A 72,089-nucleotide genomic window follows, 5' to 3' on the forward strand; every position below is an offset into this window, starting at 1 on the left:
TGCCTTATAGCACATGCCCTCTAATCAAGGTAGCATCCTGGTAAACCTATTCTGCACCCTCTCCAAAGCCTCCACATCCTTCCTAAAATGGGGCAACCAGAATTGAATGCAATACTCCAGATGCAGCATAACCAGAGTTTTATACAGCTGCAACATAACTTCCTGACTCTTAAACTCAGTGGCTCGACTAATAAAGCCAAGCATGCCATGTGCCTTCTTTACTACCCTATCAACTTGTGCGGCCACTTTCAGGGAGACATGGACTTGGACCCCAAGATCTCTAAGTGTCCCCAAGCTCCACTGCCTGCAGGTTTCCCTCAAAGTCACACACCACCCCAACTTGGAAACATGGTGCTGTTCCTTCCTCGTTGTTGGGTCAAAACCCTGGAATTACTGACCCAATGACATTCTGAGAGCTCTTTCATGGGCTTCAGAGATTCAAAGCACAGCTCACCATCATTCCTCTGGAGAAATTATAGTGGGCAGTAAGAGCTGGTCTACATGAGGTCTTCAGATTATAGAAAGGATATAGAGCTAACCGCTTGGTTCTCTGGGCAGCGAAAGATTGGCAGATGATCTGCTGGTGGTGTTCAAACTTGTGCAAGGGTTTGATCGGGTTTGTACCTATGTTTACTGTCAGGCAGGATCAGAACTGAACATCATAAATGTAGAATCACTAATCAACCCACAAGGTGCTGGAGGTACTCAGTGGGTCAGGCAGCATCTGTGGAGGCAAATGAACAGTCAACATTTCAGGTCGAGACTCTTCATCTGGACCCAGTCTTGAACCCCGTCCAGACGAAGGGTCTCGACCCAAAACGTTGACTGTCCATTTCCCTCCATAGATGCTGCCTGACCTGCTGAGTTCCTCCAGCGCCTTATAGGTTGCTCCAGATTCCAGCATTTGCAGTCCCTTGTGTCTCTACAATTGGTTGTACAAGCGGAACTTGCTCAGCAGCGAAGTGGTGGGAATGTGGAACTCATTTTGAGCAGAGAGATTAGTAAAAGGAAACTAAATACTCACCCAGGGAGAAAAGACAGAAAGCATTGGATTACTGTGGGTGGGGACTCAGGTATGAACCTATTGCCATGCAGTAAATACTTTGCAATCTTTTGCAATCCGTACATCAATAACCTAACTGATGCAGACACGGTAGTGTAGCAGTTAGCGTAATGCTTACAGCGCCAGCGACCCAGGTTCAATTCCGGCTGCTGTCTGTAAGGAGTTTGTACGTTCTCCCCGTGTCTGCGTGGGTTTCCTCTGGGTGCTCCGGTTTCCTCCCTCCTTCCAAAGACGTACAGTTTAGGAAGTTGTGGGCATGCTATGTTGGCGCCGGAAGTGTGGCGACACCTGCGGGCTGTCCCCAGAACACTCTACGCAAAAGATGCATTTCTGGTGCAGTAACAATGCAAATATACTCCAAGGACCCAGATGATACCTCAACTTTTCAAAAGGTTTTTGGGAAAACATTCCGTAATGAAGGCCACCAGTTGAACTCAAAAGCTGTGGGAATTCCAGCAAGAGATCCCGGCAGTCGATAAGAAACTGTCTGGGGGTTGGGCGGGTGGCAGGAAGCAACAGGATGTGGGTTAAGAGATATTGTATCAAAGTGGGGGTGGGGGAGTGAAATATTAAACTGCAGAACAACCAAATAAGATATCTTTATTAGTCACATGTACATCGAAACACACAGTGAAATGCATCTTTTGCGTAGAGTGTTCTGGGGGCAGCCCACAAGTGTTGCTACGCTTCTGGCGCCAACATGGCATGTCCACAACTTCCTAACCCATATGTCTTTGGAATGTGGGAGGAAACCGGAGCACCCGGAGGAAACCCACGCAGACATGGGGAGAACGTACAAACTCCTTACAGACAGCAACCGGAATAGAACCCGGGCCGCTGGCACTGTAATAGCGTTAGGTTAACTGCTACACTACCATGCCTGCCGACACTGGACAGACAGATTCTAAAGACCAAACCAGCATACAGAATGGGTGCAGGCTCCAGACATTTACTTAATATGGGCATTCTGCAGGTAGGAGGTGTCAGCGATGTCGGGACAACATTGTGGGCCGAAGGGCCTGTGCTGTACCGTAGTGTCCTATGTGAGGTTGTTTCATTCTGAATCATGCACTAATGGATGTAATGAATGATCCAACTGAATCTGTGCTGGAATACAAGACCTGGAACTAATACAAACAATCATTCAATTTCTCCCTTGTGCCCTTACCCAGCACGATGTCTGAATGATTCATGACACACCCTTCCACCCAACCAACCAAAAAACATCTTCCATTCGCAATATAGATTAAGGCTATTGGATGAATAATTGATTAGGTCTTCCCCCCTGAGGGTTACTTATAGTCAAGGAGCATTTAACAAATTCCAGAGTAAATAAAAAAAGTCAGGAATGGGAAGTAAAAGTTGAGTGTCTCTTCTGAAAAACAGAATGCGATCTTTTAATGGAATCAACCGCCTAAGGCTATCTCAACTCTGGATACAATCAGAAATGTCCAACATGTGTTTGTTATTTTTAATGAGATATTTGGTGGAAAAGAACCTAAGTTGTTTATCTCGATGTTAAGGACATGAAGACGTTGCCCATTTTCTTTGATTTCACATGCCTTGGAGTCACGAACTTTGAAATCTTGCTTTGAGATTCCTCCAGAGCCTTCTTTCTTGCCACATCCAGCCCTGTGACTCTGTGAGGTCCTTTACTCCAATTCTGCCTTGATTTTAATCACTACGTCATTGACACTTACTTCAGACTGGAATTCACTCCTTACATCTCCCTGTGGTTACTGAGTCCAAACGCTGGAACACTGCACCCTGCATCATAGCAGGAAACCTTTTATCTGAAGGACTGCAGTGATCCAGGAAGGTGGCTCATCGCCATCTTTTTGAGGGAACATCCCATACATTAATAAAGGCACTTCATTAACATGGGAACACAGAAAGTAGGAGCTGGAGCAGGAAACAATCTGCGAGAGGAATTCTGCGGGTCGAGCAGCATCTGTGTTGGGGGGGGGGGTGGGGGAGGAATTGTTGATGTTTTGGGTCGAAATCCTGCATCGGGACTGAGAGCCAAGAGGGGAGATGGCCGGTGTAGAGGGGAGAGGGGCAGTGACGAGACAGGGGCCAGAGGTGATTGGTGGACCAAAAGGGGGTGGGGTGAAGGATGACGGGCAGATGGAGCCAGGTAGGGGAGGGGAAGGGGTGGAGTTAAGGAGGCAGAGGCAGGTGGGTGGTAGATGGAAGCAGACAAAAAAAAAAGAGGCAGATGGAGTGGGAGGGGAGGAGGGGGCAGGGGATGGAAGGGACAGGATGAAGGTGGAGACAGCTGCGGGAGGGAGATAAGCCAGAACACAAAAGGGCTCCCAGTGCTGGAATGTACTGTAAAGGAGATGATATTGGGAACCATTAGGGGAGAGGGGAATGGCAATAGGAACAGGAGGAGGCCACTTGGCCCCTCAAGATGGCCCTGCCATTCCATACATAATGGCTGATCTACCCCAGGCCTCAGCTCCTCCTCTGTGCAAGTTCCCTTTCACCCTCAATCCTCAATACAACAGTACAGCACAGAAACATACCCTTCAGCACAGCACCTATCATTAACCACCCAGTTACACTAATCCCACATTAATTATTCTCCCCACATTCCCAGGGCAGGCACGGTGGTGTAGCAGTTGGCTTAAAGCTTTACAGCGCCAGCGACCTGGGTTCAATTCCAGCCACTGTCCGTTAGGAGTTTGTATGCTCTCCCCGTGCGTCTGCGTGGGCTTCCTCCGGGTGCTCCGGTTTCCTCCCACATTCCAAAGACGTACGGGTTAGGAAGTTGTGGGCATGCTATGTTGTCGCCGGAAGTGTGGCGACACTTGCGGGCTGCCCCCAGAACACTCTACGCAAAAAGGTGTATTTCACTGTGTGTTTCGATGTACATGTGACTAATAAAGAAATCTGATCTTATCAACTACCTCAGCCTCTCCACACTAGGGGCAATTTACAGTGGCCAATTAACCTGCCAAGCCACATGTCCTTGGGGATGTGGGAGGAAACCCATCAGGTTGCTGGGGAAACGCGCAAACTCTGCACAGACAGCACCAGCGGAAGCCCACTTTGTTTCCCCAGCACCGGAGGTCAGGATCGAACCCAGAGATCCCTGGAACTCTGAGGCAGCGGCTCTACCAGCTGCGCCACTGTTGCACTTGAGGCAGGAGAGGTTAACGTGTAAGGATGAAACAGAGACAAATACAATGAAGGAGAGGGACGGGCAGTGGGCATTAGACAAACCTTGCAGCAGTAACAGTGAGATGGTCACCGTGGGTCTAATAGGATGTCATGGGCCGGGTTTCTGGAGCTGCTTTGAGAGCGCCCTCTCCCGTTTCACTCTCTCCGATCGCTCCAGACAAGTTTGCAACCCACTTACCAAGTTTATAACCCACTTAAATTGTTGGACTGTTCTTGGAGTTCCCGAATGCAAAAAAAGCACAGAGCCAATGGAAAAATAATTTCATAGACAAGCGCACGCAGACAACCAGTGTGACAAGAAGTTTGGATTGGTAGAAAAGTTCTGAAACGGGAGAACCCTGCACACTACAACGCTGGGAGGTCTCCCATTTCCAGATTGTCTGGGACACCCTCGGTCGCAGTCTCCAGGGAGCGGGCTGGGAACGTTCTGAGGCGTTTAGACGTGGCGTCCGTGCTGGCGCTAAACGCCGCGTGTTGGAAGGATTCGCCACCGAGGTGGGAATCAAACCTCGCACGCACATCACACCCCACGGATCCCGCCCCCAGCACACAGACCATATATCCAGCCTACATTTCAACACTCGCACAACACAGACCCTGTGACCAGCACACAGACCACATGTCCAGCCTGCATTTAAACACTCCCAGAACACAGTCCCTGTGACCAGCACACAGACCACATATCCAGCCTGCATTTAAACACTCCCAGAACACAGTCCCTGTGACCAGCACACAGACCACATATCCAGCCTGCATTTAAACACTCCCAGAAAACAGTCCCTGTGACCAGCACACAGACCACATGTCCAGCCTGCATTTAAACACTCCCAGAACACAGTCCCTGTGACCAGCACACAGACCACATGTCCAGCCTACATTTCAACACTCGCACAACACAGACCCTGTGACCAGCACACAGACCACATGTCCAGCCTGCATTTAAACACTCCCAGAACACAGTCCCTGTGACCAGCACACAGACCACATATCCAGCCTGCATTTAAACACTCCCAGAACACAGTCCCTGTGACCAGCACACAGACCACATATCCAGCCTGCATTTAAACACTCCCAGAACACAGTCCCTGTGACCAGCACACAGACCACATAGCCAGCCTGCATTTAAACACTCCCAGAACACAGTCCCTGTGACCAGCACACAGACCACATGTCCAGCCTGCATTTAAACACTCCCAGAACACAGTCCCTGTGACCAGCACACAGACCACATATCCAGCCTGCATTTAAACACTCCCAGAACACAGTCCCTGTGACCAGCACACAGACCACATATCCAGCCTGCATTTCAACACTCGCACAACACAGACCCTGTGACCAGCACACAGACCACATGTCCAGCCTGCATTTAAACACTCCCAGAACACAGTCCCTGTGACCAGCACACAGACCACATATCCAGCCTGCATTTAAACACTCCCAGAAAACAGTCCCTGTGACCAGCACACAGACCACATATCCAGCCTGCATTTAAACACTCCCAGAACACAGTCCCTGTGACCAGCACACAGACCACATATCCAGCCTGCATTTAAACACTCCCAGAACACAGTCCCTGTGACCAGCACACAGACCACATATCCAGCCTGCATTTAAACACTCCCAGAACACAGTCCCTGTGACCAGCACACAGACCACATAGCCAGCCTGCATTTAAACACTCCCAGAACACAGTCCCTGTGACCAGCACACAGACCACATATCCAGCCTGCATTTAAACACTCCCAGAACACAGAACCTGTTACCCGTACCCTGCATGCCCAAGCCCACCACAGACCCCCTAACAGAACAGGTACACCTTACAACACATCCCCGACCTCTCTCAGCCGCAGACCGTTTCCAGTCGCGGCAGTGACACTAATCTCAGCACAAGACGCTGTTCCCAGCACAGAGACACCTTTCTCAGTATAAAGGCAGACCCATCCCTCGCTCTCCACTCCCGGTACACACTGAGCATTCTCAGCACAGGGACGCGAGACCCGGGCTCACAGACAACACGGGCGCTCCGCTCACTTGAGAGCGTGAAGTAACCTGACTGAACCAACGGTGGCCGTGGCTGGTCTTGGAGAGGGAGAGGGGGCAGGGGGTGGACATTGAGAGGCACAGAGACAGGTGACAGGCAGAGGGGTGGGGGGGGGGGGTCGGTCGAGTGAGGGAAGGGTCAGAACGAGGGGTAATGAAGGGGAGGGGGAGAGGGGAGAAAGGGGACAGAGGGATGGGGGATGAGGGAAACGGATAGAGAGAAAGAGAGGACAGAAGAGAGGACAGAAGAGAGGACAGAAGAGAGGACAGAAGGAGACAAACAGGCAGAAAGAGAGAAGAAACAGATGGAGTAGCGAGGACGAAGGGGGTCAGAACGAGAGAGAGAGAGAGCGCAGCGATAGACGGAAGTGGGGGAAGGAGAGAGAGAACGGAGAGGGGAGAGAGGGTGGGGTTTGGGTGCAGAAAAGAGGCTGGGAGGAGAGATTGTGGGCGGGGGTACAGCCGGTGAGGGTGAGGGTGGGGGGGGGGGGGGGTGAGAGGAGGGGGGGGGGGGTGGGCGGAGACAGAGAGAAGGGAGGAGAGAGAGAGTGAGAGGCGCACAGCTGCAGGAAGGAGGAGAAACAGACGAGAAAGAGAGAGGGGGGAGGAAGTGGAGAGGAGAGAGAAGGGGAGGGAGAGATTAAGGGAGAGGGGGAGAGGATACAGAAGGGGGGAGTGGAGAGAGAGGAGGAGAGGGAGAGAAGGGGAGGGAGGGGAGGAGGAGAGGGAGAGAAGGGGAGGGAGGGGAGGAGGGAGGGAGAGAAGGGAGGGAGGGAGAGAAGGGAGGGAGGGAGAGAAGGGAGGGAGGGAGAGAAGGGAGGTTGGGAGAGGAGGGGAGGGAGGGAGAGGAGGGGAGGGAGGGAGAGAAGGGAGGTTGGGAGAGAAGGGAGGTTGGGAGAGGAGGGGAGGGAGGGAGAGAAGGGAGGTTGGGAGGGGAGGGAGAGAAGGGAGGTTGGAAGGGAGGGAGGGAGAGAAGGGGAGGGAGGGAGAGAGAGAAAGGGAGGGAGAGCGGGAGAAAGAGGAGGGGAGGGGGCGAGGAGCCGGTGCTCCTGGTGATCAGGACAGGGTCCCAACATCTCCCGCCCAAGTTTGCGAGTGCCGGTGCCCCGGCCGGGAGTTCCTCCCTCCGGGACATGGCCCGGGCCATCGCTCTCCTGCTGCTGGTCGCGCTGAGCCTGGCCGGGGCGGCGGCCGGACAGCGGAGCGGAGACGGCCAGCCGTCCGCCCACCCTCTGCTGTACTTCGAGCCGCGGGAGGTGCGGAGCCTGCGGCAGAAAGCGCGGGGCAGCCACTCCTCCATCAGCCGGGCTGTCCGGGCAGCCGTGAAGACCATGTTGGCCAAGCCCAGCCTCTACCTACCCCCGCCCGACCACCTGAGCTTCTCGGCCAAGTGGAACGAAGTCTACGGCAACAACTTGGGCGTCCTCTCCCTCCACTGCCTGCTCTTCCCCGAAGACGCCGCCGCGCTAGAATTTGCCCTGACCTACCTGGACCGAATGGCCTCTTACCCCCGCTGGCAGGTGCGGACAGCCCCCAACGACGAGGTGCCCGTGGCTCACTCCCTGAGCGGGTTTGCAACTGCCTTGGACTTCCTCTACCCCGTCCTGGATGAAGGCAGGAGGGAGAAGTACCTGCAGAAGGTGGGCTCTTCTTCTCTGGAGGGTCGGGAGCTGAGGTTGGGAGGGGAGGGAGAGAGGGAAGGGGAGGGAGAGAAGGAAAAGAGAAGGGGGGAGAGGGAAAGAGAGAGAAGGGGAGAGAGAGAAGGGGAGGGAGAGAAGGGGAGGGAGAGGGAGGGAGAGAGAGAAGGGGAGGGAGAGGGAGGGAGAGAGAGAAGGGGAGGGAGAGAAGGGGAGGGAGAGGGAGGGAGAGAGAGAAGGGGAGGGAGAGGGAGGGAGAGAGAGAAGGGGAGGGGGAGAGAAAGGGAGGGAGAGAGAAGGGGAGGGGGAGAGAAGGGGAGGGAGAGAGAAGGGGAGGGAGAAGGAGGGAGAGAGAAGAGGAGGGTGAGGGAGGGAGAGAGAGAAGGGGAGGGGGAGGGAGGGAGAGAGAAGGGGAGGGGGAGGGAGGGAGAGAGAGAAGGGGAGGGGGAGGGAGGGAGAGAGAGAAGGGGAGGGAGAGGGAGGGAGAGAGAAGGGGAGGGAGAGGGAGGGAGAGAGAGAAGGGGAGGGGGAGGGAGGGAGAGAGAGAAGGGGAGGGAGAGGGAGGGAGAGAGAAGGGGAGGGGGAGGGAGGGAGAGAGAGAAGGGGAGGGGGAGGGAGGGAGAGAGAGAAGGGGAGGGAGAGGGAGGGAGAAAGAGAAGGGGAGGGGGAGGGAGGGAGAGAGAGAAGGGGAGGGAGGGGGGAGGGAGGGAGAGAGAGAAGGGGAGGGAGAGAAGATCTGTCTAACCTGACAGAAGTTTATAGGGCATAGATGGGGTAGACAGAATCTTTTTCCCCCAGAGTGAAAATGTCAAATACTAGAGGGCATGCATTTAGGGTGAGGGGGTGGGGGAAGGAGATAGAATCAGAAACAGATTTATTTTCAATGACTTACATGACTTGAAGTGTGTTGCTTTGCGGCAGCAGTACAGTGCAAAGCATGAAAATTACTAGAAATTGCAAAAATAAATAAATCATGCAAAAAAAAGGAATAACGAGGTAGTGTTCATGGGTTCATGGACTGTTCAGGAATCTGATGGCAGAGGGAAAGAAGCTATTCCTGAATCGTTGAGTGTGGGTCTTCAGGCTCCTGCACCTCCTCCCTGATGGTAGTAACGAGAAGAGGGCGTGTCCCGGATAGAGAGTCATACAGCACGGAAACAGGCCCTTCGGCCCAGCTGGTCCATGTTGACCTAGATGCCCATCTAAGCTAGTTCCATTTGCCTGTGTTTGGCCCATAGTCTTCTAAAACTTTCCTATCCATGTACCTGTTTTTTAAATGTTGTCAAAGTACCTGCCTCAACCACTTCCTCTGGCAGCTCGTTCCATATACGGACCACCCTCTGGTTGAAAAAGTTGACCCTCAGAAGTCTCTCCCCTCTCTCCTTACACCTATGCCCTCTGATATGCAGGGCAAGTTGGTAATTGGTTTATTATTGTCACTTGTACTGAGAGATACAGTGAAAAGTTTTTGATTGCGTGCCATCCAGACAGGTCATTCCAGACATAAGTACATCAAGGTCATAAAAAGAAAACAGAATGCAGAATATTAGTGTTACACTTACAGAGAAAGTGCACTGCAGGTAAACCAAGTGCAAGGGCCACAACGAGGTACATTGGGAGATCAAGAGTTTATCTTTTGGCATATGAGAGGTCCATTCAAGAGTCTGATAACAGAAGCTGTCCATGATAAGATATCTTTATTATTCGCATGTACATTGAAACACACAGTGAAATCTTTTGCGTAGAGTGTTCTGGGGGCAGCCCGCAAGTGTCGCCATGCTTCTGGCGCCAACATAGCACGCCCGCAACTTCCTAACCTGTACGTGTTTGGAATGTGGGAGGAAACCAGAGCACCCAGAGGAAACCCATGCAGACACAGGGAGAACGTACAAACTCCTTACAGACAGCAGCCAGAATTGAACCCGGATCGCTGGCGCTGTAATAGCGTTATGCTAACCACTACACCACCGTGCCTGGTGGTACGTGTTTTCAAGCTTTTGTATCTTCTGCCTGATGGGACAGAAGAGAAGAGAGAATGACCGGGGTGGGGGGGGGTCCTTGATTATGTTGGCTGCTTTCCCGAGGCAGCGGGAAGTGTAGACAGAGGCAGTGGAGGGGAGACTGATTTGCGTGATGGACTGGGCTGAGACCTGAAAGAGTAGACCGTTAGAATCTTTCTCCCAGGGTAGAAATGTTGAGAGGGCATGCATTTAAGGTGAGGGGAGGGGGGGGTTAAAGTGGCGTCACAGGTAGACAGGGTGTGACAAAGGCTTTTGGAAAACTGGCCTTCAACAGTCAGGACATTGAGTATAGGAGTTGGGACGTTATGTTGCAGTTGTACAAGATGTTGGTGAGGCCGCATTTCCCTGCTATAGGAAAGATGCCATTAAATTGGAAAGAGTGCAGAAAAGATGTTGCCAGGATTGGGTTATAGGGAGAGGTTGGGCAGGCTAGGACTTTATACCTTGGAGCATAGGAGAATGAGGGGTGATCTTACAGAGGTGTTTTAAATTATGAGGGGCATAGATAGGGTGAATGTGCGCAGTCTTTTTCCCAGGGTTGGGGAATCAAGAACTAGAGGGAGACACAAGAAATTCTGCGGATGCTGGAATCTGGAGCAACACACACAAAATGCCGGAGGAACTCAGAAGGTCAGGTAGCATCTATGGAGGGAAATAAACAGTCGACGTTTTGGGCCGAGACCCTTCATCAGGACTGGAAAGGAAGAGGGCAGAAGCCAGAATAAGAAGGTGGGGGGAGGGGGAGGAGCACACGCAGGCAGGGACATGCATTTAAGCTGAGAGGGGAGAGATTTAACGGGAACCTGAGGGGCAACTTTTTCACCCAGAGGGTGGTCTGTATATGGAATGAGCTGCCAGAGGAGATGTTTGAGGCAGGTACATTAACAGCATTTAAAAGGTACTTTGACAGGTACATGGATGGGAAAGGTTTCCTATCCTGATGGATATGGGCCAAACTTGGGCAAATGGGACTGGCTTAGATGGGCGTCTTGGTTGACATAGACCAGTTGGGCCGAATAGCCTGTTTCCATGCTGTGTGACTCTAAGAGATGTGTGGGGCAAGTTTCTCACACGGAGAGCGGTGGGTGCCTAGAACGTGCTGCCAGGGGTGGTGGTGGAGGCAGATACAATAGTGATGTTCAAGAGGCTTTTAGATAGGCACATGGATATGCAGGGAATGGAGGGATATGGATCACGTGCAGGCAGATGGGATTATTTTAATTCGGCGCAGACATTGTGGGCCGAAGGGCCTGTTCCTGTGCGGTACTGTTCTATCTTTGTTTCTCCTAAGGTGCATGACGTCACCATGGAGCTGTACGAGTTCTCCAAGTACCGGGCGTGGGGCAAACACTTCCTTCACAACCATCAGGCCACCAACGTCCTGGCCCTGTTGACCGGAGCCTTGGTGCTCACCCCCCACCAGCCCCAGACTGCCTTGCTCTGCAAGCAGTTCGCCATCGACATCATGGAGAAGACCCTCTTCCTTCTGGACCATGTCGTGGACGGATCTCTGGATGAAGGGGTGGCTTACGGCAGCTACACCTCCAAGTCCATCACCCAGTACGTCTTCTTGGCCCTGCGGCACTTCAACCTGAACCACACCGGCAGTCCCTGGCTGAAGCAACACTTCTGGTTTTACTATGCCACCTTGCTGCCCGGCTTCCAGCGGAGCGTGGGCATCGCCGACTCCAACTACAACTGGTTCTACGGGCCGGAGAGCCAGCTCGTTTTCCTGGACAGGTTTGTGACCTTTGCGATCGTTTCTCAAGTCAAGTCTGTTGTCATGTGCACAAGTATGGTGAGGTACAGGTACAACGGGATAACCTCGCTTGCAGCAGCATCCACAAGCATGTAGATTCAGACGGCAACTTTTGTGACTGCACACCACTCCAGGGGCTGGGAAGGGGAGGATGAGATTGGTAAGTAATTGAGTTATCACGTTCAACTGCACGGATACACAGGATACTGCAAATGTGGGATCAGGAGCAACACACAAAGCACTGAAGGAACTCAGCGGGTCAGGCAGCATCTGTGGAAGGAAATGGACAGTCAACGTTTTGGGTCAAGACCCTTCATCCAGATAATCTGGTCACTATCACATAAATGCAGATGAAGGTTCTCAACCCGAAACATCAGCTGTCCAAATCCCCGCAGAGATGCTGCCTGATCTGCTGAGTTCCTCCAGCATTTTGTGTGGTGCTCAACGAGATGTTTGGCGACCATTGAGTGCTGGGACTGGGATGTTATCGACGTCCAAGTCTGCTGTAGGTGAGTGAGGGAATAACGTTGGGGATACAAGAGAGTAAAGTTGGGAACTTATTGAGCTACTTTCCTTCTACATTACCCTTCATCTCCCACTCATTTGTGAGACAAACCCTCTGTTCAGGCTGAATCAAACTGAGTTGCAGAAACCCTCTAAAAATCAATGGTTTTCTCAACTAAAATTGAGCTGGTTGAAACTTAAGATTCATTGGCACCTTTTTTATGCTTTTTGTTGAGGACACCTCATTGTAACCCCACAATGTGAATGGAGATGTTAAGGGCCACAAGTTTAGCTGTAGAACATAGAACAGTACTGCACAGAACATGCCCTTCAGCCCACAATGTTGTGCCGACATAGCTAATCCCTCCTACCTACAGAATACCCATATCTCTCCATTTTCCTCTCATTCATGTGCCCATCCAAGCTCCTCTTAAAAGCCCCCACTGAATTTGCCTCCACTACCCTATCAGGCAGTGCATTCCAGGCATCCACCACTCTCTCAGTAAAAAATGTATCCCTCATATCTGTTCTGAACCTACCCCCTCTCACCTTAAATGCATGTCCTCTGGTATTGGATTGCTCAATAATGGGAAAAACATGTTGCTTGTCCACCCTATCTATGCTCCTCATAATTTTATACAGTTCCAACAGATCACCCCTCAGCCTCCGCTGCTCCAGAGAAAAGAGCCCAAGTTTGTCCAGCCTCTCCTGATAGCACATGCCCTCTAATCCAGGCAGCATCCTGATGGGAGAGAAGAGAGAACGTCCGGGGTGGCACACCCTCTCGACCTCAGCACCATTGATGTAGTTACAAACACAAGAAAGTGCAAATGCTGGAATCTGGAGCAAAAAACAAACTCAGTGGTCAGGCAGCATCTGTGGAGGGAAATGGACAGTTGATGCTGCTTTTCGAGACCCTTCATCCAGAAACAAAACATCGACTGCCCATTACCGTCTGCAGATGCTGTCTGACCTGCTGAGTTCCTCCAGCAGTTTGTTTCCAGGGAGGTTTTAGACTGGCTGCTGGAATGGGCAGCTAGGGGGCAGATGAAATTTAATGCTGAGAAATGCCAGCGTTATATTTTGATAGGAACAATGAGAAGGGACAATATAAAACTGCAGCTCTAATAGGAGTCATGGGCATTTAGGTAGGCATGGACCAATTGGGCCGAAGGGCCTGTTTCCGTGCTCTGTGACTCTATGAGTATCTTTCACCCTCATTAGTTCTCTTAAAGTGCCTCACCCTGCACTTATCAATCCTTGGAACATAGGAGGTTGAGGGGTGACCTTATAGAGGTGTAGAAAATCATGGGTATCGATAAGATGAATGCACATCGTCTTTTTGCCCGGAAAGGGGAACGAAAAGAGGGCACAGGTTTAACGTGAGAGGGGAAAGATTTAAAAGGGACCTGAGGGGCATCTTCTTCACGCAGAGGGTGGTGCGTATATGGAACGAGCTGCCAGAGGAAGTGGTTGAGGCAGGTACAATAACAACATTTAAAAGGCATTTGGATAAGTACATGGATAGGAAAGGTTTAGAGGGCTATGGGCCAAACGCAGGCAAATGGGACTAGCTTGGTGGGCACTGTTGTCGGCATAGATGAGTTGGGCCGAAGGGCCTGTTTCCATGCTGTATTATTACTAATTCCATCTGCCATTACTCCACACATCTTAATAAATGGCTCTGCTCTTCTGGCAATTAGAATATAGTATTATCAGTGAATTGCATAAACACTGGAATAAAATATTTCAGGAGATGTATTGTGTAATGCAAGGTGTGGGATGAGAGGAGGGTCTGGTGAGAAGATTTGCAGTGACCTTTTTCTGACCCTGTTTATCCCTGTATCTCTCTGGTTCTGTCTGTCACACTCCCGGTGATTTCCAGCTCCCATTTGTGCCTCACAGTTAACCCAGTGTTCCCGGTTTAAAGAGGCTGTATTCAGGTTAGATACCCAATGTAACACCTCACACTAATTAGACCCAAATTTGGGTGAGGTTTGAAATGGGAAAGAAGCTTCATTAATACTGGAGATATTGCAGCATCACAGCAGGGTTCTAGCAAGGAAGGAGGCCATTTGGTCCATCGAGTCCATACTGGTTCTACACTACAGCAATCCAGCCAGTCCCACTCCCCCTCCTTTCCTCATTGCTTCGCAAATTCCTTAATTTAAGAATATAGTAAGAACATAGAACACTACAGCACAGTACAGGCCCTTCGGCTCACATTATTGTGCCGACATTTTATAGGAGTGAAGGAATTATGAAGAGGATTTGGCCACTTGGCCCTTCGAGCCTGCTCCAACATTATCAAAATCATGGCTGATGTCCTACCTCAGCAGGCTTTCTGTATTATCTCCCTATGCCTTGATTTCCATAAGACCATAATGATAGAGAAATGAATGATAGAGAAATGGGGGGCTATGTGGGAGGGAAGGGTTAGATAGATCTTAGAGCAGTATAAAATGTCGGCACAACATTGTGGGCCGAAGGGCCTGTACTGTACTGTAGTGTTCTATGTTCTATAAGCTATAGGAGCAGAATTAGGCCATTCAGCCCCAAGTCTGCTCTGCCATTCGATCATGGCTGATTTATTTTTCCCTCTCAACCCCATCCTCCTGCCTTCTCCCTGTAACCTTTGATGCCCTTACTAATCAAGAACCTGTCAACCTCCGCTTTAAATATACCCAATGACTTGGCCTCCACAGCCGTCTGTGGCAATGAATTCCACAGATTCACCACTCTCTGGTGAAAGAAGTTCCTCCTCCTTAATATCTAGAAATTCATTGATCTCTGTTCTGAATTGAACTCAATGACTGAGCTTCTGGGAAGAGAATTCCATGGATTCACAACCTCCTGAGTGCAGAAATTCCTGCTCAGCTCAGCCCTACCCCTTGTTCTGTGGGGATTCTGTGTCCCCAGGGCTGTGAGGAGGGTGCAAAGAGATTTCGGGGAAATAAGCGGGTCAGGTGAATGGGCAAGGACACCGCAGATGGAGTGTAATGTGGAAAACACTGAGTTCATCCAATTTGGTTGAAACAGTAGAAACTACAGTGCCAGCAAGCTGGGTTCGATTCTGGCCACTGTCTGTAAGGAGTTTGTACGTTCCCCCTGTGTCTGCGTGGGTTTCCTCCGGGTGCTCCGGTTTCCTCCCACATTCCAAAGACGTACAGGCTAGGAGCTGTGGGCGTGCTATGTTGGCACCGAAAGAGTGGCGACACTTGCGGGCTGCCCCCAGCACATTCTCAGTAACACAAAAAGATGCATTTCACTGTGTGTTTCGATGTACATGTGACAAATAAATATCTTATAAGATTGAAACGTGTTGGTGTTCAGAGGGATCTGAGTATCCTTGTACACAAGTTATTAAAAATTAACATGCAGGTACAGACGCAGTAAAGAAAGGTAAACAATATCTTGTCTTTCATTGCAAGAAGATTTAAGTGCAAGAGTGAAGATGTCTTCCTCCAATAGTATAGAGACCTGGTGAAACTGCATCTGTGATAATGTGTACAGGTCTGATCCAGATGAAGGGTCTCAACTCAAAATGTCCACTGTCCAATCCCCCCACTCCCCCCCCCACCCCACAGATGCTGGCTGACCCACTGAGTTTGTTTAATTTTCTCCAGATTCAAGCATCTGCAGTCTCTTGTGTCTCTAAGGAAGGATATCTTTGTGATAAAGGAGTTGCAGGGAAGGTTTACCAGACTGGTTCTAGGAATGGTGGATTTGTCGTTTGTGGGGGGGGATTAGGTACACTCAGCCTGGACTATCTTGAGTTTGGAAGAACGTGAGGTGATTTCAATGAAACATACTGCATTCTTTGAGGCTTGGCAGGGAAGATGTTGTCACTGGCTAGGGTGTCTAGAAATAAAGGTCATAGTTGCAAAATTTGGGGATGCTGTTCAGGGCAGAGGTGAAAAGAAATTTCTTTACTCAGGGAGTAATCTTTGGAATTTTCTTCCCAAGATGATTTTCGAGGACTGGTCACTGAGTATGTATTCAAGACAGAGATTTTTAGATCCAGAGTGCTAATGCAGGAAGGTGGTGCTGAAGTCCACCATTATCTTATCGAAGGCTGGACTGGTTGAATGGCCTACTCCTGCTCTTGTTTCTTTTGTTCTTTTGTTCTTTTGTTCCTCACCACCCGTTGATTAAAACAAAAATAAAATTTCCTGTCACTTTTGGTTCTTTTACTGATGGCCCTTCCACCAACAGGGGAAGTTTTTCTTTCTTGCTTGAGTTATAAGGAGAGGCTGGGACTTTTTCCCTGGATCGTAGGAGGTTGGGGTGACCTTCTAGAGGTATATAACACCACGAGGGATGTAGATAGGGTAGATAGTCTCCCCAGAGTAGGGGAGTCTAAAGCTAGAGGGCTAAAGGTGAGATGGGGGAAAAGTTTAAAAGTGGATCTGAGGGGCAACTTTTTCACTCAGTAGATGGTGATATGTGGAATGAGCTGCCAGAGGATGTGGTAGAGGCGAATACAATGTTAAAAAGACATTAGGATGGGTACAGGGAGAGGAAAGGTTTAGAGGGATATAGGCCAAATATGGCCAGATGGGACTAGATCAGGTAGGCATCTTGGTCAGCATGGACGAGTTGGGCCAAAGGGCTTGTTTCCGTGCTGTGTAACTCCATAACTTTATTAATACTCTTCCTGATGTTATCGCCTGCATCAGATCCTCTCACAGCCTGCTCAGTTCCAAGACCCAGGGTAGCATGGTGGTACAACAGTTACCACCGCTGCCTCTCAACTCCAGACTCCCAGGCTCAACCCTTGGGTGGTATTTCAGTGGAATTCTGCACATTCTCCCAGTGAGTGTGTGGGTTTGCTCTGGTTGGTCTGGTTTCCCCTCCCTCCCCACTGGTGTGCTGGTAGGTTAATTGGCCGCTGTAACTGCTCATCAGTGCAGGACAGATGATGAAGGAATCAAAAAGAGGAAGTTAGTGGGCATGTGAAAGAGATTAATTTATAAAGCTACAGCCCATAAGATGGTGGGCAATGGGACTGATGGTTTTATCCTGCTAGGAGACAGCATGGACTGAATGGTCTGACTTGCCTGTGTTGTAATAGATATTAAGATATATATTTATTAGTCGCATGTACATCAAAGCACACAGTGAAATGCGCCTTTTTGTGTTACTGAGAATGTGCTGGGGGCAGCCCGCAAGTGTCGCCACGCTTCCGGCGCCAACATAGCATGCCCACAGCTTCCTAACCCATACGTCTTTGGAATGTGGGAGGAAACCAGAGCACTCGGAGGAAACCCACGCAGACACGGGGAGAACGTACAAACTCCTTATAGACAGCGGCTGGAATTGAACCCGGGTTGCTGGCGCTGTAATAGCGTTACGCTAACCGCTACACTACCGTGTCACCACGCCAGCTTCTCCAGTCCATATGACTGAAGTCCCTCATCCCTTGAAGTGTTTTGGTCAATTTCTTCTGCATCCTCTCCAGAGCCTTCACGTCTTTGCTAGAACTGCACACAATGCTCCAGTTGTGGCCAAACCAGTGACTGATAAAGATTCATCATGACTTCCTTGCTCCTGTACTCTGTGTCTATTTATAAAACCCAGGATCCCGTCGCTTTCTTAACAACTGACTCTTCCTGTTTTCCCCTTGGCTGGAATCAAGGGTCACAGTCCCAGAATAAGGAGCAGGCCACTTGTGATGGAGAGAGGAGGAATTTCTTCACCTTAAATGAACCATGCATACATCAGCTCAGATCTCTCTGTTCTTGTAGAGTCACAGAGCACGGAAACAGGCCCTTCGGCCCAATTGGTCCATGCCTACCTAAATGCCCATGACTCCTATTAGAGCTGCAGTTTTATATTGTCCCTTCTCATTGTTCCTATCAAAATATAACGCTGGCATTTCTCAGCATTAAATTTCATCTGCCCCCTAGCTGCCCATTCCAGCAGCCAGTCTAAAACCTCCCTGGAAACAAACTGCTGGAGGAACTCAGCAGGTCAGACAGCATCTGCAGACGGTAATGGGCAGTCGATGTTTTGTTTCTGGATGAAGGGTCTCGAAAAGCAGCATCGACTGTCCATTTTCCTCCACAGATGCTGCCTGACCACTGAGTTTGTTTTTTGCTCCAGATTCCAGTATTTGCATTTTCTTGTGTCTCTAACTACATCAATGGTGCTGAGGTCGAGAGGGTGTGCCACCCTGGACGTTCTCTCTTCTCTCCCATCAGGCAGAAGATACAGGAGCCTGAGGGCATGCACCACCAGGCTCAAGGACAGCTTCTATCCCACGGTGATAAGACTATTGAATAGTCCCCTTATATGATGAGATGGACTCTTGACCTCACAATCTACCCTGTTGTGACATTGTGCCTTATTGCACTGCACTTCCTCTGCAGCTGTGATACTTTACTCTGTACTGTTATTGTTTTTACCCTGTACTACCTCAATGCACTCTGTACTACCTCAATGCACTGTGTAATGAATTGATCTGTACGAACAGTATGCAAGACAAGTTCTTCACTGTACCTTGGTACAAGTGACAATAATAAATCAATACCAATACCAATACCAGTACCTCTCCTTTTGAAGACTATTGGTAACCTCTTCACAGTTCAGTACAGCACCAAGTTTTGTATTGTTAAAATTAACATCAAGACATTCTCCAATCAAATCAAAGCAATAGCTTAAACTCAAGACTTCCGGTAGGGTCCCTCACTATCTGTGCTGTGTGCACTAAATGCTGGCATAAACAGCAAGTTTATGCTGCAGTTTTAGTAGGGCTGTGAACTGGTTTCAAAGTTTACTGTCAGGAAGGCTCGACAAGGAAAGCACTTCTACTGCAGGGTCAAAATGGACTTACAAAACATTGAAGTACATGAGAGCACTTGGACACTTTCCAGAGATGAAAATTATATTCAGCAAAGATCCCTTCCTTCACAAAACTCTGAAAATGTAACAGCCTCAAGAAGTACAGTATTAGTTTAGCACCATTTTGGGTCTGACTGTAGTGAAAAAAGACTTATATTGATATAGCACCTTTCAGACTTTTATGTTGCTTCAATGGTGGCAATATTTGGAGTATTGTGAGCAGTTTTAGCCCAATATCTAAGGAAGGATGTGCTGGCATTGGAGAGGGTCCAGAGGAGGTTTATAAGAATGATCCCAAGGATGAAAGGGTTAACATGATAAGCGTTTGATGGCTCTGGGTCTGTACTCGCTGGAGTTTAGAAGGATGAGGGAGGATCTCATTGAAATCTACTGAATATTGAAAAGCCTGGATAGAGTGGACGTGGAGAGGACATTTCCAGCAGTGGGAGAGTGTAGGACCAGAGGGCACAGCCTCAGAATAGAAGGACGTCCCTTTAGAACAGAGATGAGGAGGAATTTCTTTAGCCAGAGGGTGATGAACCTGTGGAATTCATTGCCACAGATGGCTGTCATTGTGTGTATTTAAAGTGGAGGTTGATTTGTTCTTGATTAGTAGGGGCGTCAGAGGTTACAGGGAGAAGGCAGGAGAACAGGGTTCAGAGGGAAAATTAAATCAGCCAGGATCAAATGGCAGATCAACCTCAATGGGCCAAATGGCCTAATTCTGCTGCTATGTCTTATGGCAACTGATTTGCACAGGAAGATCCCACAAACAGCACTGGGATGATGGACCAGAAATTTATTCTTTGGTGGCAAAAGAACCAAAAGTAACCTGAGGATTTTTTTTATGCAGGGTCTGGAATGCAGTGACAGAGGGAGGAGTAGGCCAATTCAATCATAGAGGTATTTGACAGGAAGGAAACTTCAGAGCAATGGGGACTGGACGGGGAAATGGGAATACTCGATTTCTCTAACGTAGACCAAAATGAACTCGATGGGTCAAACTGCCTCCTTCTAAGCTGTGGTGTCTGCCAGATGCACGACATAGTGACGTAAGCTTGCCGAACTCTGCTTCAGAATTTTAGTTCCAATATTGAAAAACACGATGATGCTGGAGGAACTCAGCAGGCCAGGCAGCATCCATGGAGAAAAGCAGGCGGTCAACGTTTCGGGTCAGGACCCTTCTTCAGGACTGAAGATAGGAAAAGGGGAAGCCCGATATATCGGAGGGAAAAGCTGAGCAGTGATCGGTGGACAAAAGAGGGGAGGCGGGGTGGGCACAAGGTGGTGATAGGTAGATGCAGGTAAGAGGCAGGTGCGGGGGAGGAGGGGAGAGCAGATCCACTGGGGGATGGGTCAAAGGTAAGGACCGAAAGGAAAAAAAAGCAGTAGAAAAACGAGAGATAGGCTAGGAAAGGGAAGAAAAGAAGAAGGATACTTGGGGGGGGCATGGATTGTGATAAGATAAGATAAGAGATATTTATTTATTAGTCACATGTACATCGAAACACACAGTGAAATGCATCTTTTTGCATTACTGATAATGTGCTAGGGGCAGCCCGCAAGTGTCGCCACGCTTCCAGCACCAACATAGCATGACCACAGCTCCTAACCCGTACGTCTTTGAAATGTGGGAGGAAACCGGAGCACCCGGAGGAAACCCATGCAGACACAGGGAGAACGTACAAACTCCTTACAGACAGCGGGCGGAATTGAACCCGGGTCACTGGTGCCGTAATAGTGTCACGGGTGTGGGGATTACTTAAAGGGGAAGAGTTCAATGTTCAGGCCATCAGGCTGCAAGGTTCCAAGATGGAAAATGAGGTGTTGTTCCAATGGTATTGTGTAGTCCAGGCATTGGCCAGGAGACAATTTTCAGACGAAGAACCAGGAGATAGAATGCAGGCCAAATAGCACAGGAGCAAAGGAACACAGGTGCACGCGTGCATAAACTGTTGGAAGTGGCTGGGCATGTCAAGTAAGCAGTTAGTTAGTCAAACAGTTTCATAAACCGAGGTACAGAGTGCAAAAGCAGGGAGGTTACGTTGAACCTGGTTAGGCCACAGCTGGAGTGATGTGCCCAACTGTAGTCAGCTCCCTTTAAGAAGGATGAATTGGTTTGAGAGAGGTGGAGAAAGGCTTTACTGGAATGGTTCCAGGGATGGGGGAAGGTTAGAATGGAGAAGTTGGAACTGGTCTCCTCAGAGACTGAGAGGAGATTGGACAGATGTGAACAAGACCATGATGGGTTTAGACAGGATAACGCTGCTCCCATTGTTGGAAGGATCAAGGATCTGTGACGCAGATTGATGGACAAAAGGTAGAAGGAGGGTGTAATAAGTTGTAGAGTTATACAGCACGGAAGCAGGCCCTTCGGGCCAACTCGTCCGTGCCAGCCAAGGTAAGGTACCTTCCTGAGCTAGTCCCATTTGCCTGCATTTGGCCCATATCCCTCTAAACCTTTCTTATCCACGTACCTGTCCAAATGTCTTTTAAACATTGTAATTGTACCCATCTTCACTGTTTCCTCTGGCAGCTTGTTCCACATAACTACCACCCTCCGTATGAAAAAGTTGCCTCTCAGGTCCCCTTTAAATTTTTCCCCTCTCACCTTAAATGTATACCCTCTAGTTTTAGACCCCACCCTGGGAAAAGACTGTGACCATCCACCATATCTATGCCCCTCATGATTTTATAAATCTCAATAAGGTCACTTCTCAGCCTCCTTTGCTCCAGGGAAAACAGTTCCAGCCTCTCCTTATAACTCAAGCCCTCCAGTCCCGGCAACATTCTATGAATCTATTCTGCAACCTCTCTAGCTTAATCACATCCTTGTGAGGAAAATATTTTTTCTATACACGGAGAGTGGTGATGAGCTGGAACTCACTGCCAGTCGGGGTGTGGAAAAAGAGGCAATCAGAATCTTCAAAGGGGAATAATCTGCAGGGCTACGGAGAAAGTGTGGAAGTAGGATTGCTCTGTGGGGAGCTAGTGTGGACTGAATGGGCTTAATGGCCTGCTTCACCGTTGAAGCAATTCTGTGGTGATTGGCCAGGACATATCAGCTGCTGCATTCTTTGCATTCATTCTGTGCAGTCTTTTGCATCCACTTGTGAAGGTAGACAGAGCCTCAGATCTGAAGGAAGGCAACGAACAACAACGCAGCACTCTTTCTGTGTTGTCACTGAAGCGTTAGTCTGGACTTGCAGTCCAGCCCCTACAGTGAGATGCAAACCTATTGCTTTATAATTCTGAAGTAAGGGTACCATATACAGAACCATCTCATTTCTTGTGGGTCTCCAATTTGTTTTGGCAGCAAAACTGTACCCAAAAGATAGCAGCTAGTGTGTTTAATCAACAGCGAACAGTGTCGATAGTTTAAAGAAAGAAATAGTTGAAGGCAGAGGAGCAAAGTGTGAGATGGGACACGAAGGCTGCCTCTGTCCATTAGCCAAAAATCATCAGCAAGTTTTTTTTCTGTATGAGAAAACAGTTCCAAGAGAGAAAGAGCTTGAGAGTAAGTTGGATGGAAGAGATCGACAGGAAATGGGAAGACGCCTGCTCTTTGATTCTGCCAAGTGAAGGCTGGCTGTGGGGAGAATTGGGTTAAGAGGAAAAGCGTGCACCAGGCTGGAGAGGGTGGGAGTCGGAGGGGACGGAGCTGAAATGATGAGTCACACACACATCAGGGGGAATGTTCAGACAAGGGTTTGCATTTCTGCAGCGACTTTTGTGACCCTGTGTTAGATCCAATGAAGTTTCTTTGAAGTGCAGCTACTTTAGTAATGTACAAAAAGCAGCAGCCAATTTGTGGTCACAGACACACGCACACAAACGTCTGTCTGTAAATATAAATGAATACACGTCTACACAAGCACAAATGTGCTCTTAGTCACACTTTCCATTTCTACCCCCTCCCCAACTCTAAATCCTATCCCCCCACTTCAGATTCCCGTCCCCAACCCTATGACAATAAAATATTGGTATTGGTATTGATTTATTATTGTCACTTGTACTGAGGTACAGTGAAAAACTTGCCTTGCATACTGATCGTACAGGTCAATTCATTACACCGGGCAGTTACATTGAGATAGTACAGACTGCATTGAGGTAGTACAGATAAAAACAATAACAGTACAGAGTAAAGTGTCACAGCTACAGAGGAAGTGCAGTGCAGGTAGACAAAAAGGCGCAAGGTCACAACAAGGTAGATTGTGAGGTCGAGTCCATCTCATCGTATAAGGGAACCGTTCAATAGTTTTATCACAGTGGGATAGAAGCTGTCCTTGAGCCTGGTGGTACGTGCCCTCAGGCTCCTGTATTTTCTGCCTGATGGGAGAGGAGAGAGGAGAGAATGACCCGGGTGGGTGGGGTCTTTGATTATGCTGGCTGCTTCACCAAGACAGCGAGAGGTATAGACAGAGTCCATGGAGGGAAGGCTGGTTTCCGTGACGCGCTGGGCAGTGTCCACAACTCTCTGCAGTTTCTTGTGGTCCTGGGCAGAGCAGTTGCCATACCAAGCTGTGATGCATCCAGATAGGATGCTTTCTATGGTGCATCGATAAAAGTTGGTGAGTGTGAAAATAATTTGTTTCAGTGATATCGATTGAGGCCAGAACTCCTCTTCCTCTTCAGTAAGGTGCTGTGGGATCCTCAGCATCCACCTGAGATTGCACAGGGTTTTAAAGTTGTGTCAGAAGGACTGCGCCTCTGACAGTGCGGTACACCCTCAGTGTCTCATCACCCTGGGTTGTTGGAGTACATTCCACCACACAGTCTTCCGACACAGAGGTGGGAGAACCCGCCACTGACCATAGCAGTTTCTAAACCTGGTATGTGCATCCGGGGTCCTGTTTTATATCCAAGTGTCTGACCTTAGCCCTTCTTAGACCTTGGATGCACCTTTCAAATCAGCCAGTGTATAACAAATGGACTCGAGCTGTATATTTGGACTAACTCTTGAATAGAATTATACAATTATAGAACAATTTGGCCCACTAATCCATACCAGTTGATATAGAGCTGTCTAACTGCATGCCCTTTCTCAGCTCTTGATGTGTAAACTTGTAAATCATATTACGTCAGGGTAGGGGTTATCAGATTCCAGCACTAGTAGCCCTTGTGTTCTGTCATTGCCCTGCAGCATGTCTCCACCTTCACCCTCCCTCCCCCCAACCTTGCTCCATCTACCTCTACTTTTTTTTGTCTGCCTTCATCTATCATCTATCATCTATCATCTATCATCCATCTGCCTCTGTCTCCCAACTCCTTCCCTTCCCCTCCCCTACCTGGCTCGACCCCTCCTAGATCCACCGATCACCTCAGGCCCCAATCTCACCTCTCCCCCTCTCCTCTGTATACTGGGTATCTCTCCTCTCCACTCTCGGTCCTGATGCAGGCTTTCGACCCGAAACGCCGACAGTTCCTTCCTCCCCACTGATGCTGCTCGACCCGCAGAGTTCTTCCAGCAGATTGTGTGTTGCTTTAGAGCCATAGAGTCATAGAGTTATACAGCACGGAAACAGGCCCTTTGGCCCAACTGCTCCATGCCTACCACAGCATCTTCCCTGCTAGTCCCAGTTGCCCACGTTTGGCCCATAACCCTCCAAGCCCCTCCCCTGCATTTACCTATCCAAATGCCTCTTAAATGTTGCAATTGTACCACTTCATCTGGTAGCTCATTCCAGGTACTCATTACCCTCTGTGTGAAGAAGTTATATCTCAGGTGTCTTTTAAATCTCTCCCCTCTTATCCTGTATCTGTGTCCTCTAGTTTTGGACTCCTCAATCCTGGGGAAAAGACTATGACCGTCCACCTTATCCATACCTTTGAAATGTTACATCTGGTTCCCTCAGCCAGATCACTGGTACAAGTTAGGAATAACTGGGGCTCAAGCACCCATCCCTGTGGGACCCCACAAATCACAGCCTGCCATCCTGAGGAAAAACAAATCATTCCTGCTCTTCATTTCCCTTGTTAACCAACTCTCAATCCATGCTGGAATATTACGTGCTCTAAACTTGTTCACCATCCTCTTCCACAAGATTTTATCAATAGCCTACTAACACATCCACTGATTCCACCTCATCAAGATAAATAGTCAAAGAACTCAAACAGAGTCATCAAACATGATTTTCCATTTGTCGTGGCCCTTTCACTTTATATTGTTTATCTGGTCGACCTATTGAGTTCCTCCAGCAGATTGTTTGTTGCTCCAGATTCCAGCATCTGCAGTCTCTTGTGTCTCCTCGGGATTAGTGGAACTTGGAAATATTGTTAATTTGTGGTGTGAAACTCAAACAGTTAAATACTCGCCAGGGATTAATATTAATTAACAGTTAAAGAAGTATTTGCCCTAATTTATAACCAGGATTACACAAGGGATATGCTGTGTAGAAAGTGAGAGATGATTTCATTAATTTGTGCAAGGTTCTTCCGAGGTTTGAGAGGGGAGAAGTGGGGTAGATTTTTTGCCTGGCTGGAGTGCCTCGAGAGAGGGGTCATTGCCTCAACGTAAGTAGTTGGCCATGCAGAACTGAGATGAGAGGAAATTTTTTCATCCAGAGGGTGGTGAATCTTTGGAGTCCCCTCCCCAAGAGCGCTGTGGAGGCTTAGTTGTTCAGTATGTTCAAGAATGAGATTGAGATTGACGGATTCTTAGATATTAAGGGAATCAAAGGATATGGGTTAGTGCAGGAAAATAGCGCTGAGGTAAAAGATCAGCTCTCTCTGAGGTAACAGAACAGTGCAGCACATGAACAGGCCCTTCAGCCCACAATGTCTGTGCCGAACATGATGCCAAATTAAATTAAGTCTCTCTGCCTGCATATGATCCATATCCCTCCATTCCCTGCATATTCATGTGTCTAACAGCCTCTTAAACACCTTCCACCACCACCCCTGGCAGCTCATTCCAGGCGCCCACCACTCCGTGTGTGGAAAAAAAACCTGTACCACACATCTCCTTTGAACTTTCCCTCTCTCATCTTAAATACATGTCCTCTAGTACTTGACATTTCTACCCTGGGAAAAAGATTCTGACTGTCTACCCTATCTATGCCTCTCATAATTTTATAAACTTCTGTCAGGTCTCCCCTCAGCCTCTGCCGCTCCAGAGAAAACAACCCAAGTTTGTCCAACCTCTCCTTATTGCTCATGCCCTCTAATCCAGGCAGCATCCTGATAAACCTCTTCTGCACCCTCTCCAAAGCCTCCATATCCTTCCTGTAATGGACGGCCAGAATTGCATGCAATACTCCAAGTGCAGACTAACCAAAGTTTGATAGCTGCAACATGATTTCCTGATCTTGTAGATTGGCAGAAGCAATATGAGGGGCCAAATGGCCTGCTCTAGCTTCTATTTCTTATGTTTATATGTTGAAACTTTGCTATTAGGAACAGCATATGAGTCATGACTCTGATGAAAGTTTAAAAGTATATGTGCAAAATGAATCATCAAATAACTGACCTTACTGTTTTTATCCAAATATATTCTGCCTTTCTCTCTGTTATCAATTCCTTTCATGCCCATTAGTCTTTGACCATATGATCAGTGTGTACTGTCCGTTCATTGGAAGACTGAACGAGTGCCAGTCTGTCAGAGATGCTGTCCTACAGATGTGAGATTAAACCAAGCTCCTGCCCCAGTCTTAACCAGATTCCGTGGAACCACTCTGATGAAAAGCAAAGATTTCTACCTGGTGTTATGGTCCATAGTTTGCCTTCAACCCAGGTCATTAAAAGCACATTATCTGCTCATGCTCGTGGGAGCTTGCTGTGCACAAATTGGCAGACACATTTCCTTTAGTACAAGAGTAAATACACGTCAGCAAATACTTATTTGACTGCAAAATACTTTGGGGTATCCAGAGGTCAGGAATGGTACTGCACAATGCAAGACCTAACTCCAAATAACAGAAAGTTACAGATACCCAGATCAAGTCAAGAGTCCCAATTCTTGAATACATTATGTTGATAATACCTTATGGTTTTGTAGGGATATAAAGGAAATATATGAAAAAAATAAAAGTATATATTTAGTTGACCATGAAACTCGAAGGGAAATGACAAAAGAAAATTTGAGCGAAATGGTCTAATTTTAAAAGAGGGGTTGGAGGGGAAAGACATGGAGGTTTGTGGACATGACTCACTCAAGAAGCCAAGACAGGTTGGTAAGGCTGTTAAAGATGAGGATCCTTAGGCTTCTCAGTGGATATAATGAGCACAAAGCAAGTACTGTGAACCTTTATCTGATGCATTTTGTTTCCCCTCTGGGCATTGCCAGAGCCTTTAATGGGTCAAGGGGAGATTTACCCAAAGGCCCTCAAACATGGACTTCAGCTGGGTGGAGAACATGGCAAAGATGGGATTATTAATGGATGAATTAATTTAGGTGAAGGAATTATGGAATTACATGTCCACCATCTACAAAGGATCAAGTCAAGAGTGTGGTAGAATACTCTCCACTTGCTTGGAAGAGTGCAGCTTCAACAACACGCAAGAAGCTCGACCAGATAGACACCCCATCCGCACCCATTCACTCACTCCACTACCGACGCACAGTAGCAGTAGTTTGTACCATCTACAGGATGCATTGCAGCAACTCACCAAGACTCCTTAGACAGCACCTTCCAAACCCACCACCTCTACCAGCTAGAAGGCCAAGGGCAGCAAAATCATGGGAACACCACCACCCAGTTGTCCTCCAAGCCACACACCATCCTGACTTGGAAATATATTGACGTTCCTTCACTGTCACTGGGTCAAGATCCTGGAACTCCCTCACTAGGTGGCACGGTAGTGTAGCGGTTAGCGTAACGCTATTACAGCGCCAGCGACCCCGGTTCAATTCCGGCCGCTGTCTGTAAGGCATTTGTACATTCTCCCCGTGTCTGCATGGGTTTCCTCCTGGTGCTCTGGTTTCCTCCCACATTCCAAAGATGTATGGGTTAGGAAGTTGTGGGCATGCTATGTTGGCGCCAGAAGCGTGACGACACTTGCGGGCTGCCCCCAGAACACTCTACACAAAAGATGCGTTTCACTGTGTGTTTCGATGTACATATGACGAATAAAGATATCTTATAACATAATTGTGGGTAGATTCACATCTCAAGGACTGCAGCAGTTCAAGAAGGCAGCTCACCACCACCTTCTCAAGGGCAATTAATGGTGAGCAAGTAAATGTTGGCTCAGCCTGCGAAGCCAACATCCCGTGAATGAATAAAACAAAATCTTTATTGTCCATACCTAGTTACCACTTGCCAGGTCATTTCAGATAAGATTTTGTGGAACGAGCGGCCAGGGGAAGTGGCAGAGGCAGGTACAATTACAATGCTTCAAAGATATTTGAACAGGTACATGGATAGGAAGGGTTTAGAGGGATCCTGGCCAAACACAGGCAAACGGTACTAGCTCAGGCAACATGATTGGCATGGATGAGTTGGACTGAAGGGCCTCTTTCCATGCTGTATTACTCTATTGACACTATAATTGTTAATACTGATTTATGTACCTGGAGTCACCTATAGCCAGACAGATATTAAGACATTAGATAACTAGGTGGGTTTTTACAGCAATTAATGGTTTCAAGGCAACCATTAGAAATAATAAGTAATTATTGCAAAATCATTTCTTAAGTGCAGGATTCAACCTCTTGTCCCTGGATCAATAGTCCAGCTCTCTTGACACCAGTCCACTTTGCCAACAGCTGTGCTGCTACTCTGTGTAAAGGGAGCAAAAGGACAAACTGAGATTTGTAATAAGACAACATTCAAAAGGGTTCTGGATTCATACTTGCAAAGGAGACATTTTCAGGGCTGTGGGTAGGAGCAGTGGAAATAGAAATGGAACATGTTATTTCAAAGAGTTGGCACAGAGATGATGGCCAAATTATCCCGGTCTGTGATCTTAATTCAAATATTGTGGCTACGGTCACTTTTACTTTACTTTGTGATATTGTGAACTTCATGTCAGTCACATTTGATCAGCATGATATCTAACAGGACAACTTGCATCTTCCAAAATATTAATTGATGTTTGTTGGTTTAATTTGAAACTTTAATTGTTTGGGTTAGTGCTCAGCTCTGGAACTCCCTCCATATACACTGCTGCCCCTCGTCATCTCTCTTTCCTCCTTTAAAGCATTCTTTAAACTCTACCATTTTGAGTAAGGTTTTAATCACTTGCCTTTTCATACAGCTCACTGCCAGAATTTCCCTGCCAACACTCCCAAGACCTTCCCTGGACAACATAAAGGGACAATTTGAATGCCTGTTGGAAAGTGGTGTACTGTTGTCCCTTTAAGGTGCTTGTATTCAATGAGCAACATTTGCAAAATTACTTTCCCAAAGATGTACTTTATTCATTGAAATGTGCACAGATAGATGTCAGGCAATCAACATGTCACAGAAAGCAAAATGGAATTTAGATCAGATTGTGGTTTGTTCCACCCCAGGGTCATCCTGAGAATAGAAGAACATCCAAGTTAGAAGCAAGTCAAGGCAATAAAGCTTGTTGAGCCAGCTCCACTGTTCAATAAGATTATTGATCCCTTACCTTGAATCTACATTTCCTTCTGATCCCAATATCCCTCAATAATCTGACGTCCAAAATTCTCTCAATTATTCAGCATGCACAATGTGCAACAGAATTCCAAAAATTTCCAACCCATTAAGTTAAAAAGTTCTCCTCTATATGGCTCTCTCTTCCTCATTCTCCCTTTCATTCATATCCCTTTGTTCTCTCTTTCTCTCCCCTCTCATCTCTCTGTTGCTTATTCCCTTGCACTCATTCTCTCTCTCATGCACTCTCTCTCATTTCCTCTCCCTTGTACTGAGACAAGTGATCGGTTCACAGTCTGTGGAATGAATTTACATTGAATTAGAGTAGATTGAATTTACATTTACATTTCAATGAAAGCTTCTAATAATCACATGCCAAGGGATTTTACGGGCTTCTACCCTCTTGTGTGCAGTGCCTGGAGGAGATTAATTGAAGCCTTTTTCCAGTACACCTTTATAGTTGAACCACTAGGCTTCAGTGTGCCCTCAGAGGCAGTCTTGGACCCTGTCAGTGAACAGTGGGCACGGTTGTACTGAGGCTGTCTGCAGGTACTACCACTGAATATAAAATATCGACATTAAGACAGTTTATTTTTATACATTTACGGGATGTAGTTCTAACTCACTGATTGAGATAAAAGATTTTGCCACCCTGCTGTTCAGTAGAATGAGTTTAAGCAGTTCGAACATTGAGCAGGAATCTGCAACTCAGAATTATCAATGTCAGGTAGAAACCAGAGGGCTTGTGCAAAAGTCGAACGTTGTAGTCATACGAAAATAGGTACAACTTCGAAGAGTACAGCACAGGAAAAGGCCCTTCGGCCCACAATGTTGTGCCGATGTAGTCATCTAATCATTCTGGCTGTCACCCATACACTCGACACTGGGTCCCCTATCCCCTGCCCCACTGTTCCCATCTGCCCACCCTCCCTCCCTCCCTTAACAGGTTCCACTCATCACTTTCCTTTCTTGTAGACACAAGGGACTGCAGATGCTGGAACCTGGAACAACACACAAAATGCTGGAGGAACAGCAGGTCAGTCGGCATCTACGGAGGGGGGGAATGGACAGTCGACGTCTCGGGTCGAGGCCCTTCATCTGGACTCATCCTTTCTTATCAGATTCCATAATCTGCAGCCCTCTGCTGTCTCCACGCACCATCTCCCAGCCTCTGTTGCTTTCTCCACCCCTCCCTCCCCTACCTGGCTCCATCAACTCCTGGATCTACCCATCGCCTGCCAGTCCCTGCTCCCCCCCCTCCTCTGTACATTGGCTACCTCCCCTTTACCCTCTCAGTCCTGATGTAGGGTCTCGATCTGAAATGTTGACTATTTACCTCCACGGATGCTGCCTGAGTTCCTCCAGCCGCTTGTTTACTTGCTCCAGATCCCAGCATCTGAAGTCTCTTCTACCTCTATTTATGACTCTCCTGGCTGGGGAATCTGGAACCAGGGGTCGAGTCTCCAAATAAGGGGTGGGCTATTTAGGGCTGAGGTGAGGAGAAATTTGTTCAGGCGGAGAAGGGCGAATCTTTGGAAATTCACCCTGGAAGCTGTGGAGGATCAGTAAATTCGTTTATGGAAAACAGAAATCAATAGATTCCTGGATATTAAGGGAATTGAGGGATATGGGGATGGTGGAGGAAAATGGAGCTGAGGTAGATCAGTACGATCCAGATGAATGGTGGAGCAGGTTCAGACGGCTGGATGCTCTTCTGCTCTTATGTTCTCAGTAAAAGAACTTGCATTTGTATCGTGCCTAGGGCCATCCCAAAGTACTTTACAAAAAATCATTTCTGAGGTGTACTTATTACTTTAATGTAGGAAAGGTGACGGCCAATTTATCACGTGAGGTAAGCTCCCTCACATGATAATGACCAGGTAACTTGTTCTAGCGATGATGCTTGGTTGTAAATATTGGCCAGGACTACCCTAACCCTGTTTCAGCCAAGCCAAGGGATTCTTCCTATCTCCCTGAGAGGCTTCTGTTTATTGCCTCGTCTGAAAGGCAGGATGTTGAACAATGTGGCACTCAATCAGTACCACACCCAAGTAACAGCCTAGATTTTAGGGCTCAAGTCTTTGGAGTGGGACTTGAATTTACAACCTCTGCCTTGGAGGTAGTATGACCCACAGAGTTTGCTGCATTAATGTCTGCCCTGTGGTCCCAGGTGGCATTGTGAAGTAATGCTGGCCAGTGCTGGGAAAGGCATGCTAATCATGGGATTCATGTCAGGTCAACGCATGTCAGTCCTGAGACCACACGAATGTAAAATCCCATTGTGTGTGAGACCCAAGTTGTGTGTGAAAGGTTAGGCCTTGCACACTCAATAAGCTCAATGGGCCTTCCTCATCGCAGTCCATCATTGCAGAGAGAGCGAAGCCCAAACTGAACATCACTGAGCAGGGTAATGTTGAGTGTGTGCTGCTTGTGCTGCTACCACACTGCTGATGTTTGAGAGTGGACTGATTGACCTTCCTGCAGTCAGCCTCCTGCAGCACTCAAACATGTGTTGCACATTGTTGGACGTCAGTGCAGATGTCCAAATATCTTGGTATATTAGCATGCCGTGCACACAGAGAGCTAAGAAGCAAAATCACAAACTTTGGGATGTACAATGTGGTTAATTTTCTGATAAAATAAACACGATTTGCCATCTTGCAGGTGCCTATTCAATGTTCCAAAGGCCCACATTGTCAGTTTAAAAGGCTCCATTCTTAAAGGCCTGCCCCCATAAACCCCCTATGAATAGTCATTTTGTGTTGTCATAACAGTTAGCATACTCTCACTGTGGCCTACAAATAGACCACAGTGAGAGTATGCTAACTGTAACAAAAAATCAGTAATAGTATATCACCTAGTTGCAGTAAGAGTATAGTGACTGTCATAACATACAGTAATAATGCTTTAACTACAGTTAGAGTATAGTAAGAGTACTGTAGTTAATGCATGTACTGTAAGAGTACTGTAATAATGCTTTAACTACAGTTAGAGTATAGTAAGAGTACTGTAGTTAATGCATTTACTGTATGTTACTATAGTCAGTATTCTCTTACTGTACTGTAGCATTACTGTACTCTAACTGTAGTTAATGCACTATTACTGTAACTGTAGTAAGAACAGTGCATTGACTGCAGTTGAAATTTTCTAACAGGACATTAAAAGTCATTAAACCTTCCCAGCTTATAAAGCTCCCTTGCACAGTACTGCTGTGTCCTGGAGAGTCACGGTGTACTGCAAATGGACCTGCAAACCCCTGTAACTGGTAACCAAAGGTTTTGACTTTCAAAAGAAGAATTGTTTGAGAAGCTGGAAAAAGCTATTGCCGTAAAACAACTCTCAAACAAACCACCATGACTATTTTAATAAACAATGGACAATAAGGTCATTTGTTTGATGCCTTTTTAATGTGCTTTGCATTATCTGTGCTTTTGCATTATCCATGGAGGTACTGCCTTCCATTATCCTGGATAATCGATAGTCCACTGTAGTAGGAATGTACTTGCAACAGTGTTCCAGCCAATTAAGATGAAAGGGTTGATAGGATAGATCTTTAATCTTGTCCTCCTTTTCTTATTGATCCAATGCTTAATTTAACAAAGCTGCATTGATGTTCATTAAGGGCAATTAACACTGAGCCCAAGAAAGCAGTAAACAAATCAGAATGCACCATGCATGTGAAACTTCTTGAATTAATCCATAGTGATTAGAACTGTGGTTGGTCCTTTGATCTTAATCTGTTGTAAGTAACAGCTAGCTACTGAAATCTTTGTACCTGGGAAAAATTGTGTATCACAGAGGTCACTGCCTCTGTGCACTCATGTATAACGCATCCCTCGCTAACATTTTCTCACTAATCTGATGATTCAATCAAATGCCTCTCAGAGAGTCAGACAGCACAGAAACAAGACTGCTTGGTCCTTGCTGACGTCAAGCACCCGTCTATGCTCATTCTTGCACTCATCCCATTCCATTCTCCGCACATTCCCATCTACCCCTCAAGATTCGACCACTCACCTACACACTAGCCAACAATTTACAGTGGCCAATTATCCCACCAACCCGCATGTCTTTGGGATCAGAATTATCATCACTGACATATGACGTGAAATTTATTGTTTTCCGGCAGCAGTACAGTGCAAAGACATAAAAATGTATAAATTACAAAAAAAATAGTGCAAACAAGAAGGAATAATGAGGTAGTGTTTGTGGATCATTCAGAAATCTGATCGCGGAGGGGAAGAAGCTGTTCCTGAATTGTTGAATGTGGGTCTTCAGGCTCCTGTAATTCCTCCCCGATGGTAGTAATGTGAAGAGGGCATGTCCCAGATGTTGAGGGTCCTTAGTGATGGATGCCACCTTCTTGAGGCATCACTTCTTGAAGATGTCTTCAATGGTGGAGCTGTGCCCATGATGGAGCTGGCTGAATCTACAACCCTCTGCAGCTTCTTGTGATCCTGTGCATTGAAAGCTCCATAACAGGCTGTGATGCAACCAGTCAGAATGCTCTCTACTGTATATCTATAGAAATCTGTAAGAGTCCTTGGTGACATACCAAATCTCTTCAAACTCCCAACAAAGTAGAGCTGCTGGTGTGCCTTCTTCGTGACTGCATCAATGTACTGGGCCCAGGATAGATCCTCTGAGATGTTTATGCCCAAGAACTTGAAGCTGCTCACCCTTTCCACCGCTGACCCCTCAACGAGGACTGGTGTGTGTTCTCCCGACTTCCTCTTCCTGAAGTCCACAATCAGTTCCTTGGTCTTGCTGACGTGGAGTGTGAGGTTGTTGTTGCAACACCACTCAACTAGCTGATCTACCTCACTCCTGTACACCTCATTACCATCTGAGAGTCTACCAACAACCATGTGGGAGGAAACCTGAGCACCTGGAGGAAACCCACACGGTCATAGGGAGAACATGCAAACTCCACACAGACAGCACCCAAGGTCAGGATTGAACCCAGGCCATTGCAGCTGCTCTACGAACTGTGTCACTGTTTATTTTGGGAGCAGGTACACACAAGGCTTTTAGTTAGTTCACTTTACACTGTCCTCGTGCTGGGATTTCATCTTTTGGTACAACTGTTGACTGATTTGATTATCGTGGTTCAGGGGTGGATTTTAACAAATACTTCTCAAAAATATGACCTTACTTGTTGCAAATGTTTCAAATCATTGTTTCAGGATCAAGTAGTGTGGATTCCAATATCAAAGTAACTAGTCAATCTCTTGACTACTTGCTGAATATTGAGCCATAGAGTTATACAGCAAAGGCTGTTCGGCCCAACATCCATGCTGACCAAGGTGCCTACCTGAGCTCGTCCTATTTCCCCATTTTTGGCCCACATCCCTCTAAACCTTTCTTATCCGTGTAACTGTCAAAATTCATTTTAAACATTGCAATTGTACCCACCTCTACCACTTCCTCTGGCAGCTCGTTCCACGTACCCACCGCCCTGTGTGAAAAAGTTGCCCTTCAGGTCCCCTTTAAATTTTTCCCTTCTCACCTTAATTCTACGCCCTCCAGTTTTGGATTCTCCTATCCTGGGAAGAAGACCATGACCATTCATCTCATCTATGCCCCTCATGATTTTATAAACCTCGATAAGATATCTTTATCAGTCACATGTACATCAAAACACAGTGAAATGCATCTTTTGCGTAGTGCGTTCTGTCGGCAGCCCGCAAGTGTCGCCACGCTTTTGGCGCCAACATAGCATGCCCACAACTTCCTAACAAGTACGTCTTTGGAATGTAGGAGGAAACCGGAGCACCTGAAGGAAACCCACGCAGACACGGAGAGAACGTACAAACTCCTTACAGACAGCGGCCGGAATTGAACCCAGATCACTGGCGCTGTCATAGCATTACTACTACACTACTGGGCCTGCTCTATAGTCACCCCTCAGCCTTTTGCACTCCAGAGAAAAAACCCAGCCCATCCAGTCTCTCTTTATAACTCAAGCCCTATAGTCCTAGTGACATCCTTGAGAATCTTTTTTGCACCCTTTCCAGCTTAATGACATCATTCCTATAGCTTGGTGACCAGAACTGCTCACAATACTCCAAGTGTGGTCTCACCAACATTTTGTACAGTTGTAACACAGCATTCCAACTCTTATACTCAATGCCCTGAGTGATGAAGGTAAGCATGCCAAACACTACCCTGCCTACCTATGTCACTACTTTCAGGGAACTGTGTACTTGTAGTCCTAGGTCTCTCTGTTCTTCAACAACTCTCCAGGGCCCTGCTATTCACTGTGCAGGTCCTGCCCTGGTTTGACTTATCAGTCAGGTGGTTCCCATTAGTTAGAAAATGCAGGGAGATTCTGGGGTGGGTCTTTCCAATCAAGCCTAGAAAGGGGCCACGTTGTACACTCTCACCAAAGAAATGCCCAGATGCTCTTGTTTTCAAATGTCATATGCAAACCTTTGATGTCTCAGGTGGACTGGTTTCTTAGTTAATTTATATTCCTGTTAATTGTCTGACTCTCCAGGAAGTGTGTACATTCTTTAATGAGGCATGAAGACAGAATTTTAAATATGGCAAATAGCCAGTTATAGTTATCTCTTCCTCGCTCGTGTCATTAACAAGAAGCTCTGCACTTTTTTTTCTCTGTAGAATGAATTATCAAGGTGCTGAGTGCAGGGTATCGCTGCTAAGCTTTCTGCACTGCTAAATTCTGAACTTTAGTGGTATTGAAATGATGTATTGGATCTCATCCACAGAAGAGATATAAACATTAAGTTTATCCACAAGCTGCTGCCTGTGTCCTAATTTGCCCCAAATGCCAATAGTCAGGGCATTAGGGAGAATACCTTCATCTAGAATAGATTCATACTGCTTAGAAACAGACCCTTCAGCCCACCACAACCATGCTGGCCAGCAGTACCAAATTATACTCACCTCATTTACCAGCACTTGGTCTACGGCCTTCTGTGCCTTGGTGATTCAGAATCAGAATTATTATCACTGACTTAAATGACATGAAATTTGTTATTTTGCAGCAGCAGTACAGTGCAAAGATGTAAAATTACTATATATTACAAAAATAACTAAATAGTGCAAAAAAAGCAGTAACAAGGTAGTGTTCATGGGTTCAAGGACTGTTCAGAAATTTGATAGCACAGAAGCTGTTCTTAAAATGTTGAGTGTGAGTCTTCATGCTCCTGTACCTCCTCCCTGATGGTAGTACCAACAAGAGGGCATGTCCCGGATGGTGAGGGTCCTTAATGATGGATGCTGCCTTCCTGAGGCACCAGCTCTTGAAGTCCTGTGCCTGTGATGGAGCTGGCTGAGTTTACAACCCTCTGCAGCCTCTCATGATCCTGTGCATTGGAGCCTCCATACCAGGCTGTGATGCAACTAGTCAGAATGCTCTCCACCGTACCTGCTCATTCAGATTCTTCCTAAATGTGGTAAGAGTCTCTGCCTCACCATTCACTCAGGAAGTGTGTTCCAGATTCCAACGACTCCTGGGTGAAAGAAATTCTTCCTCTGATTTCCTTACTCTGAACCTCTAACTTTAGGCATCTCTGCCATGGGGAAAAATTTCTTAATATCTTCCCTATCTAAGCCCCTCATAATTTTTTAGACCTCTATCCGGTCCCTCCTCAGCCTCCTCCACTCCAGGGAAAAGAAAGCCAGCCCATCCAGTACAAAAAAAAAGTATGCTGGAAGAACTCAGCGGACCAAGCAGCATCTGTGGAGGCAAAAGGATTATATCGATGTTTTGGGTCTAGGCCCTGTATCCAACTGAGACAAAAGGAAAGATGGCCTGTAGATAGCAGAAAAAGGGAGGGGTGGGTGATAGTTGGGACTAGATTGGGGGAGGGGGTTGCACAGGATAATGGAACTAGTAGGGGGAAGAGGGAGGGAGGTGTCGATGGGCAGAGTGGTTGGCATGGACATAGTGGGATGAGGGCCCTGTTTCTGTAGCAACAAACAATCTGCTGGAGGAATTCAGCGGGTCGAGCAGCATCTGTGGGAGGAAAGGAGTTGTCGATGCTTTGGGTCAAAACCCGGCATCAGGACTGAGCGTGGAGAGGGGAGGAGGCCAGTACGAAGAGGAGAGGGCGAGTGGTGAGACAGAAGCCCGAGGTAATTGGTGGACTAAGGAGGGGTGTAGGATGACAGGCAGGTTGTGCCAGGTAGGGGAGGGGAGTGGGGGTGGCATTGGGAGACAGTGGCAGGTGGATGATGGATGGAGGTAGAGGGGGAAAGAATATATTGAGAGGCAAATGGAGCGAGGTGGGGGGAGGATAGTGTGAAGGTTGGAGACAGCTGCTGGAGGGAGATAAGCAGGAACACAAAGATGGAATCCGGTAAATAAAGGAAGTGAGAATGGGAACCATTAGGGGAGAGGCGTATGGCAGATGGAGCCAGAACCAGATGGGAGAGGATGGGAGCGCGACTGAACTATTTAAATTAGTTTATTGTTGTCACTTGTACCGAGGCGCAGTGAAAAAATTGTCTTGCATACCGTTCATACAGATCAATTTATTACAACAGTGCATTGAGACAGTACAATGTAAAATGATAACAGAATGCAGAATAAAGTGTTACCGTTACAGAGAAAGTGCAGTGCTGGTAGATAATAAGGTGCAAAGTCATAATGAGGTAGATTGTGAGGTCAAAGAGACCATCTTAACATCTGAGGGGACCATTCAATAGTCTTATAACGGTGGGATAGAAGCTGTCCTTGAGCCTGGTGCTACGAGCTTTCAAGCTTTTGTATCTTCTGCCCGATGGAAGAGGGGGAAAAGAGAGAATGTCTGGGGTGGATGGGGTCTGTGATTCTGTTGGCTGCTTTACCAAGGCAGTGAGAAGTGTAGACAGAGTCCATGGAGAGGAGGCTGGTTTCCATGATGTGCTGAGCTGTGTCCACATCTCTCTGCAGTTCCTTGTGGTCATGGGCAGAGTGTGGATGGAACCAGGAGGTGGAGGGAGATGAAGATAAGTGGTAGAGGGCAGGTGGGGGGATTTGAGGGAAAGGGGACAAAAATAAGAGTATTGGAAGGAGAGTGGGGGAAAACCTTGCCCCATTTGCTTCTCATATATTTTTATCTCTCTCTGCATCTGCAGCCTCTGGGCCTGTTTCTGTGTTGGAAAACCCTATGGAGAGGGGGAATCCTTGCTCCACGGAGACACAAGAGAGACTGCAGATGATGGAAATCTGGAGCAATGAACACAAAATGCTGGAGAAACTCGGCAGGTCAGGCAGTATCTATGGAGGAAAATGGACAGTCGACGTTTCGGGTGGAGACCCTTCATTGGGTCGAGTGTCGACTGTTCACTTCTCTCCATACATGATCCCTGACCTGCTGAGTTCCTCCAACATTTTGTGTTCAAAACCTTGCTCCATCTGCCTCTCAATTTTTTTCTCTCTCTCTGCATCTGCATCCCCTTGCGTCTCTGGGCCTGTTTCTGTGTTGGAAAACTCAATGTGAAGGGGAGGAAAAGGGGGAAACCTTGCTCCATTTGCCTCTCAATGTATTTTCTCTCTCTCTCTCTCTCTTTGCATCTGCAGCCTTTTGAGTCTCTGGGCCAGTTTCTGTGTTGGACATCTCTAGATCACAAGACAAAGGAGCAGAAGTAGGCCATTCCACCCATCGAGTCTGCTCCATCAGCTACACTAAAAGTATTCCCATCTAGCCCCAATTTCCGGCCTTGTCCCCATATCCCTTGATACCATGACTAATTTGATACCTTGACTAATTTGATACCTATCTATCAACTCCTTAAACACACCCAATGACTGGGCCTCCACAGCTGTACGTGGCGAAGAATTCCACAATCTCACCACCCTCTGGCTAAAGAAATTTCTCCTCATTTCTGTTTTAAACCGGTACCCTCTAATTCTAAGATTGTGCCCGCTAGTCCTGGACTCACCCACCAAGGGAAACAGCTTAGCCACATCTTACTCTGTCCAGTCCTGTCAACATTCTAAATGTTTCTATGAGGTCCCCTCTCATTCTTCTGTACTCCAATGAATACAGTCCTAGAGCCTACAAACGCTCATCCCATGTAAGCCCTTTCATTCTGGGAATCATCCTGGTAAATCTCCTCTGAACCCTCTCCAACATCAGTACATCTAGAGGGAGGGTTACCTTGCCTTCGCTCGGGGCTTGACTGAGCGGGACAGCTTGAGCCCCCAGGGCTCACTGGACGGTGGCTAAACCGTGTCTTCCATTCCCTTCGCAGGTTCGTGCTGAGGGACGGCAGCGGGAACTGGCTGGCCAAGCAGATCCGGCGGCACCGGCCCAAGGACGGGCCCATGGAGGCCTCTAGCGCCCACCGATGGTGCACCCTGCACACTGAGTTCATCTGGTACGACCCGCGGCTGGCGCCCCGGCCGCCGGCCGTCCACGGCCTCCCGCGGCTGCACGTCTTCTCCAACTGGGGGGTGGTGACCTACGGTGGGGGGCTGGAGAGCGGGCCGGCCAACACCTTCGTCTCCTTCAAGTCGGGCCGGCTGGGCGGGCGGGCGGTCTACGAGATCGTCCACGGGGCGCCTTACTCCTGGATCGACGGCTGGAAGAACTTCAACCCGGGTCACGAACACCCGGACCAGAACTCCTTCACCTTCGCGCCCGGCGGGCAGGTCTTCGTGTCCGAGGCGCTCTACGGCCCCAAGCACAGTTACCTCAACAACGTGCTGGTCTTCGGCCCCTCGCCCACCAGCCGCTGCAACCGGCCCTGGGAGGGACAGCTGGGCGAATGCGGCCAGTGGCTGGACTGGCTGTCGGGCGAGGCGGGCGGCTCGGCGGGAGAGGTGGTGTCCGCCTCGCAGCAGGGCGGCATGGTGTTCGCCAGCGGCGAGGCGGCCGCCGCCTACTCCTCGGCCATGGGGCTGCGCAGCGTCTACCGTGCCCTGGTGCTGCTCAACGCCCACACGCTGCTGGTGGTGGACCACGTCGAGCGGCGGCCCGGCTCCCCGCTCAGTCAGGCCAGCGCCTTCTTCCACAACCTGGACATCGACTTCAGGTACGTGCCGTACCGGGCGGCGGGCGGGCTCCGCGGCGCCATGATGGACGTGTGGGACGCCCAGTATAAGATGGTGTGGTTTGGCGCCGGCGGCCACAGCCCCGAGGCGCGCATCCAGGAGGCCGAGCAGGCGGCCGAGTTCAAGAAGCGCTGGACCCAGTTCATCAACCTGACCTTCGCCTTGCGGGGGCCGGTCACCCGCATGGCTTACCTCTTCCACGGCCCCGCCGTCCGAGTCTCCCGCTGCCGCTTCCTCGACGACGCCGGGCCCGGCCTGAGGGTGGGCCTGAGCGTCAATGGCACGCCGCTGGTGGTGTCGCTGGCCACCCGCCACGCCGACCCCAGCGCCCGCTTCACCTACCTGGGCTTCGGCGGCTACGCCATGGTGGAGGAGCCGCACCGGGTCACCCGGTTCGGTCTGGGCGGCGACGCCGACCCGCTGGCCGAGGTGGCCCAGCCACGCCGTCGCTCGGCGGCGGCGGCCGCTCTCCTCTCCCGCCTGGGCGCCGCTGTCAAGGTGCTGGCGGCCGCCGTGCTGTGCCTGGGCCTGGGGCTGGCGGCCGCCCGCCACCGCCTCTCGCTGTCCTTCGGCCGGCTGCTGCGCCTGGCCATGCTGGCAGCCATCGCCCTGTGGCTGGCCGAGCTGGCCGCCCTGTGGGCCGCCTGCCGCCTGCCCCTGTGCGGGGGCAGCTGGCGGGCCGAGGAGGAGCCAGAGCCGCCGCCGCCCGGCTCCCCCTCCCCACAGTGGGACCCGGCACTGGGCAGGATGTCCCCGCTGGTGGTCGCCTCCCTGCCCGGCTCAGGGGTCGAGATCCTCCGGCACCTCTTCGCCAACACCACCGACTTCCTCTATGTCAGGCTGCCCGGCGTGCCCGAGGCTGAGTTCGGGCTGGACCCCTTCGTCGACGCCTGCGAGTGGACTGGCACTGATGCCCGGCAGGGTCGGTTCCGTCTGGTCCAGGGTTGGCTCCAGTCCCTGGTGCACAGCACCAAGCTGCATCTGCAGAACATCCCCCTCCACCCTGGGGCCAGGGGCGACCCGCCCGCGGAGGAGCCCGGCCAGTCTGCAGACAAAAAGCGCAAGGTCAGGAGGAAGGTCTCCTTGGCCGACCAGAGGCATGGGGAGAACGTGGTGGAGAAGGACGCAGACTACCTCAGGGGATTGAGGAGACACCTCGCCTCCCACCCCAACGCCCGCGTGGTCCTCAGTTTGAGCAGCGGCACCTGGACCCTCAAGCTGCCCTTCGTGCATGGCGTCCTGGGGGCATCAACCCGGGTGATGCTGGTGGTGAGGGATCCTCGAGCCTGGGTCTACTCCTTGCTCCTCAATGGCAAGCCCAGCCTTTACTCCCTCAGAAACGTGCCTCAGCGCCTGGCCGCCCTCTTCGAGGAGGATGCTGGCAAGAGGTGCGGCTCTGCCTCCTCGTATGCCTTGGAATACGAGCCCCTTCGGAAGCAGTACTCCGCCTCGACCAAGAACGCGGTGGCCCTCTCGGCCCACCTCTGGCTCGCCAACACCAAGGCAGCGATGAGGATAAACGGGAAGCTGCCAGCCGCAAACTACCAGTTGCTGAAGTTTGAAGATATTGTCACCCTCCCTCAGGAAACGGCCGAGAAGATCTATGCCTTCCTGGGCTTCCCTTTGCCTCCTGCCATACTAAACAGGATACTTTTTGCCACCTCCACAAACCTGTTCCACCTTCCATTCGAGAGTGAACTTTCACCTGGTAACCTCCACATCTGGAGGGACAGGATGTCCCAGCAGGACATCAAGACTATCGAGGACATCTGCTGGTCAGTGATGAGTCAGTTGGGCTATTCCAGGTTTACCAGTTGAGATCTGAATTGCCAGGAGTTGCAACAATAATGCAGGCGGATTGATAAAGGATAGTGGTGTCCGGGAGCTCTTAGCGATGAAGTTTCACCTGAAGGACTTGTGCAGGAGATGGTGTATGAAACCTTGAGAAGGACACAGAGACTGGAGAGACGCCTCACTTCCAACTCCAATGTCCGTGCGGTGCTCGGTTTAAGCAGTGGTGGATGGGCACTCAAGTTCCTCTTCAAACAGGGAGTTTTTCGATGAGGGTGGTTATGTGGTGAAGGGACCCACCCACCTAGTTCCATTCATGTCTGTTCAACAGTAAGCCTGGTCACTCAGAAACAATCCCCGGCATTCAGCCGCAGTCCTCAAGATAAATCTCTCAAATGTTCCAGATTGGGCCAATCAAAGAGATTACAGTCTGTGACTTCTGAAATTGATAGCAGGATCACGCAGAGACACAACGACAATGAAGAAAGGGTTTAGGTTCATCGCGGGAAGTCTTACGACGATGCAAAACGTGTGGGGTGAGGATGGTTGGAGGGGAAATCAAAGTAATCTTGTGACCACATGACCCGGTGTGGGATTTATCATCCAGGTTGGCTTTGGAACCTAGAGGGGAAATGCATGGCTCAGCTCAGACCTGGTGATAATTATCAGGAGACATTGTTTCTCTGTACTGTGCTTGTTATTAACCCATTGGGCTGCAGATGCCTCTGGAAAGAGACCTCCTCAGCCTCCCCTGAAGAGGCAAAGGTATACAGTCTGACAGACAAGTACTTGGCTTGACTGGCATATTCACTGTTAAAATTTATCACCCATTAGAATGGCAAAAAATGTACCACGGAGAGATGCTTTGGAAAATTTATGGAACGTATAAATTATGGCTTTTAAATGGAATTAATGCATCTGCCAGTGTGATAAGTCTTGCCCAAACTTTGTTCAGGTACCCATGCATGTCAACACTGCTCCTGTCAGCTGTTTTGGTGGGATATAGCATTCATTAACATCAACTTGATTTGTTCTGTTTTCTGGACCTTTGGGGTCTTTGGATGAGAATTGTTTCTCAACTTCTCCACACACATTCACATTGTGAAGGAAAATGATTAACTACATTTGTCCTGGGTCTACTGTATAACAAGGAAACCTTTGGCTTCTCCCAGATGACTGGGCGGGATTGCTTCATTGTTCCCCTTTCTCCCCAAGTTATTGAGAGTTGGAAAGGAGTTCAGGAAATGGTGGAGATGGTGATGAATACTTGGTGAACACTAGGACCAAGGGGGTCACTAACGAGTGGGGAATTGTTGGGGTTTCTCAGGGGAAATCCTGACCTTTGTACGTGTAGAATGATGAGGGGCTGACTCAGAACTCACTGCACCTTGGGGTGCAGCTAGAAGAGCCGCTGCCACACCGCTTGAGGGATCCAGGTTCAATCCTGACTTCCGGTGCTGTCTGCATGGAGTTTGTACGTCCTCCCAGTGACCCTGTGGGTTTCCCCAGGTACACCAGTTTCCTCCCACATTCCAAAAATGTGCAGGTTGGTAGGTGAACTGGCCACTGTAAATTGCGCCTAATGTATGGGCGAGTGGTAGAATCTTGAGAGGAGTTGAAGAGACTGTGGGGAGAATAAAAATTGGGATTGACACTGGACTGATTTGGGGAGGAGTTGATGGGAATGTGGGGAGAATAGGTAACAGGAAAAGTTAGTGGAGAATGGCTGAAGTAGCCACCTTCTGTGTTGTAATGGAATAATACGGCAAAACAAAACCATGCTGCAGTTGATGGGATCCTTGGTGTTAACCCTATAATCTGAAATCCAACCACCCTTTGGAAATGTACTTTGGGAATGCTTGGATTTGACATGGTTGTTCGTAAATTATGAAGGTTACGGGGTACTCGGGAGCAAATTCCGGTTCGCTACAGGTGTCATTGCCCAAGGTGTACTGGGCATGCTGCCAGTCTGAGTCTCTGGGACTGAAAGGCCTTTGGGGGTTGGGTGGCCACCCCCTTCCTCATTTGAATGATGTGCCCGCTGTCCCTCACTATCAGCTTAACATTAACGTTACCAGGCACGTGTACAGTACAGATTCCCACCCTTCCCTCCCTATCTGCCTGCCATCCCTCCTCACCTAGATCCACCTTTCGTCTGCGAGCTCTTGCTCCACCTCTTCCCCTCACCTCTTTATTCTGACCATCTGCCCTCTATCTTTCAGTCCAGATGAAGGGTCCCGTCCCGAAACGTCGACTGTCCATTTCCCTCCACAGATGCTGCCTGACCTGCTGAGTTCCTCCAACGTTCTGTGTGTTGCTGCAGATTCCAGCATCAGCCGTCTCTTCTGTCTCCACGGGCACAGTACCTGTCTGCTTGAGTTGTCAGTTTTTCAAAAGAGTTGTTGGTTTACTCGTCTTTCCCTGGTGGGCGTGTGACATTCCAAGGCTGGGCACAGTAATGATGGGGTGAGTGGCCTCATTCTGTGCTGCATCCCATTACATAGAACATAGAGCAGTACAGCACAGGAACAGGCCCTTCAGCCCACTGAGTTGTGCCGAACTAATTAAACTAGTAATTAACTGCCTGACTAAACTAAACCCTTCTACCTGCACATTGTCCATGTTCTTCCATTCTCTGCATATTGATGTACCTATCTAAGAGGCTCTTAAACACATCAATCTTATTTGCCTCCACCGCCACCCCTGGCAGCGCATTCCAGGCACCCATCACTCAATGTGTGTGTAAAAAAAAAGAAAAACAAACTAGCCCCTCTAGTCTGAAATCCGTGCCCTTCAGTATTAGACATTTCGACCCTGGGAAAATGATACTGGCTGCTACCCTACCTATGCCTCTCATAATTTTGTAAACTTCTATCAGGTCTCCCTTCAGTCTCTGCTGCTCCAGAGAAAACAACCCTAGTTTGTCCAACCTCTCCTTGTAACACATACCCTCTAATCCAGACAGCATCCTGGTGAACCTCCACTGCACCCTCTCCAAAGCCCCTGCATCCTTCCTATCATGGGGCGACCAGAATTGAATGCAATATTCCAGATGCAGCCGAACCAGAATTTTATAAAGCTGGAACATAACTCCCTGCCTCAGTGCCTCAACTAATAAAGGCAAGCGTGCTATACGCCGCCTTCCCCCACCCTATCAACCTGTGCAGCCACTTTCAGGGAGATTAAAAACAGGGAAAGAAAAGAGAATTTGGCAGACAGTTAACCAGAATCACAGCAGGATCTTGTGTAGATTTTGGGGCATAGTGGGGAAGACGGGAAAGTGAACTTGAGGGATAGGATCAGCAGGAAGGGCCGAATAGCCCACTCTTGCTGCTACTTCTCATGCTGTCTGTGAATTGGGAGTCCAGAGTGGTGGTCCAGTAAGAGAGGGGAAGTTTAGGGGACTGACCCGCAGGGGTCAGTCCTGCTTTGATCGGGGACTGGAAACACTCAGTAGGTCAGGCAGCATCTGTGGAGAGAAATGACCTGAAATAATATTTCTGTCTCAACAGAGGCTAACTGGCCTGCTGAGTGTTTCCAGTAATTCCTGTTTTTATTGACAGCATTGAAACAGGCCATTCGGCCCAACAGGGCCATGCTGGCATTTATGCTTCCACGCTGGCCTCTTCCTATCCCACCATCTCCCTCATCTCGCTTGCCTTTGAATGCATTTACACAATTCCTTGCAGCTGTTTCCTGCAGGAGTGAGTTCCAGATTCTCAGCACCTTCCAGGTAAAGAAACCTCCACTTCATTCTTCGGTGGGTTTGTTGCTCCAGACCACGTAACAATGGAAACAGCTGCGTCTCTAACACATCCCTTCATACTTCGTTCAGATCCTCGTGGGAGAAGAGCCCAAGCCTGTTCTCGTGTATACAGCATTAGCAACGCAGTGCACAATCAGAGTTTAACTGTGACATTAATTCAACCCATGGTTCCCCCATTTTCTCTGCCACCGAGACGGACTTGATTCTCCCCTAACCAGGTTCTGAGGATGGGTCACAAAACTGAAACCTCAATGGATCCTGCATCACATGCTGAGCTTTTTTCAGGAGTTTCTGTTTTTATCCCAGCCATTTTAACCTACCTACATCTACCACTGGACAATGGGAGTTAAAATCGGTACCTGTGTGGATTATGACAATGTGGAGGGACGCATTAAAGAGGCTGGTTTGAGTTTTCTAACCTTCCGTACAGGAAGGTTGAATCACATGGCATCCAGGGTGAGCAAGCCCATTGGATACAGAATTGGCATGGTGGTAGGAGGCTGAGGGTGGTAGTGGAGACACAGGTGGCTGCAGATGCTGGAATCTGGATCGGAGGCCTGTGACCAGTGGTGTGCCGCAGGGGTCGGTGCTGGGTCCTCTGTTGTTTGCCGTTATATATTTATGACTGGGATGAGAATATAGGTGGCATGATAAGTTTTGCAGATGACACCAAAATTGGTGATATAGTGGACAATGAAAAAGGTTGTTGAAGGCTATACTGAGATCTAGATCAACGAGGAAAGTGGGCAAAGCAAAGGCAAATGGAATTTAACTCAGACCAGTACAAAGTGACGCATTTTGGGAAGTTAAACCAGGTCTGGATATACACAGTGAATGGGAGATGACATGAGGTATATAAAATTATGAGAGGCGTAGATAGGTTAGATAAGCAGTGTCTGTTTCCCATGGTAGGGGTGTCTTAAACTAGAGGACATAGGTTGAAGATGAGAGGGTGGAGGTTTAAAGGGGACCTTTCACACAAAAAGCAGCTGGTATCTGGAATGAGCTGCCAGAGGAGGTGGTTGAGGCAGGAACATTTACGAGGCAACTGGACAGGTACTTGAATGAGCAGGGCACAGAGGGATATGGAATTAATGCAGGCATTAGTGTAGATAGGTGTGATGGTCGGCATAGACGTGGTGGGCCAAAGGGCCTGTTCCTATGCTGTGCGACCCTATGAGTTGAAGGAGAATAATTTGTGGCAGGACAAATCAAGGCATTGAGATCAGAACAGATAGCTCTGGTAAGGGCTTTCTCCTCCTAATCGACCCAATTCCTCCCACACCCACCCCAGCCCCTCGTCACCATCTTTCTTACCCCTCCTCCACCCACTCCTTCTGCCTACCCCACCTCCCTTATTTGGTTCCACCTCCCCTTCCTTCCAGATTCCACCATCTGTACCCCTTTGTTGCTACCACCTATTACCTCCCAGCTTCTGTTGGTAACTCCACCCTTCCCTCACCACCTGACTCCATCTGCCAATCAACACCACCTCACCTGGATCCACCTATCGCCTGCCAGCTCTTGCTCCGCCCCTTCCCCTCCATCTCTTTATACTGACTAACTCCCTTCTATTTTTCAGTCCAGATGAATGGTCTCGACCGGAAACGCTGACTGTCCATTTCACTCCACAGGTACAGCCTGCAGCTTGTCTTTAGCACTGGAAAGGGAGCTAGTACAGACACAAAGGGCTGAGTGGTTTCCTTCTATATCAAAATGGTGTGTGTTTCTTCTAGGTACAAGTCTGTCAGGTTAATATGAAGATATCAATGGCAGCATACCCCATTCCTAGAGGCACAAGGAGAAAATGGCATAATTTGGTTAACCAGAACTATTTTATTGGAAGGCCTGGCCACATTTTCTCCATGTGCAAAGAGTGGGAGAGGCCGCTGGCCTGTTTTCTCAGTGTTTGATTTTCTGTTGAGGTAATACATTTGGAAAGTTTGAGTGAAGAATTGGACAAGCTCCCAGTTTTCCGGCAGCCTGCCCTTCTGTGAAGCGCTGCTCCAACTGTTTGACTTTCCACCTCAGGATTATGCTCCCATCAGCAGATGGATGCTGGGATCCTCCTGTGTGCAATCCTGGCCATATCACCCCATTACAGGAAGGATGTGGAGGATTGGGAGAAGGTGCAGAAGAGGTTTACCAGGATGTTGCCTGGATTAGAGGATATGAGCTATAAGGAGAGGTTGGACAAACTTGGGTTGTTTTCTCTGGAGCTGCTGGAGGGAGATAACCGAGAACACAAAGGGCTACTGGTGCTGGACTCTGATGTAAAGGAGGTGATAATAGGTTACAAACAATCTGCTAGAGGAACTCAGCGGGTTGAGCAGCATCTGTTAGAGGAAAGGGATGGTTGACGTTTTGGGTTAAAATCTTGCATCAGAACTGAGGGGGAGATGGCCAGTATAAAGAGAAGAGGGGGAGTGGTGAGACAGGAGTCCAAAGATTGTCCAAAATGGATGTTTTACAACTGAAGCATTATCGTATGACAAAGAAACTACAATACCCCTTGTGGGCTGAACGGCCTGTTCCTGTGCTGTACTGTTCTATACTCTGTGTATCAAGGGAGGTCTTCAGTACCTGACCAACATTTATCCTGCAGTTTAGCATTAATTATTATCACATGCTTGCTGTGCATACATAATCATGCAGTGCAGAAACAGGTCCTTCGGCCCATCACATACATCCCCACTTTTGCATCCATGCATTTACCTTCATTAGGTCCATACACTCTATGCCTTTCCTGTATCATAGTGATGACTACATGTCATTTGCTCTAAAGCCCTTTGGGACGTCTTTGTAAAAGGTGCCAGGGAAATGCAAGTGTTTATTTTTGGAGCTCACTGCTGTGGTTTCTGTCAGCTGGGACAAATCCGTCATGAAATCTGCTTATTACTCCCTTTGGTGTTTTGCTGTTCCCTTTCAAAGGGTACGCTGCCTGATTAAGCTTGAATGACACACTTTAAACACCCTTTGGGGCCTTGGCTTTTATTGATTCTGTCACCGTTTAGAAAGCGGAAATAGAAGCAGATTGTTCTCGTGAAACGATGAATCAAGGATCACGGGCCACTGATTTAAAATATTGGGGAAATGTTCCAAGGAAAAATCCTTTTTTTTTAATACTGAGAATGGTTATGATCTGGAGCTCACTGTGAGGTCGGCGGAAAGAGAATCAGTGCCTGGTTTATTCTGCACCACGTGTTCCGGTTCAGCTTGGGAAGGGGTCAGGCTGCTTCGGTATTTAATAAATAAAACTTGGTTGAGTTGTCTGTCTTCCCCAGCTCTAGTTCTTTATAATAAATAAATAAGTGCTCAAAGGAAATGAGAAAGCAAACAAAGCCCTGATCAGTAGTCATGAGAAGAAATATCCATCTCAGACGGGTGGGATTGGTTTGTGTTAGGTCGGCTTGGTGCCAAGGATTACCCGGTTAACCATGGACTTCAGAGCAAAGTTGGATGGGCAATTAACGGAAGATAATTTTCAGGGCTTTGGGGGAAAGGCATTGGAATGGGATTGATGGGACTGTTCCACTAAAAGCTAATGTAGGTTTGATGGGCCAAATGGTTCCTTTCCAAATTCTGGAAGCTGTAATAAGTAATCGTGTGTTTTGAAATGGTTGCAGACTGATAAACCATCATCTTTTGAGGATTTCATTTTTTTCAGTTTTTATTTTTTAAATGACACCAGCAACGTTCCTTCGTTATTGGCAAGGGATAATGCGATTAATCTGACATTGTAAGCAGCACTCGCTGGCTACTGGTTTAACAAAGAACGTGGCAGATTGGAATCATAGAAATGTGAATTTAAAAGCTCCCTGATTACACAGACAGGCAAGAGGCTGCCATGTGTAGCCAGACTGTGGTTGATAATTGATTTACCTCTGTGAGAGGAAGCCTGCATTTCATATCCAAATAGCTCTTGTGGAGCTGGGATGAAGGTGGTGCATATTGCATAAAGAATGTTTTTATGGAGGAAATAGGACTGAACAACGTGGCTCTTGCTTCTTTTAAACATAATGATAGATTTCAAGCATCCTTGCACTAATGTGTTGGACACTGTGATCTGGTTTGATTTATGTTAGAAATCGTACTGAAGTTATGTTCTGATTCATTGTGACGTTCAGGGCCTTGTTTCTTTCCACACCTTGAGGATTGTATTAATGTATATCAATAAAAAAAACAATTGCTTGAACCTTTTCGGCATTCTTTATTGAGTAGGGATACCACCCTTCTGTTCTTCCATGGATGAACTGCTGGACACGTTTAATCTGATTATGTGCTTTTTCAGGTAGATGCAAAAGATCACCCAGAAGTGAAGGGATTATTTGTCATGGGCTCGTAAAGAGATACAGCAGGGAAACAGACCCTTTGGCCCACTGAGTCTGCACTGACCATCAACCACCCACTCACACTAATCCTATTTTCAATTCTTCTCAGACTCCACCACTCACCCAGTGAGCCCATGTAGAAATTAAGCACCCATTTACACTAATCCCACACTCATCCCATCTCCCTACCCCCCTACCCACCCCCCCCCCCCCCCAATTCCCATCTATGCCTTTAGATTATACGGCTCATCTACCTACTAGCAAACAACTTACATTATCCTAATAACCCGAGCTCCCAGAGGAAACCAGAGCTCTCGCTGGAAACCCAGTCACAGAACGTGCAAACTCTGCACAGACAGTATCTGCAGTCAGTATTGAACCCTGGTTTCTGACGCTGCTCTGCTAGCTACACCACTGTGCCATCCCTTTGTGGTGTCCTCCATTGTATTAATTCTTCACTTATATGGATAGAAAATGAATATTTGATCATCTATCACACAGCTTGAGAGAGAGAAATTGGCTGCTGTGTTTCCTACATTGCATTGTGGACCACTCAAGGATTAATTCCTGGGATGTGCATTTCATCTGATAAACAGAGGTTGATCTCAATAGGTTCATGTTCTCCAGAAATGAAGAGAATGACAGGGGGGTTCTCCTTTGAGGTATGTTGTGAACATAGAACAGTACAGCACAATACAGGCCCTTCGGCCCACAATGTTGTGCCGATCTTTAAACCTTGCCTAAGACTATCTAACCCCTTCCTCCCACATATCCCACATATAAAATTCCTCCATATGCCTATCTAGTAGTCTCTTGAATCTGACCAATGTACCTGCCTCCACCACCACCCCAGGCAGTGCATTCCATGCCCCAACCACTCTCTGGGTAAAAAACCTTCCTCTGATATCTCCCTTGAACTTCCCACCCATTACTTGAAAGCCATGTCCTCTTGTATTGAGCATTGGTGCCCTGGGAAAGGGGCGCTGGCTGTCCACTCTATCTATTCCTCTTAATATTTTGTACACCTCTATCATGTCTCCTCTCATACTTCTCTCTAAAGAGTAAAGCCCTAGCTCCCTTAGTCTCTCCTCATAATGCATGCTCTCTAAACAAGGCAGCATCCTGGTAAATCTCCTCTGCACCCTTTCCAATGCTTCCACATCCTTCTCATAAGATGGAGTGGATGTTTCCAAAGTGGGGGGAGGTTTCAACTCGGGTACGTAGTCTCAGGATAAATGGTCGCCCAGTTCAGATGGAGATGAGGAGGAATTTACTGTTTTAGATGCTTGTGAATTCTCTGTCCTTGAGAACTCTACGGAATGCCGATAGGTATTCTGAAGTCTTAGATTTTAAGATCACTGCGGATTAAAGATTTGTGGAGATCAGGGAGGAGAGCAGAATTGAGGCCAGCAAGTAGATCAGGTGAGTGAGGGGGTCGTGGTGAAGTGAGGGGAGGGAAGGAAGGATGAATAGAAATGTGGGAGGGAGGAGATCTGCCATCTATCTCTAGACCAGTAACTGAACACAAAGCCCTCGCTAAAGGTACTCATTGATCTAAGGTACCACACCCGTGCAATCAAATTCTACTTTTATTTGTAATAAAGGCGAATCAATAAAAACTAATGCAACACAGGTGGACAGGGTGGTGAACAAGGCATTTCACACGCTTGCCTTCATCGGGCAGGGCATTGAGTACAAGAGTTGAGATGTCATGTTACAACTGTACAAGATGAGACCACACTTGGAGTATTGTGCACAGTTCTGGTCACCTAACTATAGGAAAGAGGTCATTAAGCTGGAATATTTCACCAGGATGTTACCAGAACTGGAGAGCTTGAGTTATAAGGATAGACTGGGGCTTTTTACCCTGGAGCACAGGAGGCTGAAGGGTGACCTTATAGAGGTATATAAAATCATGAGGGGCATAGATAGGGTGAATGGTCTCAACCTTTTGCCCAGGGCAGGGGAGTCAAACTGGAGGGAAGAGGTTTAAAGTGAGATGGGAAAGATTTAAAGGGGGGGCAACTGTTTTGCACAGAAGGTGGTGGGTATGTGGAGCTGCCAGAGGAATTGGTAGAGGCAGGTACAATTACAATGTTTAAAAGTCATTTGGACAGGTACATGAATGGGAAAGGTTTCAAGGGATATGGGCTAAAGGCAGGCAAATGGGACTCGCTCAGGTAGTCACCTTGGTCGGCAGGGACAAGTTGGGCTGAAGGGCCTGTTTCCATGCTGTATGACTATAAAGTCAAGGCAGAATGAAATCATTGTCCTGAAATGGTTGCAAGGGCAGGTAAGGGAAATGTGAACGCTCAATACCAAAAATTCTCTCTGCCCTGTGATAGGTTAAAATCATAGTATCATAGAATGGGTACAGCACAGAAGGAGGCCATTTGGCCCAACGTGTCCATGCCAGCTCTATCAGAGCAATTCTGGAGTTCCACCCACTGGAACACTGACTCCTGGCTGTAACTAACACACTGTGCACAGCTATACCAGTTGGAGTTCCCCCCAATATGTTTCCATGCTTAGCCCTGTCAGCTTCAATTCCAGATGATTATCAATCGGAGTTTGTTACCTGATGAATCTTCACAGAACTTTCCTTTTAAACATCTCCGTTAATTGGTCTCTCAGGGCCCATCATCAAAACTTGCAGCTGGCAGTGGTTCACTGGTTTACAGAGGCTGCTAAGTGGTGAGGGGAGATCACTTTTCCAAACACCCACCAGCATTGCAAATTGCAATGTAGCATCACAGAGTTACACAGCACGGAAACGGGCCCTTCGGCCCAACTCATCCTTGACACCCGAGGTGTCTAGATGAGCTAGTCCCAATTCCCTGTATTTGGCCCATATCCCTCTAGACTCTTCCTATCCAAATATCTTTTAAATGTTGTAATTGTACCAGTCTCTGCCACTTTCTCTGGTAGCTCGTTCCAAATACCCACCACCCCCTGTGTGAAAAACTTGCCCCTCAGGTCCCTTTAAATCTTTCCCCTCTCACCTCAAACCCATGTCCCCTAGTTTTAGACTCCTGTATCCTGGGAGAAAAGACTGTGACAATCCAGCTTATCTACGACCTTCATGATTTTATAAACCTCTATAAGGTCACCCCGCAGCCTCCTTCACTCCAGGGAAAACAGTCCCGGCCTATCCAGTCTCTCCTCATAACTCAAGCCCTCCAGTCCCGGCAAGAATCTGGTGAACCTTTTCTGCACTCTCTCTAGCTTAATCACATTCTTCCTGTAGTATGGTGACCAGAATTGTACACAATACAGTCTCACCAATGTTTTATACAGCTGTAATATGACATCCCAACTCTTGTACTCAGTGCCTTGACTGATGAAGGCATGCATGGCTTCTTCACCACCCTGTCTAACTATTTCTCTCAAAGGGTCATGAGTCTTGGAGCTCTCTTCCTCCAAGGGCAATGGAAGCAGAATCTTTGAATATGTTTAAGATGGAGCGAGATAGAGTCTTGATTGGCATATCACAGTTGGCACAGACATGGTGGGCGGAAGGGCCTGTTCCTGCGCTACCGTTCTATGTTGATAAGCAAGTGGATGGAAGGTGTCTGGGGTAGACAAGAATGTGGAGTTTGGGTTATAATCAGTTGACTCGTCATCCTATTGAATAGCAGAGTATACACGATGGGTTGAATGGCCTCCTCCTGTTCCTAGTTTGTTTCTGATGTTCTGATAATTTATGCAATCTCCTTTGGCAAGAAATGCCATCCTCACTTGGAATAATCCTGCTTTCTGTTGTGACAGACTCTGTGAGCTGCCAGGGTGGAAAATGGACTTGCCCCAAAGCCTGATCCTTGAACATATGTTGCAGGGTTTATCCAGCAACCCCATCAGAGGTCTTCACTGACCCTGAACGGAACTCTCTGCAGGGCATTCTAAAGGTTTCAATCTGTAAATTCATGTTTATTTTTTATCTTGATTTGCAGTACATGTCCCAGAAATGTTGCCTTTCTCTGCCCAGTAATGATAAGGTAAAACTGCCAAGAAATGCATTGTGAAAAGCAACCCATTAATTTTTTCATCTGAATATACAACCCATATTCTGGCAGGCAAGAGCATTTCCATTCAGAAATCATGGAGGTGAGAGAATGTGGGAGTTACAGACAAGGCCAGCATTTAATGACCATTCCTAATTGTCTCCTGGACGGTGACATGCTGAGCCACATCAAAGTCTGGTTAAGAGTCCAGCACATTGGTGAAGGACTGTGAAACACTCTCCTCAAATTCAGCTGTCCACAGAACTCCCCCCATCTTACATTTGCTTCCTGATTGGATAAAGCCATGATCCTAACCAACAGGCCTACAACAAGAGACTGCAGATGCTGAAATCTGGAGCAAGAAACGAGCTGTTGGAAGAACTCAGCGAATCAGGTAGCATCTGTGGAGGGAAATGGACAGTTGACATTTCGGGTTGAGAGAGCCAGGATAGGGGAGCCCCCAAAATAGGGGAGATAGGCAGAATAAAGGGGGGAGGGGTGAGGCAAGAGCTGGCAAGTGGTAGGTGGATCCGAGTGAGGAGGGGTTGATTGGCAGATGGCGGAGGGGAGGGTGGAAATAGTGATGGAGCTGGTAGGTGGAGGTGACGGAATCTGATAGGAAAAGAAGCTGGAGCATGGAACCAAACAAGGGAAGGTTCAGTGAAGATGTCACAGAGTCATAGAATTAGACAGCATGGAAACAGGCCCTTCAGCCTAACTCATCCATAACAACCAAGGTGTCTATCTGAGTTAGTTCCACTTGCCTATGCTTGGCCCATACCCCTCAAGGTCTTCCATCCGTGTACCTGTCCAAATATCTTTCAAACATTGTAATTGTACATGCCTCTACCACTTCCTCTGGCCGCTCATTCCACACACCCACCACCCTCTTGTGTGAAAAAGTTGCCCCTCAGGTCCCTTTCAAATTTAGTGTCAACCAAGGCTGTGCCACCACTTCCTTCAATCTTCCTTGCTGCAATGTTGCATCTCATATTCAAAACCAGTCAGAAACTGTTCAACATAAGGTGACTACATTCCTGAACCAATGTTACGCAAACGCTAGTAGCTGAATTGCAATATGTAGATGACCCTTGTGTTTTGACATGCTTAGAGACCAAGTTCCAAGACATCAACAACATGTTCACGGAAACATGCGAGAGATGGCCCCACAATCCACATCTGCAAGACCATCCTCCTCAGCCAATCTACTCCCACAAACCATATCGTCCTCTGACAATAAAGGTTTAGACAAGATTTCTTTATTAGTCACATGTACATCAAAACACACAGTGAAATGCATCTTTTGCGTAGAGTGTTCTGGGGGCAGCCTGCAAGTGTCACCATGCTACCAGCGCCAACATAGCATGCCCACAACTTTCTAACCCGTACGTCTTTGGAATGTGGGAGGAAACCGGAGCACCTGGAGGAAACCCACGCAGACACGGGAAGAATGTACAAACTCCGTACAGAAAGCAGCCGGAATTGAACCCGGGTCGCTGGTGCTGTAATAGCGTTTCACTAACCGCTACACGCAGGCCACATCCCACCTTTCAGTGAAGGTAGACATTGAGGGTGAAGTTCACCACCACCTCCAATGCACCTGGTCAATTGAGGAAAAGAGTATATAAAGATCAAGAGCTCAGATCTGGCATGAAACTAAGGTTCTACCGGGCAGCAGTGCTCCCTGCCTTCCTACATATTTCTGAGACCTGGAATATTTACTGCAGGCATCTCAAAGCACTGGAAAGATACCATCAACTGGTACTTCAAAATCCTCCAAATTCACTGGATGTCAGCATCCTCTTCCAGGTCAACATCCCCAGCATCAAAGCCCCAGTTATACACAACTGGCTACAGTGGGCCGGCTAAGTTGTTTGCATGCTTGACACCAAACTCCCAAAGCAGACACTCTTTTCCAAGCTCTATCATGGAAAGACATCAGACAGGCAGAAGAACTAATTCAAAAATGTGTTTTGAGAAAATATGCAACATTCCCACTGACTTGGCTCATGACCACACAAAATGAAATTGGTAATTGATTTATTATTGACACATGTACTGAGATACAGTGAAAAGTTTTTGTAACGTTCTATCCATACAGGTCATTCCATACATAAGTATATCAAGGTTGTACAAAGGAGAAGAAAGACAGAATGCAGAATATAGTGTTACAATTACAGAGAAAGTGCAGACAATAAGATGCAAGGGCTATGATGAGGTAGACTGAGAGAACAAGGGTTCATCTTTATCGTACAAGAGATCCATTCAAGAGTCTTATAGCAGTGGGATGCAAGGTGTCCTTGATCCTGGTGATACGTGTTCTCAAGCTTTTGTATCTTCTGCCTGATGGGAGAGGGGAGAAGAGAGAAAGTCTGGGGTGGGAGGGGTCCTTGATTATGTTGGCTGCTTTCCCAAGGTAGCGGGAAGTGTAGACAGAGTCAAAAGAGGGGAGGCTGGTTTGCGTGATGGACTGGGCTGTGTTCACAACTCGCTGCAATTGTTCGCGGTCTTGGGCAGAGTAGTTGCCAAACCAAGCTGTGATGCATCCGGATAGGATGCTTTCGATGTGCATCTGTAAAAATTGGTGATGGTCATTGGGGACGTGCCGAATTTCCTTAGCCTTCTGAGGACATAGAGGCACTGGTATGCTTTCTTAGGATGGTATTGAGAATCTCGAGTCTGTACATTGGAATCGCACTACTTCACTACCTACCTGTCCACCCATTAGATACCTCCTGCTGCATCAAAGGGAGAGTCTGCTGGTCCCACATTGGCTTCATCAGTCTCCTCGAAAACCACAAAACAGAATGGAGGTGAGCCATCCTTGATCCTGAGGGACTGTTTCAGAAGGTGGCATTCAGAAGAAGTATTGGTCTGGAGCTATACTTAGGCCAGGCCAAGTCATAGAGGCAAGGAAACTGGCCCAACTGATCCATGCCGTCCAAGAAGCCCATCCAAGTCCCATTTGGCAGTGTTTGGTCCATAACCTTCTAATCCTTTCCTATCCATGTACCTGGCCAACTGTCTTTTAAAAGTTGTAATTGTACCTGCCTCAACCACATCCTCTGGCAGCTTATTACACATATGTACCACCCTTGTATAAAAAAGTTGCCCCTCGGGTTCCTATTAAATCTTTTGACACTCACCAACTTTTATCGATGCACCATAGAAAGCATCTTGGTATGGCAACTGCTCTACCCAGGACCGTAAGAAACTGCAGAGAGTAGTGGACACAGCCCAGCGCATCATGGAAACCAGCCTCCCCTCCATAGACTCTGTCTATACCTCTCGCTGCCTTGGTGAAGCAGCCAACATAATCAAAGACCCCACCCACCCGGGTCATTCTCTCTTCTCCCCTCTCCCATCAGGCAGAAGGTACAAGAGCCTGAGGGCACATACCACCAGGCACAAGGACAGCTTCTATCCTCTGGTGATAAGGCTATTCATCGGTTCCCTGAAACGATGAGGTGGACTCTTGACCTCACATTCTACCTTGTTCGACCTTGCAACTTATTGTCTATCTGCAATGCACTTCACTGTAGCTGTGACACTTTACTCTGTGCTCTGTTATTGTTTTTACCCTGTACTACCTCAATGCACTGTGTAATGAATTGATCTGTACGAACGGTATGCAAGACAAGTTTTTCACTGTACCTCGGTACAAGTGACAATAATAAACCAATAGCAATACCAAAATCATTCCCCTCTCACCTTAAACATGTGCCCTCCAGTTCTTGATTCCCCCACCCTGGGAAAAAGACTGTGTGTATTCACTCTATCTGAACCCTTCAAGTAAGGATGGCAGATTCCCTTCTTTCAGATACTTTATTCAAACAGTAACCCAGAGGTTCCTGATTTATTAAGTTACTTGAATTTAGATTCCTCAGTCATCGTGGTGGTATTTAAAGTCAGATCACTGGACAGAAAGTTTGGTTTTTGGTTCAATAACTAAACCCTGCCCTGTGAAGTTACAGTGACGTGTAAATTTATTGCTATGGGGATGTACTGCTGTTACGCACTTTTATGCAAACACATCACCTCGACTGTCAATGTAACTGGGCACAGACTACTTCAAAATTGTTTAGCTTAAGCATTCTCATCTGCAATATTTCAGACAAGGCTGTAGCTCAATTATTTTACCTGGGTGACTTAAGATAACAGTGGAATGGGAATATCTGTGGAGTGGGCCCAACACGTTGATGCAATCACGAAGAAGGCATGCCAGTGGCTCTACTTTGTTAGGAGTTTGAGGAGATTTGGAATGTCACCAAAGACTCTTGCAAATTTCTATTGATGTACAGTGGAGAGCATTCTGACCGGTTGCATCACAGCCTGGTATGGAGGCTCCAATGCACAGGATTGCAAGAGGCTGCAGAGGTTTACAGACTCAGCCAGATCCATTACGGGCACAACCCTTCCCACCATCGAGGACATCTTCAAGAGGTGGTGCCTCAAGAAGGCAGCATCCATCACTAAGGATCCTCACCATCTGGGACATGCCCTCTTCTCATTACTACCATTGGGGAGGAGGTACAGGAACCTGAAGACCCACACTCAATGATTCAGGAACAGCTTCTTACCCTCTGTCATCAGATTTCTGAACAGTCCATGAACCCATGAACACTATCTCGTTATTCATTTTTTTTGCACTATTTGTTTATTTCTGTAATTTATTGTAATTTTATGTCTTTGCCCTGTACTGCTGCCGCAAAGCAACAAATTTCAGCTCATTTAAGTCAGTGATAATAATTCTGATTCTGATTTAGATTGCTTTTTTATGAACCAACATGGACCAGATGGGTGAATGGACTGCTTTTATGCTTCTACTTTTCTATGATTCTGTGCATTTCTCCTCTTGCTTTTGTCATTGGCTCAGAGAATTTCGCGACAGAGAGGTTAGAACCTTCCCATCGAGGAACATTCACTACAGAAGTCTGCTGTTGTCTGTTATACAGAATCAACATCATTAATGATAGGCTGCTCCTCCAAGACTGATGGCATTTGATTGGATAATGTCCACCACCAATCAGACCAACTGACCATACTCTCTGAGTGTCTACATTGAATTCAAACACAAAGTTGTTAACATGGTTAGTAAATTTCCAGATCACACCAGACTTGGTGGTATAGTGGACAGTGAAGAGATTACAGTGGAAACTAGATCAACTGGAAAAGTGGGCCAAAGAATGGCAGATAGAATTTAACTCGGACAGGTGTGAGGTTTTGCATTTTGGTTGGTTAAACTAATAAATTGTAGGGCCCTGGAGAGTGTTGTGCAACAGAGAGACTGAAGGGAACAGGTACGTAGTTCCCTGCAAGTGGAGATACAGGTTGACAGGGTGGTTAAGAAGGAGTTGCGTACACTTTCTTTCATCGGTCAGGGCACTGAGTACAGGAGTTGGGATGTCATGTTATAAATGTACAACCTCTCTCCCTCTCTGTAACTTAAAACACACTTATTTCCTCAATATTTCAGTTCTGATGAGGGATCTGAGATGTTGAATCAGTTTCTCTCTTGATTGTTGAGGATTTCTGATGTTTCCTGATTTTGTTTCAAATATCCAGAATGTGCAGTTTTTTTGCTTAAATTTCTCTTCTGTACACTCCAAACAGAATCATGTGGTAAAAGAAATAAAATTTCTTTTTGCTTTAATTTGTATCTACGTCTGAATCTATTCTAATCCTTTCTCATATTTAGTAACAGAAGCAGTAAGCTCCAATCGATCTTTGGCTCTCTCCTACTGTCCTTTGGTTATTGTAGTGGCTACATATTGTTAACTAATTCCAATTTTCAACAATGAACTGAATCTTGGAAGGGGACTACATGCACAGGAAGAGGACATTTAGTACAAACTGGGATCAAGATTAGAATAACATTATGGGCCAAATGGCTTGTCCACTGCTGCACCGTTCTACATTCTATGCTCTATTATACAGTCACTGTTATTTGGGAATGGTGCTCAGGATGAGGGACTTCGGCTCTGGGTTTAGGTTGGAGCAGCTGTCCTTGTAACAAAGAAGGTTGAGAGGAGATTTGTTAGAGTTTGGCAAGTTAGGAGGATAGGAGGATGACCAGAGTGAGGGTAGGACCAATCAGGGATAAAAGCGGAAACATGTACCTGGAGTTGGAAGAGGTAGGGGAGGTCCTTAATGAATACTTTGCTTCAGTATTCACCAAAGAGAGAGAGACCTTGACATTTGTGAGGATGGCGTACGACAGACTGATACGCTCGGGCATGTTGACGTGAGGAAAGAGGATGTGCTGGAACTTTTGAAAAATATTAGGATAGATAAGTCACCGGGGCCAGACGGGATATATCTAAGGTTATAACAGGAAGCAAGGGAAGGGGTTCCTGCGCCTTTGGCAATGATCTTTGCATCCTCACTGGCCACAGGAGTAGTGCCAGATGATTGGAGGGTGGCAAATGTTGTTCCTTTGTTTAAGAAAGGGAGTAGGGACAACCCTGGGAATTACAGACCTTACTTCAGTTGGGGACAAATTCAGTGGTGGGCAAATTACTGGAGAAGATTCTTAGAGACAGGATTTATGGGCATTTGGAGAAGCATAGGCTGATAAGGGACAGTCAGCATGGCTTTGTGAGGGGCAGGTCCTGCCTCAAGAACCTGATTAAATTCTTTGAGGATGTGACAAAATACATTGATGAAGGTAGAGCAATGGATGTGGTGTACATGGATTTTAGTAAGGCGTTTGATAAGGTTCCTCATGGAAGGCTTATTCAGAAAGTCAGGAGGCATGGGATCCAGGGAAACTTGGCTGTGTGGATTCGGAATTGGCACGCTCATAGCAGACAGAGGGTGGTGGTAGATGGGGCGTATTCTGCCTGGAGGTCGGTGACCAGTGGTGTTCCACAGGGATCTGTTCTGGGACCCCTGCTCTTTGTAATTTTTATAAATGACTTGGATGACGATGTGGAAGGGTGGGTTAGTAAGTTTGCTGGTGATACAAAGGTTGGTAGTGTTGTGGATAGTGTAGAAGGTTGCTGTAGATTACAACAGGATATTGATGGAATACAGACCTGGGCTGAGAAGTGGCAGATGGAGTTCATCCCGGTTAAGTGTGAAGTGATACACTTCAGGATATCGAATTTGAAGGCAGAATACAAGGTTAATAGCAGGACACTTAGCAGTGTGAAGAAACAGAAGGATCTTGGGGTCCACGTCCATAGATCCCTCAAGGTTGCCACGCAGGTTGATAGAGTTCTTAAGAAGGCGTATGGCATGTTGGCCTTCATTAGTCAGGGTATTGAGTTCAAGAGCCACGAGGTAATGTTGCAGCTCTATAGAACCCTGGTTAGACCACTATTGTAGTATTGTGTTCAGTTCTGGTCGCCTCATTGTAGGAAGGATGTGGAAGCTTTAGAGAGGGTGAAGAGGAGATTTACCAGGATGCTGCCTGGATTAGAGAGCAGGTTTTATGAGATAGGTTGAGTGAGCTAGGGCTTTTCTCTTTGGAGAGAAGGAGGATGAGAGGTGACTTGATAGAGGTGTACAAGATGATAAGAGGCATAGACTGAGTGGACAGTCAGAGACTTTTTCCCAGGACAACAATGGCTAACACGAGGGACCATAATTTTAAGGTGATTGGAGGAAGATATAAGGGCAATGTCAGGGGTAAGTTTTTTACACAGAGAGTGGTGGGTGTGTGGAATGCACTTGCGGCAGAGGTTGTGGGGGCAGATACATTAGGGACATTTAAGAGATTCTTAGATAGACACATGAATGATAGAGAAATGGGGGGCTATGTGGGAGGGAAGGGTTGGGGGGAAGAGATAGGTCCTAGAGCAGGATAAAATGTTGGCACAACATTGTGGGCGGAAGGGCCTGTACTGTGCTGTTATCTTCTATATGTACTAAGTTCATGATGGTTAAAATAAGGTAAATAGAGGTAAGCTGCTCCAATTAGCAAATGGTTCATGGACCAGGAGGCAAAACTTAGAACATAGAACATGGAACAGGCCCTTTGGCCCATGATGTCTGTGCCGAACACGATGCCAAATTAAACTAAATCTCCTCTGCCTGCACGTGACCCATATCCCTCCATTCCCTGCATATTCATATGTCTGTCTAAATGCCTCTTAAATGCCATTATTGGTACTTAAACAATTTGAATGAAGATGCAAGGAGGATTTGAGGAAGATTGGTTTTACTCAGGGAGTGTCAATGATCTGGAATTCACTGCCAGTAAGGGTGGTGGAAACGGAGTGAACCAGTACCTTCCAAAGTAATTTTATAGACACTTGAAGCAGAATAACTTGCAGCATTGAGAGGAGGAGTGGGGGAATGGGATCAGCTGGGTTATTTTAATTGAGATGGTGCAGAATTAATGGGCTGAATGGCCTCCTTCTGTGCTGCAACAATTCTCTGATTTTATATTCTACATTTAGCATTATTGACTGTGGATGAATTTCATACAGCAATGAAGGAGACCATTCGGCCCATTATGCCTGTTCCAGCTCTCTGAACAATCTACGTAAGAGTTCTCTCTCTCTGGCCCTTTGCACAAAGTCCCACAAACATTTGCACTTCAGAATATTTCCAACTCCCTTTTTAAAGCTACTACTGAATATGGTTCCACCACCATCAGTGAAAGTGCATTCCAGATAACAGCAACACACTGGTTCTAAATAATGTCAAAGGACTCATACAGTGTTCCGTACACATTTCCTGAGATTATGGAATGCACTTTGTAAATGAAAACTCCTTCTTTATCGAGGTAACTTAACCTTTTCCACCCTGCCCTTTTCTTGAGGAACATATATGCATCCATAAAAATCCTAATGGGAAAGGCCTATGTCATGATGTAACAAGAAGCCCCCACTGTCAGTTGCACTGTTGTGCCCTGTGACATCTATCAGTCACCTTGTTGCAGAGATTTACTCTATCTTCCATCAGCCTTGTCATTCATCCTGAGTTTAAGATGCTGTAGCATAAAGCATTGCTTTCGTTGGTGCGGTCTTTAATCTAGATGGAAGTTACTTAACTGGAGGATAGTAGGAGAGAGCTGTATGCTGACTGGGGCTCAGTACTTCTATTACTGAATAAGAGAAAAGGTTAGAGTAGGTTTAAACATTGATACCAGAAAAGAAAAAAAAACAGAATGAACCAAATAAAAAATAAGCAACCAGAAAGATTTTACTTAGATTCATAATATTTTAACTAATTGCTTTGTGGCTTGGGTTATATTGCAATGCATTTATGTGGATCCAAAGTCAAAGTTGAGTTTATTGTCACGTGCATTAGTACACGTGTGCACAGGTGCAATGAAAAAGTTATTTGCAGCATCACAGGCACAGAGCAGCAGATAAGCAGCATTCACAAAAAAAACATAAATTAAACATTAACTGTACACAACTTTTACAAGAAAGAACACAATTAGAGCAAAAATAAAAGTCCATTGGAGTGCAAAGTCCATTTTAATCCACATGTTAACTATATCCAAAGCTTCCCTTCCAGCATCCTAACTTGCAGCAAGTTCCATCCACACAGCTGTTCTTGCCGGCCCGTTTTGGTTCCTGAAAAACAATTGAATCTACAGGAAATGGAATTGGAATCGGTTTATTATTGTCATATGTATTGAGGTACAGTGAAAAACTTGTCTTGCATACGGTTCATACAGATCAATTCATTACACAGTGCATTGAGGTAGTACAAGGTAAAACAATAGCAGAATGCAGAATATAGTGTTACAGTTACAGAGAAGGTGCAGTGCAGGCAGACAATAAGGTGCAAGGTCATAACGAGGTAGATTGTGAGGTCAAGAGTCCATCTTATTGTACTAGGGAACCATGCAATAGTCTTATAACAGCTGGATAGAAGATGTCCTTGAGCCTGGTGGTACGTGCCCTCAGGCTCCTGTATCTTCTGCCTGATAGGAGAGGGGAGAAGAGAGAATGACCTGGGTGGGTGGGGTCTTTGATTATGCTGGCTGCTTCACCAAGGCAGCGAGAGGTATAGACAGAGTCCATGGAGGGGAGGCTGGTTTCCGTGATGTGCTGAGCTGTGTCCACAACTCTCTGCATCTTCCTGCGGTCACAGGCAGAGCAGTTGCCGTACCAACTCAATAGATAAGGCAGCATCTACAGAGAGAGAAGCAGAGGTTGTTTCAGTTAAACGAGCTTTCATCATATTTGGCAGATGAAATCTCTCCCTCTTGCCTCTTACCCTTTCAAGATTATTTTTCGTTGCATTTCTAACTTCCTCCAATTCAGATGAAAGGTCTGTGGTTTGGATCACTGACTGTTTCACTCTCCAAGGATGATGCTTGACTTGATGAATATTTCTATATTTTTTAAATTTATTCCTGACTTTCAGTTTCTGCAGTACTTTACATTGGATTCTGGACCTTCAAGTCTTAAAATCTGTAAATGAAAATGAAATGAAACCCTTCAGACACTGTAAAGCTGAAACAAAGACAGAAAATGCGAGAAACACTCAGCAGGTCAGGCAGCGCCTGTGGAGAGAGAAACAGTAAACATCTCAGGTCTCTGACTACTTTGAAGAGTGGAAGGTTCGTCCCAATGCCTTGGCCAACATTCATCCCTCATCCAGCGTCACTAAAACAGGTCATCCTCAGAATTATAGAAAGCTTACTGCAGGCAAGGAGGTCATTCAACCCATTAAGTTTATGTGAACTCAGTGTAAGAGCAATCCAGCTTCTATCAACTCTGTCTGGCCCCTTCACGATCTTAAAGACTTCTCTCAGACCTTCTCACAATCCATCCTCCTCCCTCTCCCCAGTCCTAAGCAGCTTCTCTGGTATGTCCACGTAACTAAAGTCCCTGCAATCATCCAATTAAACAGTACCCTTTATTCCATGAGTTCCTGAAGCTCAAGTGTTCACCCTCTCTTTATTCCACACTCCACCTTCATCTCCTATCAGATTCCATCATCTTCAGCCCTTTGTCACCTCCATCTATCACCTTCCAGCTTCTGACATCATTCCAACTCTGTCCCCTCCCTCATCTGCCTATCACCCCGGTCACCTGGATCCACCAATCACCCGCCAGCTCTTGCCCCACCCCTTTCTCTCCACCCTTTTATACTGGCTATCTCTTTTTCTCAGTCCAGATGAAGGGTCTGGACCCGAAACGTCGACTGTCCATTTCCCTCCATAGATGCTGCCTGACCCGCTGAGTTCCTCCAGCACTTTGTGTGTTGCAGTAAAACGCTGCTGTTTGCGGGAGCTTGCTCTGCTCAGATTTCAAAGGAAGTTCATTGGTAATGTCCTGTCTTAGAGTCCTTAGAATGAAACAGAACTTAAGCAGGACACTTGACTCGTTCTGCCTTTACCTTCTCCCTGGTAGAGCCATCCATTTATTCCCACACTTTTTGAAAAATGGAATGTTGGTCTGTACTGCACTGAAAGTTTGGGATGTGGGTTCCAAGGTTCTCTCCATGGACTTAAGCATAAAAATCCGTGTGAGCAAATCAGGGCAGAGATAGGACCACACTGCTGGAACTGACACATTTTGATTCAATCCATTGCTCTGGGCTGGAAACCAGTACGGGCTAGTCAGATTCCCTTCCCTGAAGGATGTTAGTGAAGCTGATGGAATTCTAAACAATAACCTGATAGTTTTATGGTCACTATTATTAATGTTAGTTTGAATCCCAGTTTTATTTAAAAATGAGTTAAGATTCATGAGCTATCACAGTGGGCTTTGAACTAATGACCTTTGAATTATGGCCCAGGTCTCTGCACGTTAACCACTAAGCTACTGCAGTTGTTGGACTAAGGTCTTTGTGATGCCCACAATCATCTGATGCTCTCTTTAGCTATTTAAAGTCATCAAGTCATAGAATTACACAGCACGGAAACAGGCCCTTCAGTCCAACTGGTCCATGCCAACCAAGATTCCCATCTAAGCTAGTCCCATGTGTCCTTGTTTGACCCATTTCCCTCTAAACCTTTCCTATCCATGTACCTGTCCAAGTGTCTTTTAAGTGTTGTTATTGTACCAACTTCTAAAACTTTGAGCAATGAACCTTTAGCTGGTGCTAAAAGTCACTGTACCACACTGGTTGTGGATTTCATACCAATTATCTGCATAAGTTTTATTTTCCTCCCTTCCCCAAATGCACATCATGCTGAACAGGACACTTAAGCAGCTCATTTCCTTCTGTTGTGGTCACGCTGCCAACTGGTTTCTGCAGTTTCCACCACCGGGACCTTCAGTTTTTCCATAAATTTGGCGGGATTATACGACATCAGTCTTTGCCTGATGGGTTTTCCACTTACTGTAGGCTGTGAGGAATTCAGAATGCCCTGAAGTGTGTGCACATCTGTTTGTACGTGTAAATTGCACACATAATAGAACTGGCTGTGTCACAGATATGCCAGGGGTAATTACAAGCAGATTGCTTGCACTGTCTGGAGAAATAAGTAATGTGACCATTGACAGATGACAAGGGAAGAAAATGGTTCACATTACTTCAAGTGACGGCAAAAGCACTCTTGGATCACTATCTAAACTTGGCGACAAAGTCTTTTAACAGCAGTTCATTTGAACTGGTGAGTTGGAACACAGGGACAGAAGATGACCATTCAGCCCATTGAGCCTATTCTAGCATTTAGTGAGATGATGACAGGTTTGTCACCCTGTTGTTCCTCCTCCCTGACTTTTCGAGCATAGAACATAGAACAGTACAGCATAGGAAGAAGCCCCTCGGCGCACAATGCCTGTACCTAATTAAACTAATCCCTTATGCCTGCACATGATCCATATGCTTCCGTTCCCTGCCTATTCATGTGCCTATGTAAAGGCCTCTTAAACTCTACAATCGTTTCGACCTCCATTACTAGTGCTGGCAGTGCATCCAGGCACCCATCACTTTCTGGGTAAAAAGCTAGCCCTACACATCTTCTTTAAACTTTCCCCCTCTCACCTGAAAGCTTTGCCCTCTAATATTCAACATTTTTACCCTGGGGAAAAGATCCTGCTTGTCTATGACTGTCATAATTTTATAAACTTCTATCAGGTCTCTTCTCAGCCTCTGACGCTCCAGAGAAAACAACCCAAGTTTGTCCAACCTCTTTTTATAGTTCATATCTTCTAATGCAGGTAGCATCCTGGTAAGCCTCTTCTGCACCCTCTCCAAAGCCTCCACACCCTTCCTCTAATGGGGTGACCAAAACTGTACACAATACTTCAAGTGTGGCCTAACCAAAGGTTTATACAACTGCATCGTGACTTCCTTACCCATATACTCTATGCCCCTAGCGTCAAAGGTAAGCATGCCATGTGCTTTCTGTACCACTCTGGCTACTTGCATTGCCATTTTCATATCTTTAACTACCTTCGATTAATAGAAATCCATCAACTTCAGACTTAACATTGACAGCTGACCTGGTACCACTTGGTGTTTGTGGAAGGAAGCTCCAAATTTGAAGAAGCGAGGTAAAAGCCTTTCCTAGCTGCACTCCTTATGGACTTGCCCCTCACTTTAGACTCTGACCCCGACCAGTAGAAATTGTTTCTCTCTATCCCTCTCATTTCTCCAAACAAAACCTCAATCAATTCTTCAATTAGTCTTGTAAATTCCAGCTTCTTTAATCTCTCCATAATTTGGAGCCCAATTTTCATGCAAGTAGAAAATGCTCCTCTCTCAAGTCTTCCCACCTCCCAACAAGCCCAATATATCCCTCCTAAGATCTGCTTATGTGCTCCAGCTGTGGTCAAAACCAGGCTTGGTACCACTGTAACTTGACTTCAATTCTTTGTACCCCAGTCCTTTACATATCCTAGCATTACTATTTAACAATTAAGATAAGATTTCCTTATTAGTCACATGTACATTGAAACACGCAGTGAAATGCATCTTTTGTGTAGACTGTTTTGGGGGCAGCCCGCAAGTGTTGTCACCCTTCTGGCGCCGACATAACACGCCCACAACTTACCAACACGTACGTCTTTGGAATGTGGGAGGAAACTGGAGCACCCGGAGGAAACCCGGGCAGACACAGGGAGAACATACAAACTCCTCACAGGACAGTGGCCGGAATTGAACCCGGGTCGCTGGCGCTGTAATAGCATTACGCTAACCACTACACATTTATATATATGTATATATACAGTATATACAGACAGGCTCTAAATCTAGACCCTCACAACTTCAAGCTTTCCTCCACATGGGAAGTTCTACCCCTTTTAGGTCCATTATGGACACATTCACATATGACATTGAAATCCATTGCCACAATTTTCCCTTTGGCTCAATCTATTGATGTCTCATGTTATGCTTCTGTCCGCTTAGATTAGCATGTGGGATAGAAAGAAGTGGATAAGATTGCCAACTATCAGCTGCTTTCTTTCCCAGCGAGAGAGTTGGCCCCATGGATACAGCTTCTGCTGCCCTATTTTACATAGTACACAGAACACACTACAGTATAGTACAGGAACAGGTCCTTTGGCATATGATGTGACAAATTAATTATGCGAATGACACCTAATCCCTTCTGCCTGTACATGGTCCATATCCCTCCATTCTCTGCACGTTTATGTGTCTATCTGAGAGCCTATTAAATGCCTCTGTTGTATCTGCCTCCACCACCACCCCTGGCAGGGCACTCCGGGCACCCACCACTCTCTCTGTAAAAAGACTTGCCCCGCACATCTCGTTTGATCTTACCCCATCTCATCTTAAATGCGTGCCCTCTAGTATCAGACATTTTGACCCTGGGAAAAAGTACCCACTGTCGACTCAATCTATGTCTCTCATAACTTTATAAACCTCTATCAGATCTCCCTTCAGCCTCCGCCGCTCCAGAGAAAACAACCCGTTTGTCCAACCTCTCCTTATAGCACGTGTCTCCTAATCCAGGCAGCATTCTGATAAACCTCTTCTGCACCCTCTCCAAAGCCTCCACATCCTTCCTATAATGGGGCGATCAGAATTGAATGCAATACTCCGAATCAGAATCAGAATTAGGTTTATTAGATTTATTATCACTGACATATGTCATGAAATTTGTTGTTTTGCAGCAGCAGTACAGTGCAAGACACAAAGACATAAAATTATTCTAAGTTACAAAAATAAATAAATAGTGCAAAAGAGGAATAACGAGGTAATGTTCATGGGTTATGGACCGTTCAGAAATCTGATGGCAGAGGGGAAGAAGCTGCTCCTGAAACATTGAGTGGGGCTCCTGTATCTCCTGTCCTAGGTGGTGAGGGTCCTTAGTGATGGATGCCACCTTCTTGAGGCACCACCTCTTGAAGATGTCCTCGATGGTGGGGGGGGGGGGGGAGGCGGGAGGTTGTGTCCGTGATGGAGCTGACTGAGTCTACAACCCTCTGTAGCCTCTTTCAACCCTGTGCATTGGAGCCTCCATTCCAGACAGTGATACAACCAGTCAGAATGCTCTCCACCGTACATCTGTAGAAACTTGCAAGTGTTTTTGGTGACATACCAAATCTCCTCAAACTCCTAATGAATTAGAGCTGCTGGTGTGCCTTCTTCATGATTGCATCTATGTGTTGGGCCCAGGATAGATCCTCTGAGATGTTGACGCCCAGGAACTTGAAGCTGCTCACCCTTTCCACTGTTGATTCCAGATGTGGCCTAACCAGAGTTTTCTCAAGCTGCAGCATAACTTCCTGACCCTTGAACTCAATACTTCAACTCATAAAGGCATGCAAGCCATACACCTTCTTTACCCCTTTATCAACTTCCAGACTAGACTGTCACCTGTTATTGGAGGCATTCAGATTTTCCCCAGTCATGCAGTGTGGAAAGTAGTCAGAATTCTTTCTTTTCTCACCATTCCCCTGGAGGGCCGTTCTTGACCCCAGAGCCCAGGCGCATCTAACACTCCACAATCGACACAGGAGCAACAAGAATCATCAGAGGGAACGTCCAGGAATGTGAACCACTGTGAAAGGGTCTCCCAATTTCTTCCCATCTTCCCAGCATCCTCTGGAAGGACCTGAATTATGCCCCAGAGCAGTGTAGCTGGAGAGCTGCAGATTTCCCTGTGCGCATAAAAGTTTCCAAGTTGTGGGCCTTGGTGCCACAATCCATTAATTCAGCAAAAACCCAAACAAAAGATTAATTCACATGAACTTTATTTGGCTTTTGTAATGCGTTACCATTTCCATCTGCTCTTCTGGCAACTGGTTCACTGATGGATTGGGGTTTGGATCTTCATAAAACTGCTTCTCATTACAATAAAGGCTTCTGTGCACTGCAAGGAGTCACTCCAAACTTGTGACAGAACTAGGTTTGATTACCTACAGAGAGGCTCCAGTTTACCTCCTTAATCCTGAGGTCAGCCAACACTCTGTTGCTCGTGTTCTACATAAGAATGAAAGAACATGTTACATCTGGAGCAGAACTGGGCTATCCAGGCCCTGGAACTACTCCACCATTCAATAAGATCATGATTGATCCGATCTTGGCCTCGCTCCACTTTCCTGCTTGTTCCCAGAATCCTTGTTCCCCCCCATAGACCAAAAATTGATCTAAGCCTTGAAGATATTCAATGACTGCACAGCTCTGAGAGAAAACATTTTTATACAGAGAGTCATTGATATCTGGAACGTGTTGCCAGAGGAGGTGGTGGAGTCAGAAAAGATTTATGAGGTTTATGTTGCCAGGACTTGAGGGACTGGGTTATTGAGTATAGGAGCTAGGACGTTATGTTTCAATTGTACAAGACGTTGGTGAGGCCACACCTGGAGTATTGTGTACATTTTGGTTACTCTGTTTAGGAAAGACATCATTAAGCTGGAAAGAGAGCGGAAAAGATTTATGAGGATGTTGCCAGGACTCGAGGGCCCGAGTTATAGGGAGAGGTAGGGCAGGGTAGGACTTTATTCCTTGGAGCATAGGAGACAGAGGGGTAATCTTATAGAGGTGTATAAAATCATGAGGGGCATTGGTACTGTATTGGTATTGGTTTATTATTATCACTTGTACTGAGGTACAGTGAAAATCTTCTCTTGCATACCGATTGTACAGGTCAATTCATTACACAGTGCGGTTACATTGAGTTAGTACAGAGTGCATTGAGGTAGTACAGGTAAAAACAATAACAGAATACAAAGTGTCACAGCTACAGAGAAAGTGCAGTGCAGGTAGACAATAAGGTGCAAGGTCACAACAAGGTAGATTGTGAGGTGAGAGTTCATCTTGTTGTATAAGGGAACAGTTTAATAGTCTTATCACCGTGGGATAGAAACTGTCTTTAATCCTGGTGGTACGTGCCCTCAGGCTCCTGTATCTTCTGCCTGATGGAAGAGGAGAGAAGAGAGAATGACCCGGGTGGGTGGGGTCTTTGATTATGCTGGCTGCTTCTCCAAGGCAGCGAGAGGTAAAGACAGAGTCCAAGGAGGGGAGGCTGGTGTCCATGACGCGTTGGGCGGTGTCCACAACTCTCTGCAGTTTCTTGCGGTCCTGGGCAGTGCAGTTGCCATACCAAGCTGTGATGCATCCAGATAGGATGCTGTCTATGGTGTATCAAAGAAAACACCAACTCTGATAGGGTGAATGCGCACTGTTTTCCAGGGTGGGGGAATCAAGAATTAGAGGGCATAGGTTTAAGGTGAGGGAGGAAAGATT

The 72,089-nt window shown here is 47.2% G+C and overlaps 1 protein-coding gene across 1 annotated transcript; it reads left to right on the top strand.

Annotated features, from left to right (window-relative positions):
* Positions 1 to 7,163: 7,163 nt before the first annotated feature.
* LOC127574519 (dermatan-sulfate epimerase-like protein) lies at positions 7,164 to 44,524 on the top strand. Its single transcript, XM_052023560.1, has 3 exons — positions 7,164 to 7,929; positions 11,239 to 11,687; positions 39,819 to 44,524. The coding sequence occupies exons 1-3, from the start codon at positions 7,423 to 7,425 to the stop codon at positions 42,436 to 42,438; spliced, it is 3,576 nt and encodes a 1,191-aa protein (XP_051879520.1). The 5' UTR covers positions 7,164 to 7,422; the 3' UTR covers positions 42,439 to 44,524.
* The last annotated feature ends 27,565 nt before the right edge of the window (positions 44,525 to 72,089 follow it).

Source organism: Pristis pectinata, chromosome 9 (genome assembly GCF_009764475.1).
Source record: "Pristis pectinata isolate sPriPec2 chromosome 9, sPriPec2.1.pri, whole genome shotgun sequence".
Lineage (NCBI taxonomy): Eukaryota > Metazoa > Chordata > Chondrichthyes > Rhinopristiformes > Pristidae > Pristis > Pristis pectinata.

Excerpts from the sequence above, each read along its gene's own strand:
- LOC127574519 (XM_052023560.1), top strand. The coding sequence starts at position 7,423 with ATGGCCCGGGCCATCGCTCTCCTGCTGCTGGTCGCGCTGAGCCTGGCC. Across the intron at positions 7,930-11,238 it reads GGGAGAAGTACCTGCAGAAG|GTGCATGACGTCACCATGGA; the intron begins GTGGGCTCTTCT and ends GTTTCTCCTAAG. Across the intron at positions 11,688-39,818 it reads CAGCTCGTTTTCCTGGACAG|GTTCGTGCTGAGGGACGGCA; the intron begins GTTTGTGACCTT and ends TTCCCTTCGCAG.